This window comes from Ixodes scapularis, unplaced genomic scaffold (assembly GCF_016920785.2).
Source record: "Ixodes scapularis isolate PalLabHiFi unplaced genomic scaffold, ASM1692078v2 PGA_scaffold4__175_contigs__length_147842914, whole genome shotgun sequence".
Lineage (NCBI taxonomy): Eukaryota > Metazoa > Arthropoda > Arachnida > Ixodida > Ixodidae > Ixodes > Ixodes scapularis.
This window is the reverse complement of record NW_024609879.1, coordinates 116,063,248-116,135,336: the sequence shown is the minus strand read 5'-3', so window position 1 is coordinate 116,135,336 and position 72,089 is coordinate 116,063,248. Positions and strand designations below refer to the sequence as shown.

Here is a 72,089-nt window from a genome sequence, read left to right as displayed (position 1 = left end):
TTTCACTGTTACAAAAACATAACTTCTCCTTTCTTCAAATCACAAATCGGATGGCTCCAACTGGAAACCAAAAGAGTGGCTTTTGACGTGACCCGATTGTACAATGAATGACCTGTTGCCCTGAATCAACCTCGACGAGACAAGCGGCAAGACCCCTTTTGACAACGGTCTGAGATTTGGAAGATAATTATGGTGCCATTTTCACAGGACCATTGACTCCGTGCTAAACAAATTGTTAAAAAAAGAAAAAAAGAAGTGTTTTTTTTCGTTTGGGGGGGGGGGGGGGGGTGGCATTGGCACAAAAACATTCGGAGTTTATCGGATAAATCCGAATTGACGAATTATTTACTGGCGGGAGTTTTTCGGATTTATCCGAAAACACGGAGCCCTAGTTGTAAGTCGTTGGCCAATGGCACATCAACATTGTCACGCTGCCCTCTGCGACCCGAAGGCGATTCACGTCTTCCGACTCAACTGAACTAGGTATGCTCGGTAGGACTGTGAAAATCTGCTATTTACGTGACTCTGTATTTTGACCTGGTCTTGTTTAAGCTGTTAATTTAATTTTGTGTTGCATAGAGACGATGAGTCTTTCACAAGAGGGGAGTAATGCCACGTGCAAATAGCCGAGTCAGCAGCGTGATCGACTGTCATGCCGCTGACCCCACCAGCGCATGTCCTTCTTTCTTTTGTTTGCGTGACTGGAATGATGAGATGACTTTAAATTTTTTTTTGTTTGAGCTCAGAAACTTTTAGATACCCACGCACTTACAAAAGTACCTTCGCATGGCTGCTTGAGGCAGTTGTCCTTCCGACACCATCAAAGGTCTTTGTTAATTTATGTTTCTCAGCACAAGTTTGGCGCATTACACACTGATTTTAAGTTTAATAAATACCGTAATATCCCGAGTCATCGCCCATCCCCGAGCAGTCGCCCACCCCATTTTTTGGGCCAATATCGATTTCCGAAAAAACACCGAGTCATCGCCCACCCCTTCAAATACCCCAGCGCGGACTCTGTGATCCGCGAACACTCATCCTACCCGAATGACGCGGCCGCGGACCTTACAGTTGGAGGACGTCCGTGACAAAGTAAAACGAAGGAGGGAAAGACACTTCTTTTTGTTTACGCATTTCCTCCGTGAGCGACCCCAAAGTGGTCGTGTATCCGTGCGAAAAGAAAACGATGGAGATAACAAAATAAGTTTGTTAATGTAACCGCGGAGTGTTAGGTCAAAGTCTGTCTCCGCCGAAGTAAGGTCACCGCGAACCCGCTCCTTCTTCTCGCCCGTCGCGACCGCGGTTGTGCAATATTTTAGGCAAAGCCAACGCGTAAATAAAGCTTTGCTGGAACGCCCTACACAGACGTTTGCAGAGCGTCCCAACCGTGCATTGATAGCCTGCCGTGCACGGACGCACGTATGTACGCACCAAACAAGAAAGTTGCGCAAGAGCTTGCAATTGACAAGGCGCCCGACTTGGCCCGACGCCAAAGTATTTGCCAACGCGACCGCCGGCTTTCCCGCTTTCCCAGCATTGCTCTTGGTCGCTTCTTTGGTCCGCTCGCTCGCTCGCTCGCTCGTTGCGCCTGGTCGGTTTTTCTATTTTCTTGTAGACTTTTTTTTTTTTTTTTCTCTAACTAGGAGAACATAGTGGTGACATTCTTTCACGGAACAAACGTTCGCGCTATATGCAGATCGGCGGTGTTTCTAGCGCGTATGCAAGCAACGGACTTCGCTATAGTAAAATATTCTTTCGTGAGCATTTTTTTCTATAAAACAATGAAACTAAATCGAGTTTTGAGTTTGATGTATCTCTTGTGCATCAGCGCTAGATACGCAGAGAAAAATGGGCGGTTTTTTCCGCTATTTTTTAAGTGTTTGTGCTCACCCACCGAGACATGGCCCACCCCACTTTTTTAATGAATTTCAGGCGGTAGGGGGGTGGGCGATGACTCGGGATATTACGGTAAGTATGTTTTTATTCGTGACAATATTTAGATGAATTTTGATAATTCAATCTTCTGATATTTCAAACTAAAGTGTGTGGCTTCCAGGGCCCGTTTGCTCAAGCGCTAACCGCGGCTAAAGTTAGCCGCAGTACCTAGGAGAGGGATTTTGAAATCACGTGACTGGCTCGGCAGGGATGCAGGGAAACATGGCGGTGCCCCAGTGAGTGAGCGCCGCTCGCTTTGAAACTAATATGTCGTTGTAGCTGCACTATTGGGCGCGTTAGTCAGCAATGAATGGTGCCAGAGGCTTTCGCTTTGCCTTACCTCATTTAAATCGCAAAGCATGAGCATATGACCTCGCCGCATTTTTTAGATAGTCTTTCGATTCTGGCCATTCCTAAGTCTAAATGAACGCGATAAATGTTAGCATGGCAACGTCTTTGGAAAGTGGATTGCCTTGACTCAATCGGCCGGGTATTAATAGCACACAAAAGCAGACAGCGTCCCAATAGACCATAATAGACCTTTCTCTAAATTTCCCAAGCACCGAGGTGCATGCTACAAGTTTAGTTACACGCGTTGCACGTGCTGGCGTCTGAAGTAGTAACTGTTTTAAAGCAAAAAGTCTAAAACAAATTTTGTCTTGCACGTACGTTGGTCAAATTTTTATTATGATTATTTACTTCGAATCTTTTATAAGAGGAAGGTCAGTGCGCGCGGACCGCAGAATTATACTTCCAGCGTTCTTCTCGATGCTTGGGTAATTTAGAAAAAGGTCTATAGGGATGCTGTCTGCTTTTGTGTGCAATCAATACCCGACCGATTGAGTCAAGACAATCCGCTTTCCAAAGATGTTGCCAAGCCGACAATTACCGCATTAATTTAGGCTTAGGAATGGCCAGAGTCGAAAGACTCTAAAAAATGCGGCGAGAGCCTTGCTCATGTTTTGTGATGAAGTGAGGTAAGGCAAAGCGAAAGCCTCCTGCATTATTCGTTGCTGACTAACGCGCCCGATATTGCAGCTAAAACGACATATTAGTTTCAAAGCGCGCGGCGCTCACTCACCGGGGCACCGCCACGCTTCCCCGCATCCCTACCGAGCCAGTCACGTGATTTGAAAATCCCTCTCTTAGCTACTGCGGCTAACTTCAGCCGCGGTTAGCACTTCGAGCAAACGGGCCCTGGAGTTTGAAATAATGAGAGTCGACTGTAAAACACCATTTTTGCTACCCCAAGTAGCAATTTATTTTAGAGTAATTTCTGGAATCTTTTATTCAGACCGAACACTTCTTTTTCAATAAGCTTGTCGGATTTAAATTGAACTGGTTTTGAATGCTCATAACATTTAGACTATTTTTTATAGCCTAAACGTAGCAAGCGTTCAAAACAAATACAACCTAGTGCATCAGATACACAGAAAACACAATATTAGCAAATGCTACTTTTATTGAACACATTTGGAGTTTCTGTTGCATGCATACAGCACTGTGAAGAAGTACACCATTCTTATATGAAAATAGGCTTCCCACCAGTGAAATTTCTCAAGTTGGACAGCCTTGTTGTAAGTCAGGCACGTTAAAGAGAACCCTGCCAAAGTTTTCATAGACACTTTTACAAAGTTGTTTCATCTGTACAATAGCGACTTCAAGGTATATGTGTAGAAACTTCCCAAAATGCAAACATTATGTGAAGAAACTGCATTTCAAAGTTGACGTCCTCGCAACCCCCCCTATCGGTAGCTGCTCTACCGGCAACAATGAAAAGAACTATACAAAGACCGCTGAGGCCACATAACGTAAGACATGGTGTCCAAGATTCGCCATGGACGGCATTGTTGGTAGTTGGACTTGTCTGTGCTCACTCTTTTACCCAGTCTGTCAATTGACAGCTATTTACAGTGCATGATAGGAACTATTTGTGCTGTAGACATAAAAACATGTACATGTTGCCCCCCCCCCCCCCCTTTGAATCTGGCAGGCGAGACCACTCGAAAATGTTTGAGAGTAGCTGTGTAGAACTGACATGTTCTAACATTCTGATGACACAATTATACATATTAAAAGGTATGCTTAACCGAAATTCGAAGCTTGCAAAACAACACTGGGGCGGTAGGCGGGACGCTGCAAAATTCCCAAAACATTACACATAGAGCATTATTTCTAACGGATGGCCGTATTTTTGGAAACATGTGGGATTCAACAAGGCCGACGAGACATGTGATGTCGCGATTCTCATTCCGTCTCCTCTAGGCTTTATCCCCTTAAGCAGGTGAATTGAAGCGGGAATGAGAAAAGCGAGGCCGCTTCCCCTCATGCTAAAGTGTACCAGGAGAAGTATGACGTCACATTTCTTGTTTGATTGTGCCCTTTCCTTTCCAAGAATACGGCCATCCGTTTGAGATATTAATGTATGAGTGATGTTTCGGAGTTTGTAGAGCTCCCATTGAAAGCTTCCGCGGCCTTATTTTATGAAATCCAAATTTTGGTCCAGCATCCTTTTAAACAAAATTTTTCAAATATTAGCATAATGAACATACAATTGGACAACTTGCTAACTTACAACAGTGTCCTCCCGATGATGCCATACAAAGGTTCTGTCACACGCACCAACCGAGGGGATTGCTGCAAGTCCATCCACCCTCAACTTTTAGTCACCTTTGAGCCTGAAGAACTGCTGTATGAGGCCCGTCCAGCCACTGAGCACACAAAGAGAAACACGGGAAATAACACTCTGTGACGAGCAAAGTCTCTGGGCGGAAAGCCCTCCATGACAAATGAGCACTGTTGGGTTACGGCAACGGCGTAATACACAGGTTCTGCTTCTTCGATGCCTTCACCGCGGCGGTGGGTGGTCGTAGCTAGTCGTAGCAGACAGTGTCACGTTTGTTGCTCAAACCAAAACACCAAAGCCGCATAGTATTCTTGTTGCCGAAGTTCATAAGCCTTCGTTCCCGGTCTACACACACTACACCAAGCCAGCCACGAGCAAAGCTAGCTAACCTAGTTTCTGCTTCGGCGACAAGCCGCCAGGGCGGTGACACCGCCGCTGAAACTTCTGCCTCGGCTCTTCAAACCGGGGCCCCTCAGTGCACAAGCATGACACTTGCTAGGCTGCTCTGCCTGTACCAAGTGACACGTGCCCGCATGTTCCCTCTCATAATTCTTCTGACTATACGTGCCCCGTATTGTACACGGTCATACTGTGCACACGGCGAAAGTTCCCTTTTGAAAGTGCTCCACGGTCGGCCTACAATGCTGCAAACACATAGCACATGACCACTATAGGTGACGACACTTGGGATACTTGCCATCCCTCGTTGTGGCGCAAAATCGCTTTCTCAGTCGTCCTCACAAGGGGCAAGGAAAGGCAGGCACTGCATAAAAAATCAATACATATTATAACACTGGCTGTGGCAAACTAGTTTCAAAGATGATACAGTCACGTCTTCTTAATATGGACACCTCCATACTATAAAATTTTTTTTTTTCTATAATGTAAGGTGTTTATATGAGAAAATTAAATTTAAAACAAAGATTGGATAACAAGCATAACCAAACAAACAGTTTATTCAGCTAAAAGATAATGAGATGTGAGTTTACTCTATCGCTTTAGAGCCGTTTAACATGTAGCACTACTGTCGTTTACAAGAACAGATACCTAGGCTGTAAAGTGATGATCGGTTGAATAGCAAAAGATGTTGCACTGTATGCACAAGCCGGATGTAATTGACACTTAGCTGCCGGCAGTTAGGACCCTATAATCTTATGATCACAGACGGGAATTACATCTGGTGCCTACGGCTGGAATAATGTCTTGCTTCGTAATAGAAAAAGCACAAAAAAAACACAGGATGGAGAAACCGGGTGTCACAAATTAAGGCTTCTCTTTATTTTTTTTTAAATACTTTTATGATCTTTTTTTTTGGACCACTCTAAGTGTCGGTACGGTCAGCTGCCACTTTTAATCTCAGTTCGTCACGTCGTAGTTCCTTTCTAAGTCCCTAACAGGTTTGCTCGTTTGCGGGATGGGTTTTTGTTGACGGGCAATGCGGATCATCCCGGCGCATAGTTTGTGGCTTTGACATCACGGACGGAGGGGTGCGTATGCTGGCTCGCATATGGTGCCGACTTGACATGCGGGGGTGCCGCTGGGATACAAAGATGTTTATGCTGGCTGGCTAGCGTGCTTTTTGAAGGCAGCGGCTTTGCCCAGTCTGTCACCTGTCGTGGTTATCGTGTACTACGTATCGGCGATAATTGATGTTTTTGGACTCATACGGGGGAATGGATGGGCACGTATGTTTGGTTGTTGGAAAAATGTAATAGGTTTTTCCATTTGGGTCGATGCCGGGCAGCTTTGTTTTTCTGGGAAGTTGACTGACCCGAAAGGCGGGGAAACGGGAGGTTGGTCGGTAGACGAGCCTATAAAAGGGGGTTCGGGAACAAAGGAGGTAGTTGAACCCCGGAGCTGGCCGGGTCGCTGCTCGACGCGGTTACTCCCTGCAGATGAGTCTTGGAATGTGTAATTTTTGGCTTTTGCCCTGTCTGTCGGGCAAGTGTTCGAATTTGTTGTGCTGAAGCTCGCGTGGCTGTGTGGTGCGCGGTGTCGACCTCATCAAGCTTCTAACCGGACCGCCGGACTCCGAGACGTCGTTCTTCGGCCGACAACTCCAGACTACGGACTACTCTGGACTCAGCACCTACCGGAAAGCTAAGCCTGGTTTTCTACGACTTGTCTACTTCCTCCTCTGGCTCTGAAGTATGAACTGTTCAACATAGGGAAGATTTTTACGCAGTGCTACTTTCTGTCCCGACTGTTTTGGGGGATTATCCCATGTGTGTAACGGCAACGTTCGAGTTCCATCTCGGTTTGCTCTCGTTGTTAGTGTCGGGTTTTCGTCACTGTTTTGTTGGCTTATTCCGGTTTTATGAGCGTCGAGTCTTTTTAGTATTAGTTTCTGGCTCGCGGGGCTCCATAGCTTTGAGCTGGAGCATGGTTTGTGTTGAGTGCTCTACTGCCGTGTACAGCTTAGTTGTTCTCTTTATTAAATCTAATCTTTTGTTCGCTTATCATCCCTGTGTCATCGTCTTTCTCTACTGATTATACACCAGGCGCCAGTCACTGGTCGAACTTAGCTCTTTTGTTCTTTTCCCGTAATTTCTCGTTTATCCTCAGAGTGGATCATTGAATTATTTTTACTAATTTGAACCCCACTCCTTACACCGAAACAGATGGGGAAGCACCACAAAGTATTAAACTCGTCGAACATTAAATGTTCTTGAATTACACCTCACCCATGCTTGCTACGTGATGAAGCCCAAAGCTTAGTTCAATGCCAATCAATATTAAATATCTTTAGATGGGCACCTGCTGCCCGATCATGGCCTTTATTGCAAAGCACTGTTCACACATTTGCGAGTCCTGCAGTGCCTTGTGGAATGGTGGGCGATACTTGCCGTTCCGCAAGGCACTGCAAGACAGATCAGGCTCAACTTTTGAATGTCGACGTGCTTACGGAATGCTGCAGCAAACCAATCATTCGCCGAGGGAAAAAGAAAGGAAGCTGCATGCCTCCGTGTGCTCATTGCCAGTGTTTTCTGCTCTGCTATGTACCCTGCTTGTGTGCTGTGATTTGCAAGCCAGCGCGGGATATATTTCCTTGATTTGTTTGTGTGTTCAGCTGTGCGAGGTTGTGATTGAAACCACCAAGAAGTATAGACCGCCATTCTTTTCATCAAGCTAAGGCTTCGCTCATCCGAACTGGGGACGATGACTGCTGTTGTTTACACGATTTTCGACATCTATGTGGAGTGGCTTTGTGTTCAAAATTGCAATCCCAAGTGAAAGAAGTTACCGCAGACTATACTGTTAAAGGTTGCTGTTTATAAATTTCAACTGGCAGGCTCTGGCTACAACCACCTTAATATTCATTCAACATTGTTTGCATTTCTACTTACCCGTGATCGCTTCATTTGCCAAACACGTTAATGGCCGGTCACCTTACCAATGAAACTAATGTGCTAGTGTCTTTGGCGAAGAATTCCCTCAGGGCTACATGCTATGCACAACACAGTTTGTAGCCCGTTGTGTCTGAAAGCTTTCACACTGGGGAAATGTTGTTGCTGTCACGAACGCAGTCAAAGAATGCGATAGGATTGAGGGACAACAGGGGGATTGTCCAAGTTGACTGACTGACTGCATGAGCATATGTTTCTATCGCCACCGTGTTTCCTCCACGCAGGCGACGGAGAAAACGATATAGAGACTCCTCGCGCTTGCCAATTTTCTTTACAACGTCGAAATACGAGACACCCAGCAGCGAAGTGTCGATATTGCCGGAGAGAGCGGCGGGACAACGATCAGCGCAAGATCGCGGCTTCGCCACTCTTATGCGACGGTGTCTTCGGTTTCCGCTCTCTGCAGCTTCCACCGGGACGCTAGCCGTGCCTAATTGAGCTAGCTTTGAGCACCACAGTTCATAGGGTTCACAGCGCCCGAGCGAAAGCTCGCGCAAAAGAACCGGCGAGCAGTCGAGTTGTTTCCAATCGACGGGGTGGCTAAACGCCGGTTGTGTGAATCGGGCTTAACGCCTGACCCGGCTTGCTCAAAGCAAATCTAACGTTCTTGAACGGCACGTAATAAAAATCTGAGACGTGCTGCATTCTATACAAACTTGATAAAAAAAATCAAACACTCACCTTCGACTGCTACGTCCGCCGTACCGCTTCGAGGCAGAAGCAACATGGCGCTCGACGTTTTGGGGTGTTGGGCTGGGGTGTTTTCAGTGTTGCTTACACGCCTAGTCGTGTAAACCGAAATCGAAACACCAATTTTTACTACCCCAAGTAATTTTTTGACGATTTATCACTAGCAGAGCGTGTAAAAATATGCTAGCGAGTGAAAATGGGGTGTAAACGGGCGTAATATTACATTTTCGCTAACAGTGTAGTTTACTTTAATTACTTTTTCCGAGCAACGTCTACTCAAGTTACAAATTACTTTCGAATTTTTTGTTGTAGATTTGCTTATCAACAAAAATTCCTGCAGAAAAAGAGTTAAGATGTTGGAAGATCAGCTTATATCTGCAAAGAGGGGGAAGCGTGTGGCGTAGGAAAGAGGGGGGGGGGGTAATTTGGAAGGTTCGAAACTCCGAAAACATTTTATCCCCCACTGCAACAACTCAGCTACGAGGAGCGGTGAGCTGACAGACACGTCGCAATTGAGGCAGAGTAACTATAGGATTAGCGCCAAAGACTGGCATTTCTTTGTGTTCCGAAGCTCAAGGAGACTTGACTCATTCAAAGAAAGGGTTTATCCCTGCTTCTCCCCAATGTAGGCACTCTCGCCCACTGCAAGCAGTGTACACACTGCATGCATCCTCACTCAAAGGAGGCAACAAAATGCGGCACCCGCTCTGAAGCTCATCTAATGCTTCCGTAGTTTGTTCCGTACTTGAAGAATCACCTGCTAAAGGGCAACTAAAAGGTAAACGTTTGGCATTTCCTCGGTGTCCCGAAACTCAGAATTTGCAGGTCTTCAAGATTCAAAGATAGCTCAAGAAACCTTAATAATTTACCCAATGTTTTCCATAAAACAAACAAGCGGTGTTTGGAAATGCTTCAAGCACATGATACTTAAAGTACTACGAGTATTTCAAGTAGGCCGGTTTAGAAAACTTGTACTTTACTTGAGTACATTTTTTAAGCATGTACTTCCACTGTACTGAAGTACTTTTGCTAGTACTTTCCGATGAAAGTACAACTCCCGAATTCAAAGCACATATTCCCATAATTGAAAAACAAAAAGCCGTATCGTCATGTGAAAACGCGCTATCGTCTTTCGAGACGTCTTCTCGTCATTTCCCTGAGTGAGGTAGTGACGGCTATAAGACCGATACAAATAAGTACCATATAAGTTGATTGCGTTAAATAGTTCGTCAGCGAAATTAAAACAACTAAGCTGAGACAACTTGAGATTATCTCATATTTGCCGTCATTAGCGAAAATAAGTGATGCACCCCCAATTACCGCTGGAGCTATGCATACCAGTTAATAACAAACACTGTATATAGGATGAACGGGCATCATGAAACATTGTGTTAAAAAGTACGTGCACTTTACTTTAAAAGTGCATTTTATTTATAGAACTTTACTTCAAGTACATAGCACCTGGTGTACTTGCTATTTTACTTGAAATACATAAGCTCTCATTCAGTTTGTACTAAGTACTTTTGAGGTCTACTGTATGCAACACAATAAACAAGCAAAAGTTGTCTGCAAGTTTAGAAAGAGTTATATACGTAAAAACAGAGTTATATACGTAAAAACGCATATAACTCTTTCTAAACCTACATCATTACCAACGCGCTCACAAAGAAGTTTAAGGTTGTCTGCAAATTCAAGCTCAGGCGGTGCTAAACCTCAAAATAGGAAGGATACTTCAGCAGGATAACATTGGTCAAAAAATTACAAAACAGTTAGGCACGCAGAAGCAGTACCAATTATTAAAGCATTTCTGTGAAAACACAGCCCGCTTTATATTTGGCTAGCAGAATTTCGCTAACGGATCAATACCTGTGTAATTCTTGGCTACCACAAAAAAATATAAAAGTAGCTTAAAAAGTAAATCGCGACTTTTTTACGGTAGCAAGCAATTCACTCAATTACTTTTCATTTGAGTGACTTCTACTCTGATAAAATGTTTTGAGGCCAATACTCAGTAACTTCACTTAATTACATTTCTGGAGTAACTTGTGCATGTTTGCTGAAAAACCGAGCTCGCTGGGTTGCATTCGAGGGCCGGGTGAGGGGAAAGGCCCGGTCATCGTCTTACCTTCTTTCATGAGACTCCCGTATACTCCTTCGGTCTTCTTTTCTTCCGGAAGCTTTCCGTTGCCTCTATGTTCTACCTATCTTCCCTCCCCCCCCCCCCCCCAACACACACAGACACGCTCTTCCCCCTACCCTATACCACACTCCTATTTTCCTCCTTTCCCTACGGGCGCGGGGTACCCGCGAGCAGACGACGCTCAAATAAACTGTAATTGTGAGTTAAAACATAGCCTCCTCTATAGACCTTTTTCGCAAAGGCACCGCCATCTTGAATTGTCGTCACTTCCAGTATGGGCGAAAACATTGCTTTGCCGTCACCACGCTGATAGAAGGTATTTAGGACGTAAACGTAACCGTCACACATTCTCGTTTTGCCTCCCCTCCATTTTTTTACTATTTGCAGGTTGAAACGTTTTGATATTTTTTCGTCGCCCATACAACCCTTAGCGAAAACTAATACGTTTGAAATATACCACATTCTAATTTGAGTGTATTTGAAATACAGTTCATAATTGTAAGTACACGAAAAATAGACCGAAAATATAAACTTCTTTTTTTTTACCTAGTACTAAAATATACTTCTAAAAATCATTTTGAAATACCTCTACTTCAACTACATTTGAAGTTCCCTTCATCCGTTTTGAAATATGTAAATACTAAATTAATAGGCACAAAATACCTTTCACATATATTTCTTGAAATATTTATTTAATTCATGCAAAATATACTCCAACCCTAAAAAAATGGAGCAATCAAAAATACGTGCAGAATACACTTAAAATACCCGAAAATCGTAAATACTGTTGTGTTATACTCTAAGTACCTTTTGACTGTAATACTTTGGTAGTTTGACTTAAACTACCAAAATATTGAAAAGCTCCCCTTTTAGAAGTTCACTTCAAGCAGATATGGAGTTCACTGAAGCGCCTAAATACAACATTTGAATAGTTTGTCAACTGAATTGCGCAGCATACCAATGCCTTTTACTAAGAGATATCGTCCACGAACTTCAAAACACTGTTTCCCCTTTGACAGACTCCCGAGGAGAAGATCGAATACCTGGAACCTTAATACGCGCAGAGGTGGTCACCGAAAAAATGATTACCTTCAATATGTAGGCTATATAAGGCTCTAGAGCAGTCAACGGGACTGTGAATGAGCTGTTCAGTGCGTCATGGTGTTTGTGTTTGTGTTCGTTTCTAATGTAGCTTTGTGAGATGTATTTAGTAGTGCCTTCAAATGCCACAGGGACACCATTTGCTGACAAAATCGAAAATAAAAAAAAATTGTGTAACCGGTTTTCAATGCACAAATGGCACCTTGAGTGTGAAGGGATAATATTTTTGGTATATTTAAAATATTTTTTAATTCATATTTTTAATGTATTTTGAATCACTTACGCGCGTATTTCGAATGCGGCCAAAATAATACAGAATAAATACAAAATGAATATTCGTACTAAATATATTTCAAATTCGTTTGAAGTACGGCCTCTTTTTGCTAAGGGAAGTGCTACTTGGCGGTCGGGGGCGAGAGTAAACGGAAAAGGTCCATACTCACAAAGTCCCTCAGTTCGAAGGCGGAGCCATAGAGTGTCCGGCCGCAGATTTGGAGAGTGACAATTTGGTAGCAGAGAGCATTTATTGGGGAACCTGGCATTCAGCGCACAACTTTTGCAGTGGCGAGAACCCGAAACGTGGTTTTCAAACCAGACGAGAAAAGAAGCGGTAGCTCGAGGAAAGCGAGGAGCACGAGTGGACATTCCATCGCTCGGGAGAAGTGTGCTTCGGCGTCTCGCCGCAGCGGGGCGCCCGTTACCTGACTTTCCTCTCACCCGTTGTGTTTTCCGCTGTACTTTTTCACTTTTGGCGGCCGCATCTCGTGGTAATCTGCCAGGCTTTGTCAGTATACAGCAGGCTGTGGTTAAAAGAATGTGCTGGTTTGTGTTTCTCGTCCGTTATCTGTTTCTACTTTCCTGTTGTTGCTGCGGTTACCAACGCGCTCGTTATGGATTAGGTCAGGTATACACATTTCTATTTTCACTCGAAATATGCCAAAAGTGTGTTGTGGCTCATCGTTGTCCTAATTGACAACAAATATGAAAGATATGTGACAGTCAAGGAAAGGCAGTGTTTAATAACTTTACATAAATACTTTTTTTTCCAGAAACCACGAGTGTGCGCTGCACAGATGTAGCTCCAGGCACGCCAAACTGAAATAAAAATAATGAACACAATCAAAACATTTTATCAATCAGTAAATTTATTGTAGGGCTTAATAAAATGCTATAGGTATATATATTATTAATATGCCCGTCCTGTCAAAAATGGTCCCGTTGTGCACCTTTACGGACCGTTAAAAATATTTATAACATAAAGTATAAAGTACGTGGGTTATGAAAGATGCTTCTTTTTATTATTTCCTATGCCGGGCAGCTTTTATCGGCACTTCTTTTCTGACGTGTCTATCTATTTCCAAAGACTTCGAGAGTGCGGCTGATGTTTTGAACGCAGAACAAGCATCTTAGCGCATTGTCATGGGCAGAAAGAATAAATCAGCGCTTATTTATTTCAAATTCGACTGTATTACGTGGCTTTCAATTCATTTTATTCTTCTACATGCAATGAGGGTAACTGATTAATTGTTACTGCATTGTTCTTGTCGTCACTCTTAGTTTCTAAGATGTCCTTCGTTCATTTGGAACGTATATCCTCCATGCTGAAAAGCACCGACGCCGTATTCGCGCTTACAGTGAACGACAATTCACGTGAATGCGTGTATGAAGTTGTTTTAGCACTGTGTTTAATGCAGCGAATTTGATATAAAACGCCACAACTGACTAATTATTTCGTTTGCATAACTTGGAATTGTTGCAAGTTACCAATTACGTACAAATTTTTCGTGATATTTGCTCCTTTAATTGAGCACATGAAGAAAACGCACTCACTTTTTCCCACAGAAATGCCTTACCGGAAGCCAATTTTCGACTGGTTGCTGTCTGCTTCAATTTACAACAGCACACTAGCGCCTGTTGAACCTCCAGCGTACATTTAATAATTCTATAGAGCATATTTGCCTTCTGTCATGATACTCGTTTTCTTTTTTTTTTTTTTGTATAAGAAATAAACAAACAAGGGACATTAAGATTTCAAATGGCCGAAATTTACTTATCGTGCCATCAAAGACCTGTACTTTGTGTGGAGCGGCAGGGTATGGCTTCCACAAAGCTACGTCGCCGAATGGCGAACTCCACAGTCGCCGACTACAAAGGGGGGGGGAGGGGAGAAACTGCCAAGACTCCGCAAACATTAGTATACGAAAGATATCGGGAATTCCAGACGAAAAAATAGCAATAAAAGAACAAGCTTCCAGACGGCGGAAGATACCTAGGAATTGACTCCCGTTGCGTCGGCAATCGTCGCAGCGCTCTTGCCCAACAAAATGGAAAGAGAAAGGCAAAGAAAGCGCTCAGGCACCTAAGACCCTTTTCAAAATGTTAATCGAGCAACGTTGATGATCGCCATTCCTTGGGCACAAAGCACGTGATTGGGTTTGAGCCCTCTCCGCACGCTTACGCAGCACTCGTTTTCAATACGACCTGATCCGAGGTCATTCTGAGCGCTGACACAGTCTTCGTGTTCAATACTTGCTCAGTGTAGGTGAGCGAGCAATGGCGTACACGCGATGGCTCGGGCTTTTAAAAACTGTCTATTGTGGTTCCGGAAGCAAAGGGACCGCACAAACAAGACGAAGAGACTGATGAAAACAGAGAAGGTGATTCGCTCACTCGCTCAAGCGACAGCAGCCAAATGGCTTTTTTGACGGAAATGAGGGCAAAGGCACTTTGAAGCATACCCTAAAGGCTCGTAAGAAAAAGAAAGAAAAGAACATTGAAGTCAAAAGAACATCTATGTGTTGTCGGCGATGTGTTTTTGATCTATGGCAACATGTGGCAAAATTCGAAGGTGCCACCGGACGCGACCGAGAAGGCGAAGTAACTTCAGCGACTGACTACCTTCGACTCGGAGGCGCTTGGCTGCCGGGTTGCCGAGCACCAGCCTAGCTTTACGGTATATCTCTCCTTAAGTGTTGTCTTAACTTTACGGGTGGGGGCGATGAGGAGGTCAAGAAGATAAGTCTTTTCTTTTCGTTTTTTTCTTTGTTAGGGGATAGCCAGGCCAGCATTAAGCAAGCCTCGTGTTCTTTTTGTTCTTGTTTTGTTGAAACAATCCTTTTGTTATGTCTTTTTATGTCTTCCTGTCTTCAATACTCTCATTGTCTTCGTCCCCTTTAACTTCGACTTTTCATACACGAAGGAGTAGGGTGGGACCTCGCATGGTAATACTGTTCCAGCAATATCGCAAGAGAAAAACGTTAGTAATTGCTACTTTAGTACTAGGACAGAGTAATACGCATAAAGTAGCGTTTCCGATCAAAACCGACAAGATGGCAAAACTAAATTAAGCATACTCGCATATTTATTCGGCAGCTCCTGTATCTAGAGCTCGCCTTCTCATTACCATGTTGCACTACAAACTGATTTATTTCGAATAATTATATACAAGACGAAATAGGATTTGTAACCGGGTAATACGTCTTTCCCGAAGAAGGGGGAGGGGGAGAGAGAGGGGAGAGGGGGAGAGGGGGAGAGGGGGAGAGGAATCTTGGACATCGCCCCCCCCCCCCCACTTCCGGGAAATTGAAAACTTTCCAATAATCAATCAATCAATCAATCAATCAATGTTTATTTTTCTCTTGTGCTAACCAACAGCTCGAAAGCCTACTGGGTTATGCACACACAATTGAAATACACCCAAAATACAGAGTAGACAAAATAAAGAGTTGTGAAAAAAAAAATGGCAAACTCCATTGGGCGTCGTGCAGCCAAAATACGTTGCGGACGGCGCGAGTGCAGTTTTCAATTTGGAAAGAAAACCTTCCACAGGTCAGCTGCTACTATCGCGCCATCTATATAGGTTCGGTGTTGGCCGGGAAACGACGGGCTCTGAGTTTTCATGCCTTATATATTGCTCAGGCCCATGAATCATAAAAGTATTTAGGGCGTCTTACGGGAATATTTTGCCATTTTCTTTAGAGGACTTACAAAACCCACGATGATTGCGAGGACTTGCGGAGCTACGGTAAAGTTTTGTTGAAAACATACTTTACCGGGTCGTATTGACATTTTAGCTATACCCTCAATTGGCCATCTGTCACGACATCTTCTAGTAATGCATATTGTAGAACAAATCCAAGATACGTCTTTCGAACCCATGACAGAGATCCAAACCCAGTTGTTCGCGTTCGGAAGCTAATCGAACGCTGCTATACCGCTGTCACGCAATTTCTAGCTGTCGATTCGTAGCCAGTCATTTCGCTCTTTAGCAAGAATTGTCACTTCCAAGCAAGCTAATTTTGGACAACGAGAAAAGCATATTTTTGCGATGACCACACGCGAAATGACTTCCATTTGTCGCATTTTTATAAGGGTAAAAGCTCTTCGCTCAAAACTTTCTCGCTTAATCGCCGTTCATCAAGCTGAAGGGGGCGCCGAATCGAAATGGGGAACGCACCCCTCCTAGCTCATGGCATTATGTCCGCGGCGATGGACGAACAACCCACACCTCAAGGTTTCTCTATCGTGAAGACGGCCTGACAGCGATATCAGAACCGTAACCTCTTTTTCCGAATGGACGCGCCGCCATATTGAACTTTAAGCAGACGTGTCGATTTTTTACCACCCCTGCCAACGCGTGCCGTGCGCGCCGCCAATGAAAGTCACTCGGTGCGCCTGCCCTGGTGGAGTGCGGTTCAACGGAGGATGCGATAGCGATTCGGCGCGCACCGAGTGCGCACCCGTGGACCCATTGGAAGACACTATACTCTTTTTTTTAACTTATTAGACTGCTTTTGTGGGCCTTTTTTTTTTTTCAGTGCAGATATAGAAGTTTCCAACCTCTGTAACCGCGCTACAAAAACAGGTCCGGCCACCCTGAGCGGTGAAAAAACTCCGCGTACATCAGTCTGGCTACCGCGGATGCGACTTAGCCAGGCCCAACGTCGCTAACCCAAGCATGCAAACCACAAACGAATTGCGGGCCCCAGGGTAATTTCTTTCAGATGTGTACAAATAGATACTACATTTCACGTAAACACTCTACGGAACGTTAGAGCTCACAGAAAAAAAAATCGCTTCAACAGTCGTTAAAGGTATACAAAACGAGTCTGGGCTAGAACCAGGGCAGTAATACAATTATTTATAAATTCCTCGTTTATAAACAACTCGCATGTTTTTCATCCCAAATTAGGTTTTAGATCTCCATTCCTATTAAAAAAAATACTACCTTGGCGACGAAGCAGATAATCAATCACCATTTTTGGGAAACTCAAATCTTAAGAGTGACATAACTTACAGTTTATGAAACGCAGGGTGCTGCTTGTTGCCTTTATTCTTTTTTAATGGTGATTTGTACTTCGGCGTTCTTATCGAGTAATACCACAATGTCATGGACTAGGGAGCGATATAAAGATGATTGGAACTCGCCGCAACCTGCGCTAATAAAGTTGTTCGCGACTACAGTATAAAAATGGCTCCTGAAATAAATACAAGGCTACGCAAATTGCGAAAACCGTGAGACCAAATTAGAATATCAATATTATAGTGAATTTTAGAAAATTTCGAAACGAGACCTCAAAAGCCGCGTGACAGATCCGTCGCGTCGCTAAACCAACACAGGAAACAGCGCTGATGCAACCCTGGTTTGAACGTAACTTTGCACCGAAGCAGTGCGGAATCACTAATGTATGACGAGATCAGCGCTGCACCAGAGAGGTCAGCACCATCTCCAGCGTCGACCAAAAGCGCCCAGAAGGCTCTGTGGTGTATACATGTGCACTGGCCTAAAACGCGCAAAAGTGTGTTAAGTCTGCCTTAGCAATGTTTAAACGCTGCGATATAAAAATGATTTTTGACTTTTTATTGGCAACGTGTTCACTTCTTGTTGACTCTGATTACTTCCTTCTGACTTTGACTTCCAGCTGACATGATCAACAATAAAGTTTGTTGATTTTGTGTTTAAATTTTTCTGGTGATTTTCTTCAGCCTGAGTTGAAAGAAAATCTGTTGACTTTCTATTAAGTTTCTGTTGATTTTTTTTTGCTGACTTCCTACGGACAGTGGCATCAGAATAACTGCAGACGTTTTGTTTACATTGTTAACCATGTTGAATTAACCTGAGACTGGGGTAGAGAAGAAATATAAAAACGTAGCAGAGACAGAAAATAGACAGGACGACGTCTGAGATGTCGTCCTGTCTAGGCGTCGTCCTGTCTATTTTCTGTCTCTTCTACGTTTTGATGTTTCTTTTCTACCCCAGTCTCAGGTTAATTCAACATGGTTAATATTCACCAGCTCACCTGCACCCTTACGATTTTTTCTGTTTACATCGTGTTGAAAATGTTTAGTTGATTCTCTGTAGCCAGTGTCAATAGAAAAGCTACAAACTTTCTGCAGATTTTTTTTTTTTTTGAGCATAGTACGCCTCAACTAGATGTCAAAACTCACTAAGTTTCTGAATAGTCTCTGACAAGGTGAGAACTGTAGGAAGAAGCTTCAGCTGTCTTGCCTCCAGCGCGAGCCTGCTACCCTTGGCAACGCTTCGGCGTTCGTGCGCCTCGAGCTAGCACGTGCAGTCAAAGCACGACGGAAGGATGGGACGCGTGCTAGATGGAGGCCAGGGGTTCGAAAGACACGCCGTGCCGTTCTCAGTTTTAAAGTGCCTATAGTGACTTTATTGACAATTTTAAACTAGTCTACTAGAAAAGAAAAGCAAAATAACTATTTTAAAGTGGAGAAACACCCTTGACTCGCTTCGTCCTGAGTGGTGCTATACAGAGAAGCGTTAACATTTTTTCTAGGAGCCGTTTTTGTGGACGTTGTTTTAGCGACTGCGACAAATTATTATTAGTTGCACCAACGCTTTTAGTAAGAGATATCGTCCACAAACTTTGAAACACGGTTTTCACTTCAACAGACTCCCGAGAAAGAGATCGGGTACTTGGAGTCTTAATACGTGCTGAGGTGGTCACCGGCCAAATGATTACCTTCAACATGTAGGCTATATAAAGCTCTGATGCGGTCAATGGGACGGTGATTCAGGTGTTCAGTGCCTCATGTCGTTTGTGTTTCTGTTCGTTTCTCATGTGTAGTTGTGGGATGTACACACAGGGACACCATATCCTAATAAAATCCAAAATCCAAAGAAAAAAATATTCGCGTTCTTTTTACGCTATTATGCTGCAGCCAGTTTGGAGCTGAGTGGAAAGCCGTAGCAAGCTTTGTTGAATGACTACTTTTCTGTAGCTTTTCAATTGAAAAGCCACAGAAAAAGCATCTTAGAGGCGACAGAAAGTTTTTTTTTATTAATAGTGGGTCAATATTTAAAAGAAAGTCAACAGAAGAGCTAGCGAAAGTCAGATGGAAAGCTATTGACATTCATATCCTCTGATGACTTTTTTCAAAAGCCTTTCAACAAAAAAGCACCACAGATTTTTGTAAGAGCTATCCGGTTTAAAGTTCTCAAGCGCCTCATAATGCATCTGTTTAAGGCCAACAAAACGAACTCTCTTAAAGGGTCGGCGAACTAGCGGTCGCCGACAAGCGCCAGATCGCGAGATGAATCGCCGATTCTTTAAAAGAACACTGACTACCCCAATTTTCTTTTTCATTTGATCCATACTGGTGTCAGAAGACTACCCAATCAATATTTTGCTACAGCATCACGTATATTTGTAATAAAGTAAAAAAACGCAACTGCTCGAAACCGAAATGAACTGGGGAAGAAGAAGAAATATAGAGGAGGAGAATGTTACCGGAAGTCACGTGGCTGCGCAGCTTTTTTTTTTTTTCTTTTAATCAACGTATTTGCAACGTTTTAGAAGCCACGAAAAATGGGTATCATACTTTTTGCCAATTTATAGTATTGAGTGTGTGCCTTCGTTGACCCTCGACTTCAATTTTCTTTCGTGGTTGCGTCTAAACCATAGAAAACGGCTCGTGACCACGGAAAAGAGAGTGAGCTTGACTAAATTTTAGCCTGTTCTCAATCGATGGTTTTTGTGTGGAAAGAAAACAAATTTTGAGGCGTAAATTGTGTTCTGGGTAGTTGGGTTCTCATATATCATTTACAAATGAAAACTTTAATGAGCAAAAATACTCTGTCAGTGTCCCTTTAAAGGCATTCGTTCTGAAAGCCTTCAAAGTGCCCGTCTGACCGGGATATTATACTAAAAACCACTGTTAGATCACTTACCTATACGACTCCTCTTTTAGCCGTGATAACCATGTACGAGGCCGTAGCCACCGATCCCGTGACCTCCAAAGCCGCCTCCGTAGCCGCCGTAGCCACCGCCGTAGCCACCGCCGTAGCCACCGCCGTAGCCGCCACCGTAGCCGCCCCCATGACCTCCTCCGTATCCAAGGCCACCGCCATATCCACCATGTCCCCCGTATCCACCAATAAAGTAATGCGGCGCAGCCTTTTGATTGTCGTAGTGGTAGCTGATGGCAGAACTGAAGCCGCCATGGCCTCCACCATAGCCACCACCATAGCCACCACCGTAGCCACCACCGTAGCCCCCGCCGTGGCCTCCACCGTAGCCTCCACCGTAGCCTCCTCCGTATCCTCCAAGGAAGCCAGCTGACGCCAGTGCCGCGAGGGCTGTAAGAACTGTTGTGCAAAGCTGCAGGAAGAAAGTAGAGGTTAGCAGTGGTTGCATCGTTGGATGTTTAAATAAGAATGAGCTTAATTGATATTTTGCGCCCTTTTCTAGACCGCTCTGAAGAGGTTTTGCTTGCGAAAAACGTAACCGGGCCGCACATACCGAAACTTTTTATGCATGTTTTTCGATATTTTTGGTTTATTATTAAATATAATTTGTTATTAATTGTTAAGCACTGCTTACCATTTAAATGTCTAAATTGTGGTACAATCAAACTCTGGTGAGGAGCTTAAATGTGCAGTGAGAAGTGATAGGTCATCAAATATATTTAGTTCTTTTTTTCTATCTTTTTTAAAACCCTATTGCGTTACCCAGATAGAAAAATGTTAATTCAGAGGATCGTACAACCCTTATTCCGTGTAAACCTTTCGTGGCTGTGTGTATCTTCTTTTTCTTAATTAAAACTTTACACATTCACGGGTTATATTGTCCGTTCTGGCAAACTATTTACCCTATCACAGAGTTCGGGCTAGACACAAAGGTTACCCATTAACGCCTGTAATTATCTACTTTTTTCATACTTTAAATTATCATTTTGACATAGATGTTACACCTACAACATTGAAAACTTAAAAGACATATATGATCCAGATAAGGGTTAGTCTTGAACCATTGATCGCCCGACATGTTCTTAATTCCAAGCAATATTGTGTTCGAAATTTCACAATTCGCGATAATGCTTCGTGTACTCACAAGAGTCCTCATGGTAACGTCGTTGAATCCGAAGCACGGAACTCCAAAAGCAACCGAATCCAAAGTTGCTTGTCTCGCTCTGACCCAGTTGCTATCGGAAACGGCGCCTTTTTATACCAGAACCGCCATCCAGGCAAATTCTCTTCCATCCCCTAGCGCCCGGCCGCTCCCCCAACGCGAGATCAGAGGACCAGCGGAAGAACAATAGCAAAAGGTAAAAAAGAACACCTTACTTCCCCCCTAAAGCTTCGCGATCTCAAAAAAAAGAAATCGTCCAGGCCAACTCTCACGATTTTAATCTGACCATCGCCCTCCCCTTCCCCAGCTTTATTCTTTACTTCCGTGTAGCGCAGCCTCAACTCTGCGTCAAGATTGAAGTTGCCGCGTACCCGCTAGTTCGCCATACTCTCCCTCTACTCCTCTCGAACTCTCTCGGTTTCCCTGTCTCTCTTGCTTTCATTTCCTAGTGACTAGTCGCCATCTTTGTTCCTTCGGAAACAATTACCTACCGTGGCCTGCTTCGAGGTTTACGCCGGGCCACCGCCTACGCTCGTTCGTGAGCACGCGAATAACTTTCCATTCTGTTCTATTGCGTGTGTTGCCTGCCACCATTTTTGTAATGCGCTGTTTTTTTGGAGTATGGGTTTCCTTCGGGGGCACCTCTATGGCCGGTTCATGGTTCGTGACGCGTTGACGTGCGAGCTTTACAGTGTCGCTTTCAAGGTGAACCTCGTTTGCCGTATGAATTCAAAGCAAACAAAGGGTGCGCCATATATTTTCCCCGTTCGCGCGTTGTTCTTTTGGCGTTTGTGTACTTACAACGAGTTCGGACAGTTTTGCTTTTTGATGAAGAGATAATAGAATCGTGTATTGAAAAAAGTTAACCATTGTGGTGTGCATAATAAACGGGGTGCCGTAACCACGAAAGTGTGAGTACCCGATTGTATGTGGTGCAAAGGTTTACGTGTAATTGTTTGCTCGTGTTTACGTGCAGTTTACCAGGAACGTATTTTGGTCTTATACAAAAAATTATTTACAAAATTTGGACATAACGCTGGCAACGTGTAAACGTTTTGCATTTAGCTTGTTGCAAAGCACACAAAACATTATCACTAAATACTTTTAGGAAACCATGGCGGTTTCTTGCACCTTTTTGAATATGTCTTGGCCTAGATGTGGAGTTCATTGCTCTGTTAATAGTATCCTATAGAAGAAGTTTTCAGCTATACCATTGGGCACGTCATCTTCAAAGTGGCGTGGAATGCTTTTCAGTCTTCTACTCGAGATAGTGTGCTCCCAACTAGGTCAGTCATCTTTGACTTTAAAAAATTCGAGTGTGGCACAACCAGACATGGACAAGTGTGTTACTTCATATGCTATTAAACCTAAAAAAAAAGAAAAACTTTTCAGTCACAAAATATGTGCATCTGTCTATTCTTATTCACTTTGTCTTGTCTGTATAATTAGAGTATAACCAACTGCATGTTTTTGCATAGTTTCATATGACATCAGTCAGTACCTTTCTCAAAGGAACACTAGGCTCTTAAAAAACTTTATTATGGGCCTGGACTCGACAGGTCCGCAACAAAACAAACTCTCAAAAAACAAATTTGCTCTATATTTACATTTCAAGACACCAGTTAAGTTAAGAACGATTCTAATATTTCGGCACTTTGACCCGAAACTGAAGCGCTTTTCGAAATCGCTCCTAAGAACACTGATCTGCAAAAACAAAAACTTAAGCACCTGGATTGTAGATTTATGTCACAAAAAAAGAAAGTGTTTTCTAGCAAAATTGCTTAAAGTTTACGTGTTAACATCAGTCCCGCCAGAATAAAACACACTTACTCTCTCCCATAAGATCAACAAGAATTCCAGTAAGTTCAGACATGTTATCAGTTCATTAGAGCTATATGCAGAATTATCGAAAAAAAAAACTCCGTGTCTGCCGTCCTTTTTTTTCTCTTTTGTTTTGGGTTTGCGAGATGCTAAAAATATCGTAATTTTATTCGTACATATATTGTCGTTGATCCGGTTAGCAGCAATGGATATGCTCTAAGACATGACCCTGCTGCTACACCTCGGTAGAGCACGCCGAAGTCTGATAAGAAAATGTGCAGCATGTGACAGCCGATTTATAAGATCAAGATGAAGGTGCGACCGTCAAGAAAAAAAATTATTTTCGTCACGAGGATAATGCAATCGATGCAAAGGTGCAAGCGAGCTGGGCAAAAATAACGATAATAATCCCCGGAGAAGGGAACAAGGGTTGAAAAATGAGATTGAAGAGATCTCTTGTTCGATACCAGGACCAGGCGAATTTTTTCAGTCGCGCAACAGTCACCTCACTGCGATTAGCAATGTGTGTGTGTCCTTTGTTCCCCCATGTTCCCCTTCTCCAGGGATACTTATCGTTATTTGCGTTGTTTGACTGAATGTGCAATTCTATTTGATCAGCGTCCCAACTCTGTTTAACCTACTGGGGCAGATCGTTTTCTCAGCCACGTGCGCCACTCAGCAGTTGTATATATTTCTTTAATATTCTTTTTTGGCCCTTTAATAACTCGAAACGTAGACGCTCTGCCATTCAAAGTATCTCTACTCACTGAGAAATTAAAATGACACTGCAATAAAAAAAATATGTCAAAAGACACGTATATCAAAAACAAATATCGCATATGTATTTTTTTAAATATTTACGCCGCTACACGAAATGTAGGTGCTTAATGTGGAGGTTGCAACCCGCTAAGCACCGCCCCGTGCTTACAATTTCCTTACATCCCTCATCGGCTGGGGAGATGATTGACGTGTGAAAGGTTGGTTGTAAATTTGTATCTCCGCGCCATCGATGGTATTTTAATCTATTTTTTTATGTTTGAGAAACAAATAATCTAGATAGAGTCATTATTATTGCCAAAGCATTAACTATCCCATGGGGCGAAGCCGGCGTCGTCTGTAACCGCCTGTAGAAAAAAAAAGGCACCTAAATTTACATTGGCTGAGCGAAACGGCACCTGAATTCCCATTGGCCAAAAGCACAGCAACGCAGATGCTTCGTCACGGAAGCCGGCGGGAGGCTCAAGGTCAAAGCGGACGCGCCTCAGAAACAAAACACAAATAAAAGCACAGCAACGCAGATGCATCGTCACGGGAGCCGTTGAGTCGGCGGAGTTCGCCAGCGCCTGCGCAGTTGGGGAGTTTAATGTCACCGCCGGAGCGCCGTGTGCGGTAGAAAGACGGGGCGCGCTGCTTGTAGGGTAGGAATCCTTGTGCATTCCTACACGCAAGCAGTCTTAAGTGTTGTTTTCGGAGATATCTCGAGATTCGCTTTTCGTTTCATACTGAAACGATAACAAACATGACTGTCGGCGTTCGCTGTGAGCTCAGCGAGCACAGCCCGTTGACCTCGTTTATTTTTATGGACCCGAGTAGTTCAGCGTTCACCAAGGTGTTTAGAAGATCTCAACCGACCTAGTTTGCAGTTAACCACTGTCTCGTGTAGGTGAGTTTGGAAGCGCTGTGTGGGTGCTTGCTTTCGTAGCGGGCCTAGCGTACCACGTCGAGTATGTTGCTCGATCTCGCTTGATTTGTTCGGTCGCGCGTGTTAATTTCGTATAAAAGGGTTGATTCCCGTAAATGTGGCCCCGTTCCTCTATAAATTGTGCAATCATCATGATGGGGATCACGGTTTCGTTGCAATACCGAGAAGATACCTACACATGTGGTAAGAATTTGGGAGCCATTTTGGCTGGAGGCAATCGCGCGTTCGGCTCGCATCAAGTAAGTCTAGGATTGTTCCCATCATTTCGCTCTCCAGTTTTCGAGTGCACCTGGCCTAACAAGGCGATTATTTTTACGTCGCTTTTGAATTCTGCGTCACGACGCTCATTCACCTTGCTAGCAGATGCCATGTGAAAATATCAAGAACAATAAAGCTAGAAGGGCTGCATAATTATTTCGTTTGTTTATTTTTAGTTCTCTCGGTCGCTTATTACCACACATCGATACACGCTGGCCGACGCTTGTATCTGACCGCAGCTCGTGCATAATAGAACTTTGGAAAGCCACTTTCGTGGTGAGCGCTGCAGAATCGTTTTTTTAGACGAGGGCGGAATAGCAGACGGACAGAGGCGAAAGCGGACGCCGACGCGCGCGTCTTTCGCGTCGTAGTCCCACAGGCATTACAGACGACGATAGACGGCGGTAAAATAGCAGACGATGCCGGAGGCTGCTGCGCGTCTGCTCGCACGACCACCAGGCTGTGTCAGACCGCAGACTGGAGGCACCGGATGTCACGAAAGGGAGACCCTGGGCTTGTTATAGCGTGTTCGGCCGAGCAGACAAGCCAATCCAGTAGTTATGGGCGGGGCCACTGATTAGTGGGAGGGGCTTAGAGCGGGCCGTGACCTTTGCCTAGATTGCGTCTAATAACGTAAATATACAGCAAATCTTTTTTTTTTTTTTTTTTTTTTTTGCGCGGCAAATTATTTTGAATTTGACCGTGTCCCGAATAAGCATTAAAAAAAATGTTGTGGTTTTTGTTTTTATTGCCAAAAAGTGGTTTATTGTGTTCACGCTTCTTGCTTCGTTATTCGGTCTTCGGCGTTCTGAACCGCTCACGCCGCAATTTCATTGGCTGCGGAGGTCTAATTCTATTCACGGGACTCGCTGCAGGTACCTGCGTTTCATAAGCATCGCAGTGACTATAGAGGCGTGAGACAATTCGTATAAATAAATATGTAAACGAAGTGCAATGGACGTTTCCACAACGGTCTTTATAGGTGGTGCATGAATCATACTCAAAACTTATGAGTCTAGGTTTAAATTTTAAATCTAAAAAGAAACGTTTTTTTTTATTCTTAATTTATACAAAGAGAAAAATGAAAAAGAAAAAAATCTGCAGAACAGATTTAGACTTGCATATGGATACCATACACGCTCGAATTGGCTGGATCTGCTTCGGGTAATCATCTCAAAGAAGCTTTCGTGTTTTTGCTTTATGTTATGCCATTTGTGAATGATGACACGTCGACCAGACTTTTTTTGTTGTTTTCCTTTTTTTATAGGGAAGCAAAAAAACTGATTTTGTTCATGCTTCAGTTTTTTGTTGTTTTTTTAGAAATCTACATTTATAAATGAAAAACGCATCACCTAAAGACACCTTTGTGAAGAGTTTCATACAATTCGGTTTAGTGGTTTATTGATGCGAATCTTGTTACGACGGGATATCGCCCAGAGACGCCATGTAGAACATATCCGCGAATGAATCAGAACAGGACGCAGGTGATACGAATAATGCGATGAACATAAAACGCAAAGACGAGCGAGGCGATCGTCTAGTCCATCCATGTGTTTCATGTTCTTCCTATTATTTATATTATCCCCTTACCGCCACGCTCTCCATTCCAAATATAACGCAGGTGTAACAGAGAAAGAGGGCTGCTGAGGAGAGTTTATTGCAGGAAGTTACACCGAAGCCATCCGACGGTCCATCGAAGTTTCCACGGGTCTATCTAGAAAAGAAACGACGCAAATAAACGACAACACACAAACAAGTGGGTAAATAGAACGTGCGATTGCGTCGAAAAACATCCACGATTTTCCCTACATTTAGGCAGCCTAGTAAAGCCCAAAGTCTGCATTCCGGAAAGAAACGTTTTCGTCCCGGTAAAGGCGAGCTAGCCCCACATGTTTGAGCGGTCACGCCCGGGTGGTTCCGGTAAATGCGCGAATGCAACGAGGGTGGAAACGAACAAAAGAAAAAAAAATAAGGTCAGGGGATTGGATAACTACGAGCGACCGCACTTTCCGTGCTCGGAACTCAAGGACGAGTGTACAGGCATTGACGCCTGCATGCGCGGACTTGGGAACCAATTGTGCGTCAATTTCAACACGAAACGGACAGCGAGGTCGCGATAATTTGACACCTTCTCACGTTTGCCTTACGTAATCGCAAGAAAGAGAGAGAGAAAAGCTTTACTGTGTAGTGAAAATATTCAAGTCCTGACGAATATTGTTCCTATGCACCCTTATGTACAAACTGTACGGCGAGCAAGTGTTCTAAAGTGCGTCTTTGATGCGTCGGAACGCAGGAAGGGAACCCGCCAATCAAAGGGCAACATAGATGAAGCGTAGAGAACGCGCGATTGCGAAGCAGCCGAGCTCACGCCATCATTGATTGGGGTCGGGGTAGGAAACAAGCGCACGGGGGCGCATTTGGGGCATAAACAAACATACAAAAGGTTCGCAAGAAGCGGACGAACTTGCGTTCCGTACGGTCACTAATATAACTTAAGAATCGCTGGGCGTAGCGAGCGCCGGGCGTGAATATAATAAGTCATGTGGCCTTAAGTTTCTTAAGGTTGTCAGTGAGTTTAGCGTGTTTGTCTTTACACAGATGAATCGAAATGAATTGGTGGGCTAGTTGGTTTCACTAACTGAAAAAAGCGGAGCACACATAAAGAAAGCAAAGACGAAGAGAAGTAAGTCGTCTGTTGCTAGTAAGCATTCGTCGTGTTCCTCTACTTCTGTTTGCCTTTTTTTTTTTTTTGCGCTCTTTTTCCTTTTTTTATACGTAAAATTCTCGTTGGCTTGCGGCCGATCATCTTGTCAACGTTGTGAACTCTCTCAGATATGTTTTAGAGAGATGACGCCTTGTTGCTATGCAAACGCAAGCGAGACAATAAGTGTTGTTACATACTTATCAAATTACTTTCGATGTTATTTGTGGGCATTATTATTAGGCCGGGAGAAGACAAGAAAATAACTTGACAAATGAATATTACATAGACTTGCAAAAAACACTTCTACCAGTGATTTGCCAGGTATATAATAATAATAATAATAATAATAATAATAAATATTTTCCGTGCCCACAAACAACTTTACAGTCTATGATGTGGTGCACACAAAAAAAATTAAAACACAGCACTATATCAAACATTAAAATACTTGTCACAATGAAAATATAAACAGATAACAGAAACTGAAAGACTACACAGAACCCGCCTAACAATAGGTAATTCAAGGACATCCACTTTCGCACATAAAACATAAACTGGTTTGAACAAAGAAAAATGTCAAGATGGGTCTTATTAAATGCTAATTGGATTCTCGATAAAGGAGACACAGATGACATACAAGATGGGTAAAAGGTTAGCACATTCCTACTGACCCTTGACGAAACATGAACGTATATGAAACGCAACAGATCAATTGAATTCACTTCTCCGTGTACAACTTTGTGAAGAAATATAAAATCTATGTATTGCCTCCGCACAGCAAGCTTGTGCAACGCAAATTGAACAAGTAACGTTTCATAATTGTAAAAATATTTCCTTCCAATATAACGGTCATACACAATTCTAATCATTCGTTTTTGTATATTTTATATTGAAAGAGCCTGAGATAACGTTAATGATTTCCAAATGATTGAGCCAAATTCTAATCTTGACCTCACTAATATCTTAAACAAGTGCAGTAAACAACGGGGAGTAGAAAACTGGCGACACAACCGTGAAATCATTCCCAACACTCTCAGTGCTGCATTAACGGTTATAGACACGTGATTATTAAAGGACAGTGAACTATCGATGAATAAACCAAGATCCTTGATAAAAGGAACCCGAGGAATCGGGGCCCCTCCCAAATTATATAAAAAATAAAGTATGTCACGCTTTCTGAATAACACAATTCATTTAGTTTTCTTGGGGTTACGTGACAAGCGGTTTTCGGCACACCATTCAGAAACACGTTCTATGTCAGCCTGAAGACGGGAGCAATCAGATAGTGACCTCACATTTATAAGAAGCTTAACATCATCGGCAAACAAAAGAATTTTTGCATCTGTAATACGGGAGGCAAGATCATTTATGAACAAAAGAAATAAAAGTGGTCCCAGGATGGATCCCTGGGGTACACCACAACTTGAAATAAACTCGTCAGAGTAGCTATCAGAAATGCGAACAGAGTTTCGACGACCAATGAGATACGTGGAAAACCACGCGCAAAGATGCGGGCTGAAACCATGCAAGGCAAGCTTCTGTAGCAGTAAATTATGACATACACAATCGAACGCTTTCGACATGTCAAAATAAATTGCATCTACTTGTCCCCTACTTGACACCACTGGTGCAGAGTAACTTAAAGACGAGCATAAATTTGACTCAACTGACCTACCCTTCAAAAAACCGTGTTGAGATGCAGATATCATTGGGCTAAGGTAGAAGTAAACACGTTTATATATTACTTTTTCAAAAACTTTTGCAAAACTACAATGACACAGGACGGTAATTATTAACCAATGTCGAATCACCGTTTTTAAAAATAGGAACAACTACAGACACTTTCCAAAGCTCGGGAAAGTGTCCTTGTGCAAGAGACAAATTAAAAATGTGCATCAAAACAGGGGCAAGTAAAGAGCAGCAGCGTGCGTGTTGTGACGTCACTCTGAGACAACCGATGTGGGGTTCCTCTCATTTATAAGAAGCACGAAATACTCGACATACCCTTTTGGTCAATACGAGTTTAGCCGTAGAATCCTTTCCCGAAGCCGAAGCCACCGTACCCGCCGTATCCACCGTATCCGCCGTAACCAAAGTACGGTGCCGCCCTCTGGTTGTCGAAGTGGTAGGAGAGACCGACACCGTAGCCTCCGTAGCCTCCGTAGCCTTTGTAGCCGAGACCTCCGTAGCCGAGGCCACCGTAGCCGAAGCCACCGTATCCAGCGGAAGCCAGGGTGATGCAGACCAGAACAACCAATGTGCACAGCTGCAGAATTGTACACCGTTAATGTTCATTCAAACTCTTGTTACTGCTTACGACCATGTGCTTTGAAACCTCCTGGAATTTCTAAAAAATGGATGCATGGATAGAAGGATGGATGAGTACATGGATATGGCTGAACGGCTTCAATCGGGCGGCAACTTGCGCCACCAAGACAATGCGACGAGAGAATTTTGTTTCCTTTTTTTTTTTTTTTTAACCTATCTGGTATGTAAACAGTATCGCGAAGAAGTAGAAGCAGAAGATTAATAAAAAAATCATCGCTTGTGTTTGCGTCTTTGTGTGTCTCTTGTTTTTTTTCCCTCGTCTAGTGCTCTGTAATCTTAAGATGAATCATCAACTCGCACAAGCTTCCGTCATAAACGACCATTTCTTATAGAGAGTACATTTAATTCAGCAAAATGCTGCGAAACCTTCGCACTAATAAAAGACAGTTCTACCTTATATATATATATATATATATAGGTGGGGCCAGCGTGCCAGTGTGTGTGTCTTTTCGTCGTAAGAGATCGCAAGACCTCGGTCCTACGGAATCTGCACGACGCTCCTTGCCTTTGTGGATTTATCACTTGTTTGGCCAATCACGCATAAAGAATAAACACAAAAAAATATAAGATCGCGGAACATTTATTGTGCGCAAGATTGATTTAGTTGGTGGTAGCAAACGCATGAAAGCGACGAGCGCCGTGACGAGGCACATTTTGGCGCTGCGTTAATACGGCTCTATCGGATCGTATACTGTCGGCTGCGGTCGGAAGTAGGGTGACACGGACCGTAGCGTATAGTTACCTATACAAATACGGACGGCACGTTCACTTCCTGGCGTAGCGCTGATATATGTATCCAATCCCTGCGGTATGCTACGCAGTGAACGACAACGTAGAGAAAGCGTTACCGCGCGTAGATTATTTATATCTGGTGACTCCGAGCAGAGCGTCTATAGAATGCATGCGGAGCGCATGTTGGTCTGCTTCTTTTGTAGGGATAGTAGTGACGTCAGAACGACGCCAAGCTCTGATTGGCTCCGATTAAAGAAGAATAGTGGGTGTGGACCTCAAATCAAGCTGCCTTGAGGCCCATACCCACTCTCCTTCAATCAGAATTATTAAGAACTCGACGTCTCTTTGACGTCACTCCAACCCCCTGCGAGAAAAAACAGACAAACTTGCCCTCCACATAATCACTGACTGCGTCCGAACCGCAAGGCGTACCGAGCCCCGCTCATCGTATCATTTCTCGCACACAATTCACATTGCAGTATCAACTGATAAGAACGCTGAAGATCTAGTCACAGAGGAACAAACTTGGACATAATAAATAATCCGCACCCTGCCTTTCTGAGACTGTCACAAACTATATAGTTATTGCTATAATCAGACTAGTTAAGATAATCCGGGCGTGGACTAATATGATCACGCTTCTCACGTTGTGACTGGTTCTTTGTCGTTCTTATCTGCTGGGGCCGCAATCTTATTGGTTCCAAAGAGATAAGATCTTCGGGACGGGCCACGCCCTCCAATTCTTAGGCTGTCAGTTGCAATGGCATGGCAATTGACAGGGCAAAATAAATAGAAGAGAAACTAAGAGCTTACGTCCCTCCGCAATCTTGCATAATGTTTTCCGATTAATAAACGCGCACGCTTTAGCCCGAATCATTGTTATCCCCTATAAACAAATATCCAACCATGTGCGAACACATCACGTAGAAGCACTCAGAAAACTCACAGTAGTCTTCATTTTTTGCGTTGACGATGGTGGGGTGACCGAAGTACTTCCAAGAGTCTTTACGGTGGAAACAAGTGACGGTGATATTCGCGGTGTTGAAGCCAGCTTTATATATACCCCGGCGTCGAACTTGCGAACCACACCCTCCCCCTAGAATTAACTTTCACCCCCAAAATGGTTGTCGACTATAATGCTTGACCCGTTTTTTGTTCTCCCAACGTTAGCCCGGCATTCCAAGAGCGAGGACAGTAAAACAAATCGACGGCGAAAAATGTGTCCAGAGGGAAAGCGTAAAGCACGCCGCCTAGAGTATGCAAGAGCAATTTTCCCGCAGGTGTACTTCGAAACATTTGTTTTCGGAAGCGGCTTGGATTTTTTTCAACGGCTCTATTTATTTTCTCTGCGCGTATTTTGTACGTCTGTTGGCCCTTGTGAGCTGGAACACCTAGAATGTTCTTCGTGAGAGCATAGCAGCGTGACCACTCCAGCATTTCAGCAAGGATGCAATTAAAAAAGAAACGGGCATTAACCTTCAAGGTGAAGTCTGTCCAGGGCTTCCGCGTAAACGAAACATTCACGCATGGCAAATTTGTTAATTTTTTAATCTACTTAACATCTAACGTGATGATAACTTCTCTCTCCTTTGAAGAACCTGAAGAAACCATGTGCAAGACCTGCATCGTGAACAACGTAACAACTCTGCTACCCATAATCTGGAATTTCCATGAACTAGACTATAGAAGACAGAAAAGCAAAGAGCTGAAAGCTCTCCAAGAAAAAGGCAGACTGACGACTCTATACAAGTAGATACGACCCAAGTGCTCCCCACAGCACAGGAGGGCCATCCTCAATTAACTGGTGGGTTACTTGAAAAGGTCAGTGACAGGTCACCTCATCTAGTATTGACGAAATCGCCCACTCCAAACCCAACGACCACTTAACTTTACTTCTCCCGCCTATGAACAACTCAGCCAGGGCAGTCGATGCTCTAATAAAATTAATTCTTGTTTTCATTCACTCGGTCTTCTTTGTAGATATTCCGATATATCACAAGACACAGAAACCAGGTGCTCCACTTTAATATAGAACCGTAAGTATAAACGACGAATTATCCCGGTTTGCATGCCCTGTCAAACTGATCTCAGCTAGGCGTCACTTGGGCTATTATTCTTTCATTTTTGAAGCACTGCGTAGAGTTCAAACGTTATTATGTCAGACCCCACATCTCGCTTGTTACGGCAACCAGCACAGTTGCCGCTGGAGCAACGAAGAGAGTGACGTTTAAAGTTCACTATAAGAAATTCATCCCCAAACTTTCCCTTCCCATTTTTCGTTTTGAATTTCACTAATTGCCGGAAACTTGTCACTATCAAGATCACAACTATACTAGTAAATCACAATAACCAATGGCCAGGACTTACGTGAATATATCGGAACATGTAAAGAGCCATCATCTAGAGAAGTTTCGCAAGCTGGAGACCAAACGTTGCAATATTATTCTTTATTTTAAACGTTTCGGAGATCCCTTTATAAATTACATTGCAGCCGCAGGCACAGCCCACCGTCAAACCGCTCATCCGAAGAAGCCGCCGTGGCCGCCATGGCCGCCGCGGCCACCGTAGCCGCCGTAGCCGCCGTAGCCGCCATAGCCGCCGTAGCCGCCGTATCCTCCATGCCCACCATAACCACCGTAACCACCACCGTAGCCACCACCGTAACCACCGTAGCCGCCATATCCTCCGTATCCACCGTGTCCACCGTAACCGCCGTATCCTCCATGACCATAATGCGCCCTCTGGTTGTCGTAGTGGTGGGTCACGGCATGACTGTAGCCTCCGTGACCACCGTAACCACCATGTCCGTAACCAGCGTGGGCCACGGCAAGGACAACCGTCAAGAGCATGCAGCAGAGCTTAAAAATAAAAACAAACCAGCATATAGTGTCACATAAAATTGGTTATTAACTGAACACGTCCTGGATTACTCGCTTACATCACAGTGTGACTAAGTTTGTCGGTGTGGTAACTTCTTCATTGGTTCCTGGTCGTTAGTATGGGGCGATTCTGGAACTTGTCTTCCCTGTGGCAATAAGACGTTCGAAGGTGACCACGCTCATTTTATTCTGAGCAGTCAGTGTCAATAATTTTTTATGTATACTCACAGTCTATGAACCCTGACAACTTAATAAACGTAATAACTGCGTAGACGGGATACATTATAGGCAGTTATTGCAGGTTATGTCGTGGCACGTTTGGACAGATATGTATTCGTATCTGTCGCGCGACCAAGCAATATATATATATATATATATATATATATATATATATATCCGCGTGAGCGCGCATTTGATCTCTTGCACCCACTGTAAATTTCTTAAAGGAAAAAAATCTAGCTTGTGTGGCATGTGTTCCCCAAGTGAGGGACCTTCTTGAAGCTTCCTCGAACACGGCTGTTAATATATATCAAAGATTGTAGCCACTTCCAGGACATTTTATTTTCTGTTGGAAAGAAAGAACTATATAGTACTCGAAGTCCTTGAACAATGAGTAATTACGGTAACCAAAATTACTCCTTTCTTATTTTATATTAAATTTTAACACCAATCATACCATTATCAATATAAGATTGTGAAAGCTATAAAACTGTAACAGCTCTTGATGCGGTAACAAGTACCTCCGTGTTACCTTCCCTGGAGTCCGGAGAGATCTGTTCTTTCTATACACCTATGCAATTAACCTTTGTTCAAAAACCATTCTTGTCACGCCGGGTAGGAATACACTCTACACAGACACACACACACACACACATAAAAAAGCTGCTGTCTGGTAAATGGGGACCCATCTTAGTATCACTTTTACACTGAAATTGTCCTATACAAAAGTTTCCATAATTCAATTCAATCCAATTCACATTTGTAAAGTTCACCCATCAACCGCTAAACGAAGGCACCCAGAGGCCGTACTTGTAAAACGCACAGCGTATGCAGACGCGGATCATCAAAGGATATGGCTGATATTGAATCAAGTGGTAATAGATGCACAGAGACAACGAGGATGCCAAGCATACGTTAAACTCCGCATACCAGATAAAATATTACATTTGGTTATGGTTCTCGCTAGGCATCATCATCATTGCAGAATGAGAAAGGCTGAAGGCCTTTTCATTTTCCCGCTTCTGGTACGAGCTTCTTACCCCCGCTAATGCTTCGACATCTCATAAGCTTCGAGCGTGCAAGTACACTAAATAAACTACGGGGGGCGAAGAGTGCATGATACAGACCGGACATCCGAAAGAGACGAGCCCCTCTCATCCTGTCAGTGTGTATAGTCTCTTAGTTAATGCGAAGGATAAGGTTTACATGTTATCTGCAGGTAGGTTGACATGACGATATATCATCTTCGTATCTTGCGTAAGAGGACAAGACTCACGTTGGCGGTAAGAATTCAAACATTGGCGTAGAAGCTCAGAGTATTGAACTTACAAGAGACTTCATGGTGGTAAGGTTTTCCTTTGGAGCTTGCTGCAAGTGTGACTGACTTCTTGCAGAGGGTTTCAAAGTTTATATACTGCGAGCTGTTGAAAAGAATCGATCATGTTGCTCAGCACCGTTTCGAGGTGCATTGTTAAACGTAAAGTTGCCATTACTTTTACTCTCTTTGCAAGAGCCAAACGTTTAGATACGGTTGACTGGAGAAGTCGTTTCAAGGCGATTCCCTTTCGCCGAAAGCGGTCTTGTGGAATTTCGGGTTGCGCGAAGGCAGAGGAAACAAGAACGTCGAGTCCTGCCAGTTTTGGAGTGGTGTAAAGCTTCGATCAACGTAACGTTTTGTGTCTATCATGCATTTGCGTCCACCGGATGCCAATGTGCTCTTTTTCCTTTTTAAGTCGACCACAAATTAGTACTCGGAGGAAATTTTACCGTCAAGTCTTTGGTAGTGGGGTCAGTCCACAATATAAAGAAAACTGACAGGCTGCGCATCGATGTCTGCATAGATCGATGGTTGTTGCGTACGCCCTTTTAGAAGCATATGACGTTTGGGAGCTGTGACACGATGGACTGACTTGACCCACGTACACTCTCAAGAAAAAAGGGTGTCGAAAGGTGTATTCTTACACCCTTTGTCCCATATAATACACCCCAGAATTTCAATTCGACGTTCAGTGCCCTACAGTCGAACAGAGGGCTCGAAATTTGACGAGGGGCTTGATAGCCGTGTGGTACAACATTTTAAATAGCTAAAGCACGTATCAAAGACCACATAAAGAAAGCACAGAGTTTTTACAGTAGGGCCAAGAAAACCCGGATTATTTTTTTCGTGTTCAGTAAAACGTACATTACCTATTTTAATAAGTTGAACCACACGGCTATCAAGCCCCTCGTAAAATTTTGGGCCGTCTGTTCGACTGTAGGGCGCTGTATGTCGAATTGAAGTTTGGGGGTTTATTATATGGGACAAAGGGTGTAAGGATACACCTTTTGACACCCTTTTTTCTTGAGAGTGTACAAGGCTTAATGGCGTCCTGTTCCGGCTCTTCAATGCAATGCAGTTATGTATTTTTTTAATGTTTTGTGAATGTTTGATGTTCACTTCAATCCTCGTTCCTCACCGTCATCCTCGCCGTCACGTTATAGTGCTGGCTAATCATGAAGTGTTCCTTTTAACCTTTCCTCAACCCCATGATACAACACTCCATGATAACTTCTCTATTTATATTCTATCACAAAAATTGCTTTTTTTCTACTCTGAATTCAGAATAAGTAAAGATGTGCATGTGCAAGGAATAGTCAATCATAGAGAGAGAGAGAGAGTAAATAAATAAAGGTAACTGAAAATAAACAGCCGTTCAATCCTATTTGTCGTCCTTCTATACGTTATTAAAAATTAAATGATCATACTTCATGAGTTCAAATAAACATAAAAATTATCTCCGTTATATATGGCTTTTGTGAGTTCTTGCATAGTCTTATGTGTTTATGTGTTTATTGAATATATTTATGTCATTGATATCACTAGGGTACCTATAATATATTTGGAGGTTTTATGCTACCGTAGGTAAAATGCACTACTTGCAAAATTGGTCTAAAGACCTCGTTCTAAGCTGTTGAGGTACACCTCGTCGTATTCAAAAGTGGGATTTTTTTTTTTAAGATGGCCATGGCAGCTTTCTTCTAGTGTCGATAGATGGATCTACCACACTTCCCACCAGGTCACTTCATCCACAAATTGTACAACCCGGACATTTCATACCAATATCATTTCAAGATTATCGCAAAAAGAGTTATCCTAGGGTCTTTTTATATCACGACTTCTAATACTAAAAAAGCTTTTGGAATATCGTGAGCCGTTTCAGGGCTTACTCACTTCATCCCATGTGGTTTTTCCCTGAACAGTCCATCCCGGAAACTTCATACCAAAGTCATTTCATCCCAGAGATTATAATGAAGTAATAATCTCTCGCCATGCTTCGTTGATTCTGTTTTGCGTCATTCTGCATCCTTGACAGCCGTTATTACAAGTTACGTCTCGTTTGTACATTGTTTGGCACTTCTGCGTGCTCGTCGCTTCGTTTGTGGATGTGTTCTTGCAAAGTACTGTACCCGTTAAGGCATTCATGCGTGACGCTGTCGATATCGAGATTCCAGATTGATTCACTTACCTCTTGGAATTGGGCTTTGGTACAAGAGCATGGTTACATTTGTGAGCTTGTTGCTGGTAAGGCCTCAATTGTTTTGACATGTAAATTGTCTGCGTGCTAGATGTTCCCAAATCAGACTTGTACGTAATCCGTTACAAGTAACGAAATTACTTGTAATCCCTTACATTTATTAGTAATTTAGTAACGGAAAAATTACATATTTTCTAGGGTGATTTTAAAGTAATTCCCTTACATTTTTGACGTAACGGATTCCTTGTAATCCGTTACATATTTTTCCAGACGAGCCCCCCCCCCCCCCCCCCCCCCCCCCCGCTTTCCTTCTAAAAAGGTCGTTATCATTTTGGTAAAGTTGAGCGCAGTGACATGGGAGGGAGGCTAGGCACTCTTCAATTCAAAAAAGTCTTTTTTTTTTTTTTTTTTTCACCACCAAGCCCCTGAATCTTTCTTAAGACCCTAACAACAATGTCAAAAGATCCAAATAAACATCTCTACAAAAATAAAAAGGCAAGTTATATCCGCTTTTTTTTTTTTGTCTTTGTTTGGCATTCGAAGGCGGGAGAGGAAGTGACCAAGTGATTGTATGCCTCTTCGAGAAGCTCAAGGCAGTAAGTGCGCAGACATGAATTAACAATGTCCTTCTCGGTTATAGTGACTACAACCATTTTTGTAATGTCACAACACGAGACAACGCTCCGTTTACGCTAAAATCCATTAAAAGAGATGTGATGATATGTGAAGGTTTTATTGCCCCAAGCATCCTCGTTCGTCGATGCACACTCATCATGTTCTCTTAGAATACAGGATTTTTTTTCTGCTTCTTTCACCTTATTTGACCCGGTTAAAAAGCTATTAAATTTTTTTTGTGGTTCAACCTCTAGGGTTGGCCCACCTTATTTGTGAATTCCAGCCAGGTTATCGCATCTCAGTTACCCTTTTTGTGAGTCAGCTTTTTGCGAGCACTTCGAAAATGGTAATAGTCTTACTTTTTCTTCTTCCTGTGTTTACCCCAACAGGGCGCATCTTATCTCAAGCAGATATTTTTACAAATAGAACATAATGGTGGCTGACGTAGACTTGATATTCTGGTCTCGAGGAGAGAGTGAAACTCGTGAGTGGGGCCATAGCGCGGCTTACTTAGTACTCTACCCTTCGCTGCCCGTGGCATCAGCGGACGTCTATCTGGAGAACACCGGAGTAAACTGCAGTCGGTCCGTGCTTCGTGCGTTTTTGAACGGCACCAAGAAAGGTACACATGGCAAACGTACGTTTACATTTCATTTTTTTAACCAACGTTCTAATTAATTCTTGTTATGAGTGTCCTGTTGTATTTTTCTCGATTACTTGTATTTAAATATTGGAAACTTTTTCTTATTCACCAACATCTCGACCGAGGCTCGACCTGTTCAGAACCAAAGGAAGAAAATATCGAGCCAAACCTTATTTATTATTTAATTATCACCTTACTGTTACTAACTCTACTAAAACTTTCAAATATTAGGCAACGGCTGCAACGACGAAGCTTTGCTCTATCTTCGAGGTAAAAAGTACCTCCATTGCTTTGCTGAAAAAGCTCAATGCAGAGCATAAAACATTCGTGAGGAACAACATGGCACTCCCATCCAGTGCCTCAGTCCAAATGGTGTTCAGCGTAGCAGTCGACATATTGAGTAAGAAATAACGCAAAATGTCTGACGAGGCTTTCGTGAGTCAGCTGTTGTTCAAAATTCTCAAGGTCAATAAATGGAACAGCTGGCAACAATAAAAACTCGAATAACTTTCTCCCCTTTGTTTCTTAATTGAGGAAAATATTGTTGAAAGTAACGCCACGAAAGTAACGGATTACTTTTGGGGGTAACGGTCAATTACTTTTATGGGAGGGTAATTGTAATTGTAATAAATTACAATTTAGCCTTGAGTAATTGTAACTGTAATTCCTTACTATTTTTCAGTAACGTGTACAAGTCTGTTCCCAATAACATGGGTCGTCCTGGAGACAAAGGTCTTGGCACAAAAAATGACTTTGCTATGAGGAGCTTGAGATTAACTGCGTTGGAATTAAAGGAACCATGAACTGATTTTTCAACTTGTTCCTCCTTAGCTTTAATCCTCAACTCAAAACCGGAATGAGAAATCACGTGGTCATGATGTGCATTGAAAGCGATTAAACCAAGCTTTCACTGTTTTTTTAAGCACACCATACAACTTGTCATTCTCAGGTGATGATAAGTGCCGTCACGGCACTCATTGACCACGAACGCAAATTCAAATAATCATAGGCAGATTAATTGTTGACGAGTGCATGCATCCGTTCTACGCAGTGCTCATGTTCAATCCGTGAGCTGGGCTCAGCTGACGTGCTTGGGAACCGCCGGTGCATCAGATTGAAAAGGCGGGGAGCTTTCGAAGGAAATGAGGTACGAAATAGGGCCGCTCTTGCTTCACATTTCTGTACCGAAAAGCAGGCTTTAGGCTTTCTACGCTCGTGCACTAGTTTTATTTTGCCGCACTAAGCAATATGCAATTAGTTATGTCCCAATTCAACCTAGCCGAATATTAATTTGATGGCCCTTTTAAGTATTAAATATCACGATATGGAATGTGCCTGACTAAACTGTTTTGGGATAATATACCCTTAGTATACATTTTCTGGGATGGACGGTTCTGGGAGGTGTCTTATCATAAAGTAAATGGCCCTTTCAGAATATTAAACCCTTACTCTATACCAGTTAGTATATTATGTCAATTGGTTATTTGCTCCCCCCTAGAATTGTACAAAAATGATAAAACACAAAGTTGCGCACGAATCGCCCGGTAACACTTTGGATACTGTCTGTCTGTTCAAAGGATTGCTTTGTCTGTTTAAAACATGAGGCAATTTACTAAATCATTATGTAGCCATATAAAACAATTCAGAACGAACTTTGCTTGATATTTACTGAGCAGACATGAATATCATAAATATAAATTGAAATGGGAAAATATATCCTGCAGCGGGTTTTACTAACTCCTCTGAATGAAGTACAAAAAATATTAAAAGTGAGCACATCAGCTGGTGATTCCAGGTGATACTATCGTGGTCAGCTGTTTACCCCACAATCCAACAAAGCGAGACATGAAAAGTTGGACGCACACACAAACGGCGTGTGTAAGAGTCCCATTTTTATGTCTTGTTTCTGCTGTGTTTGTCTCAGATTTTCGTCACCACTTTACTTTGGATCCCTGTGTGCCCTTATAGGACCCCAATTGGCCCACAGATGGGTTGTACACCGCTCCAAGTTTTTAATAACACAACGGGAGCGTCGATCGAAGGGCGGGCCATCGCCGTATCATTAAGCTGTGCGGCGATATGAGCGAGGCTACGTGAGTGCGCACAAAGCATGTTCATGTAAGAGCATATTCTGCTACCCCTTCCGCTGAGTGCACACCACCCCTACGGTGGATATTTCTATCAGCAGCTAAGATGCACGTCCATAATATTTTCATCCTTATTGCAATCAGGCCTTCGTCTTCATTCGCAGTTTGTTGCTATTTCTGGAATATCAATTTCACTAAAAGTAAGGATGCCCGATGTTTTACTGTCGCTGTATGAAGTCGAATTTGTCTATATATGTAATGTGATAATTTTCTTTTACATGAGAGTTTCAGAAATGAATAGAATTCTGAAAAATATTCACCGCCAAAAAAATCTGAAAATATTTCGAAATGTTAAGTGCCAGGAAAGTGTAGAAAGGGTAAAAGAAATTCCTCCAGGAATTAACTAACGCCAGCAATGTTGGGTGTCGACACTATAATTGTTCATAAGGTGTTTAAAAAAAGAGCAATATGCGAATAGAACTGAGTCATAGAACTTTTGAATTTACTCAGTCATAGAATTTATGAGCTAGGTCCTTCTCGACTGTCTGCAGCCCCCAACGCGCAGCCAACCGCCCCTCAATCACCGTCATCATTTGCTCGGAGTTCTAATCAGGCGCCCTCGCCGATATAGGATCTGTCGAGGGGTAGGGCATGCGTGTCACGGTCTTCGGATATTTCTGTTGTTTTCACCAACATAAGAAGTGTCCTGAAAAAACGCGACGAATTGTGTTCCATTGTAGATACCACCGATGCCGATGTCATTGTACTAACCGAAACGTGGCTTTCCGGGAAAATACAAAACTGTGAACTGTTCGATGGAAACAAAACGTTCAATGTTTACAGACATGATAGACAGGAAAGATGTGGCGGTGGAGTGTTAATTGCAATCGCTGATCATATCAAATCCTTTTCTGTGGACGTTATATGCGAGTTGGAAATAACGTGGGTTGGCCTGCTTGTTAACCATAAGAAGTGGATTATGGGAGTTTGTTATCGGCCACCCTCGTATTCGTTGCCATTTGTCGAAGCGTTACATAATACACTTAACACCATTATGGTGCGTTTTCCGGGTGCTCCAATTTTTCTTCTCGGCGACTTCAATTTCCCATCTATATCATGGTCAAACGACGTTCCTTGTGTAAATGTACATTCTGAGGAATGTATTTCGTTTATTAACCTATGTCTAGATTTTAGCCTTTCACAACTTGTTCTCCATCCCACCAGAGTTACCCAGTCGACAGCCAATGTATTAGACCTCATTTTGACCAATCATCCTGAGTATGCAACTCCCATAACATATCTGCCCGAGATTAGTGATCACAAAGTGCTGCATTTTTCTCTAAAAGCGTCGGCAACGAGACCCACTTTTCAGCCAAAACAAATTCGTGATTACGGAAAGGCCAACTTTGAGCAAATTAATAATGACCTTGCCATTTTCTTGAACCAGTATCTAACAACTTCTTCGGGGCGTTCTGTCGAAGATAACTGGAATATCATAAAGTTGAAATTTATCTCTCTTATCAACAAGCATGTCCCACTAAGAAATATATTCGAAAATACCCAGTCACCATGGTTTACGAAAGCCCTAAAACGGTTATCAAATAAAAAAAAACGCTTATATCGTGCTGCGAAGTTTTCAACGTGTGGGCATCGCTGGGCTGCGTATCAGTTGTCTGCAGAAGTATATAAAAAGGCGATTGCAGATGCGAAATCAATTTTTTTTTCAAATACTCTCCCAAATATGTTAATAAATGACCCCAAAAGGTTTTGGAACACTGTCAGCAAGAAAGACACTTTTTCAATTTTACTCAAAACGTCAAGTAGTGATAGTGCCTCTAGTGATGACTGCGCTAATATACTAAATAATGTGTTTATTGAATCATTTTCCAATATTAGTAACATAAGCTACCCTTCAATTGTGTGTGCCGGTTATTTACCAATGGATGCTATTCTTGTTGACCCTATTGGTATAGTTAAGATTATAGATGGGCTGAAATTGTCTTCTTCTTCAGGAGTGGACGGCATTAATTCAAAATTTCTTAAAAGCACCAAGTTATATTCTTCAATTATTCTTGCTAAATTATTCGAACAGTCACTCCAAGAGGGTGACCTACCCTCGGACTGGAAGGTGGGGAAGGTGGTCCCTATTCCAAAAGCTGGTGACAAACATTCTCCTCATAACTATCGTCCCATTTCGTTAACCAGCATCCCATGTAAACTTCTCGAGCACATCATATTTTCCCATCTTGTAAACTTCCTAGAAATGAATAATTTTTTCACCACAGCTCAGCACGGATTTCGTAAATCATTGTCATGTGAAACTCAGCTTCTATCTTTCACTCACGACATTCATTCTCTCATTGACCAAGGCTCCCAGGTGGACTGCATCTTCTTGGATTTTGCAAAAGCTTTTGATAAAGTGTGTCATAAACTATTACTATTGAAACTTGCTAAACTTAACATTGACCCTAACGTTCTTGCATGGATTCATTCTTTTCTTACTAATCGTTCGCAATTTGTAACAGTCAATAATGAAAACTCTCCACTTGCGTCAGTAAACTCTGGTGTTCCCCAGGGGTCTGTTCTAGGCCCCTTACTATTCTTAATTTATATTAACGACCTACCAGTTAATATGTCATCATCCGTCTGTCTCTATGCCGATGATTGCGTAATATACCGTGAAATCCGAAGTAACCAAGACACGCTCACACTTCAGTCTGATATTAACTCTGTGTCTCGTTGGTGTGAGTTGTGGCTAATGAAACTAAACACTAGTAAATGTAAACACATGAGAGTAACCCGTCAGTTTAGTGAGAGTCCTTCTTACTACCTTGATGGCAACTCCTTGGAACAAGTGTCGTCATACAAGTATCTTGGTGTTAACTTAACTTCTAACCTTTCATGGAAACCCCATATAGAATATGTCACTAATCGTACTAACTGCATGCTGGGTTATTTAAAACGGAATTTTTCTTTAGCACCTGTTTCACTTAAATTGGTCCTCTATAAAACATTAATAAGACCTAAGCTTGAGTATGCAGCATCCATCTGGGATCCCGATCATATTACCCTCATCACTGCTTTAGAATCCATTCAAAATAGATCAGCTCGTTTCATTCTATCGAACTATCACCGCACCGCCAGTGTCTCGTCAATGAAGAATAATTTATCTTTACCATCTCTTTCACTTCGCCGTAAAATTTCACGCTTATGCCTTTTTCATAAAATTTATTTTCATAATCCCCTATTACGCGACCATTTCATAACTCCCCCCTATTACATCTCGCCTCGTGTAGATCACCAGCACAAAGTTGGAGTCCCAAGCTCATTAACCAACACATTTCATTCATCTTTTCTACCACGCACAGCTCAAGAATGGAACCACCTTCCCGGTTTAATTGCTGCCATAACAGACTCTAATCTTTTTCGAAGTGCCATAAATAACCATTTTTGCGCTGATTTCTGACCTGTTTGTTCACTTTTTATTTGTTTTAGTATTGCTGAATTGTTATATTTTCCCTGCCTACGCTCTCCCCCTCTGTAATGCCTTCGGGCCCTGAGGGTACAATCAATAAATAAATAAATCCTTCGCGTATGTTTTTAATCGACTTCAAGAAATAATAGAGGATATCAAACAAAAATATTCGAATACATATTCGTTTATTTCGAAACCTTACGACAATACTAGGAGATAAAACAAATTTCTCACAGTGACATCTGTAGAGCAATCTTATAAAAAGAAGCCCCCGTAGCCAGCGAAGCCACCGTAGCCACCGTGTCCTTTGTGACCACCGTAACCACCGTGGCCGCCGTTTCCTCCTTGGACGCCATGCCCGCCGTATCCCCCCCCCCCCCCCCCGTAACCTCCGTAGTTTCATCCGTAGCCACCGTATCCTCCGTATCCGCCGTGTCGTCCGTAGCCACCGTATCCTCCATGGCCGTAGTGCGCCCCCTGGTTATCGTAGTGGTGGGTCACGGCGTGGCCGTAGCCTTCGTGGCAGCTGTAGTGCTTACGTGCGTATCCGCCGTGACCAACCGCAAGGACAACTATCAGGAGGAGACAGCTATAAATAAAACAAGCATAACGTCGACTCGAACTGGCCAACAGCTAACGCGTCTTGTTTTGTTGTTTTTTTCCTTTTACAAAGTGGACAAGAATGTAGTTTCCATTGTGTTCTCGGAAATTTTTTGAGAAACATTCAGGTCAAATACCCTGCCGCAATCGTTTACGAGGCCGTACACTGTGTTACTTCCGAAAGTAACACAGTGTTCCGAAAGTAACACAGTGTACAGTGTACACAGTGTAACAGTGCGTTATGTGAATGGTTATCGCCCAGTTACATTGTGTAATGTGGACTATATAATATTTGCCAAGATACTAGCAAGCAGACGGCAAACGGGTATTTGCGAACGTGTCGGGGAACATGAAACCTGGGGAATAAGGGGCATGGCAACCCAGAACAATGTTCGTGTGGCCAGAAGTGTGTTGGAGTGTGTATCCGGTGCAAATATTCAAGTCGCAATGCTTCCAATCGATTTAGTAAAATTGTTCAGTCGGGATCACCAGAATGTTCTATTCAAAATTTTGTCACAAGTTGGCGTTAAAAAAAATACCACAGGGCGTTAAAATGACGCATACAGAATGTTACACGATCGTGGCAGACAATAATGGCTTGATTTAAAGCATCCCTGTCAAGTCCTCGCTGCGGCAGGGATGTCCGCTGTCCCCATTGCTTTTTTTATTTATACCTGGAACCGGTTTTTCAAAGTATAATCAAGAGCTCATTTGTCCTTGGTTACACTTTTCAGAGCACAGAAATCGAAGTCCTGGCTTATGCAGAGGATGTTGCATTTTTCGAGCAGATAAAAAAAAAAAGTTTGAGTCACGCCTTGGCACTGAATTGCAACTTTTGTCGAGCCACCGGGGCTTCAATGAACCTGCAGAAGCGCAAGGGTTTCTAGCATGGAGCGTGGGCAACCACTACCGAGGAAATAAAAGACTTCGATGGAGATGCACACCATGCAACTACCTCGGCGTGCCCTTCGAAAGCTTGAAAAACAGCATGGCCTATTGGTCGGAAGTGGTGGCGGACATCGACATGCGTGCTAAACGATGGGCGCACCAATACCTGCCCATTTTCCCCAGAGCATCTGTGTATAAAGTATTTTTGACAGTCAACCTTTGGTGTGGCTTAAAATCTTTGCATTGTAAAAGGCGTAATATTCAAAAGTTTCATAGTATATTGTGACCAATGATCAGGCGAGGAAACAAAAATAACTGGGGAAAGTGAAACCTTCAAAGGGGCGAACTTGTGCCCAAAAATAAAAAAAAAGAAACGAAGGATAACAACAGAGCGTCGCGGGCGTCGAATTCGGCGTAACCGCAGAGTCGAACGCTGAGGCGAGACTGACTCGAGAAGGTCGCGGGGGGCCTCTTATCTAGAGTGCGTCACTATCTGGAAGATTCGGCAAAGAAGGCTCGAGCGTCGCGCGCTCGGGGCGAGAATGAACACGCACTTTCTAAAACAAGAATTGAGAGATAACTGATAGAAGTTACGTCCGGAGCAAGAATAAACAAGAACCTTCTAGAATTTTCTGACCGAGCGTTACTTTCTTGGCCCTGCGCGCGGCGTTACCCCCCCCCCCCCCCCCCCCCCCCCTTTAATATCCCGATGCAGCACAAACGGAAGACACAAATCCACCGCGAAAGGAGAGCAAAATTGCGAGCCACAGTTCACAGTTCGACGAGAATCTAAAATTCTATCGTTCGGCATAGTGCTTGAGTTGCACGACGTGGACTACTTCGGGTCGCGGTTGGCGTCATCCTGATGGTCGAGTTCCGTCGGGAAACACTTCGTAGTTTGTCCCTGAGACGGCGATGAACCTTGTAGGGTCCAAAGTAGCGCTTCAGAAGCTTGTTGCTGAGCCCACGTCGCCGAATTGGTGTCCAGACCCATACTCTGTCCCCGAGATGAAAGTGGACGTCACGCCGGCGAAGATTGTCCCGACCGGCGTCAACATTTTGCTGATCTTGAATCCGTAATCTGGCTAGCTGGCGGACCTCTTCTGCCCGTTGAGCAACCACCTGAGCGTCATCGCTTTCGTCGTCGACTGGCTCGTGCGGCAACATGTAGTCTAGCATAGTCGTCAACTTTCGGCCATACACCAGCGGGAATGGCGTCACTCCTGTGGTCTCTTGCACTGCCGTGTTGTAGGCAAACCTGGCGTAGGGCAGCACTTCGTCCCAAGTCTTGTGCTCCACGTCGATGTACATCAAGAGCATGTCGGCGATTGTTTTGTTGAGCCGCTCTGTCAACCCGTGGTCTGCGGATTGTATGCAGTTGTTCGACGGTGGTCCGTGTGGCTTAGACGAAGGATCTCTTGGGTCAACTATGCCATAAACGATGACCCTCGGTCTGTTATCAGAACTTCGTGAGCGCCATGCCGGAGGACAGGGGACTCAATGAATAAATTGGCGATTTTGACAGCAGTTCCTGACGGAGGGGCATTTGTCTCGGCGTAACGTGTAAGATAATCCGTAGCGACGATTATCCAGTGCTTTCCCATCGACGATGGTGGAAAAGGACCCAGCAAATCCATTCCATTTTGCTGGAACGGCTTGGTTGGAGGGGTAATCGGCTGAAAAAAAACCTGCTGGCTTTCACGGCGGTTTCTTGTGTCGCTGGCACTCATGGCACAATCGTGTGTAGAGATGAGCGGTCTTCGGAAGCTTGGGCCACTAGTATTTTTCACGTATTCGGGCCAGTTTCCGGCTGTAACTGATGTGTCCTGAAGACGGGTCGTTGTGGCAGGCTTGAAAAATCTCTTCTCTAAGGCTTGTAGGGACTACCAGAAGCCACGGTGAATTACTGGTTCCGAAATCCTTCTTATAAAATACACCTCGTCGAATAGCGAAGGTCGGCAGGGCTCGTGAAAAGACACGAGGAAGGGTACTTCCTCGTCCTTCTAGATGTTCAATCAGGGCGCGGAGCTCCGGATCGTCTCGTTGAACTCCTGCCATGTCGTCGGTGTCCACATGCACCTAGGAAACACTCGTCTTCACCGTCGTCGGTATAGCATGACGTTTCGACGGGGGCTCTGGACAGGCAATCGACCTCACTATGTTTCCGTCTTGACTTGTAGACCACGGTCGACATGTCTAATTCTTGCGGTCGAAGACTTCATCGAGCAAGGCGTCCTGAAGAGGCTCTGAGATTTGCAAGCCAACAGAGCGAGTGGTGGTCTGTGACCACGCGGAACGGATTCCCTGATATATACGGACGAAACTTTGTGAACACCCATACGACCGCGAGACATTCCTTTTCCGCCGTGGAGTAATTTCTCTCCGCCTTCTACAGTGTCCGACTTGCGTAAGCAATGACCCGCTACATGCCTTTCTGTAGCTGTACCAATACCCCGCCTAGTCCGGAGTTACTTGCATCCGTGTGAATTTCGGTTTCGGCGTACTGTTCGAAATGTCCGAGGATCGGAGGGGTCTGAAGTCTTCGCTTCCGTTCGTCGAGCGCCCGCTCTTGTTCTTCTGCCCATTGAAACTTCACGGCGTATTTTGTAAGATGGTGTGAGGGTTGCCAAAACTTTTGCGAAATCTTGAACGAAGCGCCTGTAGTACGCGGACAACCCCAGAAATATGCGGTTGGCCTTCTTGTCCGATTGTTGAGAGAATTCGGCCACGGCGGATGTCTTCGCGGGGTAATGGCGTACTCGATCCTTCGCCACTCACGACATGGCCAAGGAACTTAAGTTCTCCGTAGGCCAGGTGGCTCTTCGTCGGCTTGAGTGTGAGCCCTGCTGTCTTTATGGCTTGGAGCACGGCCCTAAGCCGTTTCAGGTGCTCGTCGAAGTCGTGCGAAAATACGAGGACGTCTCCAGGTAAACCAGGCAGCCCTGCCACTTCAGTCCCGTTAGCACGGTATCCATAACCCGCTGGAAAGTCGCCGGCGCCGTACAGAATCCGAAGGGCATCACCTTGAACTCGTAAGGTCCATCCAGCGTGACGAATCCAGTCTTCCCGCGGTCGCGTTCATCGACCTCTATCTGCCAGTAGCCATTCTTGAAGTATATCGACGAAAAGTAGCAGGCGTGGCGTAAACGGTCGAGGCTGTCATCTACGCGGGGAAGCGGAGAGACATCTTTGTAACAGCGTTCAACCACCTGTAGCCTACGTAGAACATAAGAGTTCCATCCTTCTTCTTCACCAGCACGAATGGAGAGGCCCACAGACTGCTTGAAGGCTGGATAATATCGTCGTCAAGCATGTCTTGGACTTGTTTCTGGATGTTTTCCCTCTCCTCCACCGAGACTCGGTATAGTCACTGACGAATATTGGGCACGTCATCTTCAGTAACAATTCGATGCTTCGCAGCAGCTATTTTGCGTAGTCTTGACGATATGGCGAAGCACTCCCTAACTTCAGCGAGAACGTCAGTCAGCTGTCGCCGCTCAAGGGGGTGAGAGGGGCGGGTCAATGTCGAGCTCTGATAACGTGGTTGTCTTGTGCTGCGTCGGAAAGGCGTCTTCTGAGATCACGGCGATCGCGGCTGAGTACTGAATTTCCTCGACGTAGCCCACAGCTGTACCCTTTGTTAGGTACTGCGACTCTTGCCGGAAGTTGGTGACAAGGGCTACGGTACTCCCGTCCTGCAGCTCGGTTACGCCTCTTGCAATGCCAATCCCTCGTCCAAGGAGAAGTTGGACGCTTACTTCCAACAGCACTACACCGCAGGTGGCTTCATCGGTCCCGACGGGCACAAAGACACTCGACATCGGCGGCAGTTGACGTGGCTGGTAAGGACACGCACTGCATCTAACGTCGCTTTGGGATCTTTCGTTGATGGAACAGGTTCCCGAAGCGTTAGCTTGTTTTCTGCAAGGTCGATGACGGCGCCATATTCACACAAGAAGTCCATTCCGAGAATGACGTTCCTATAACAGTCTTGCAGAACGGCGAACTTCACAGGGTAGATTTCACCGTGGATCTCAACGCGAGCAGTGCACCTGCCGACAGGTAGGAAGAGATGTCCGCCGGCGGTTCATATCTGCGGTCCGTCCAATGACGTCGTAACTTTATGAAGGTGACGAGAAAGTCTCCCCTACAAAACGGAGTAATCTGCTCCGTTGTCGACGAGTGCCGTCACGTCGTGGACGTCGAGATGAGGTTTAGGTTATTCGGCACTCTTACAAAAACGTCGTTTGTGGCGTTAGTGTGGTTAGTTTATACTGTTCTGTTCTTTCCACCAAAAGTTATTATGTAAACGGCCTGAAACTGTTGACCATGATTTAATTCAATGCTGGGACGCTATTTTTAGGATGTTTTACAGCGCACTCTAGATAAAGAACTAAAACTTACTGCACATTCTATGCGTTTCTTACCAATAGAATCGGGAGACGCTGTACCATACGACTATATCATGCTCATTGTTTTATATACTTTGTGAAAATTTAGAATGGATGTACGGAACGCCGTGTTGCCACCGAAGCTTGTCCGTTTTTATTTCATTCAACTTGTGGCACAAATCAGCAGCGCAACCGAAGGGCAGGACAGAGTGACCGAATGGGAGCCGGCATTAAAAACACAGCTGGGCATGAAATAATCTTAGAATGATAGCGTGGGACATCCTTTAATAGCCTATACTTTGTTGGGCTGTGCGTCCCGTTTTTGGTTTTCATGCAAAAAAAAAAAAGTGTCAGCGTAACCAAATCAGTAGCGTTTCTGGCTCGCAACCAAAGGACCGTGGGTTCGAATCCCGCCTCCACCTAAAATTCCTCAACTGTTTTCTTTAAGGTAAATTAATCACTTGGGAAAGTTAAATTATTTACAAGCTGCGACACAAAATTCGCATTACATGTCATGTTTTAATCACGTTCATTCCACGTGTAACAAGTGGGTTGTTTAAAATTCCCGCGCGAGGTCATGTAGCTGTGACGTCATGGTCCTCTCAACCAATCAGGATTTTCCGTCCCACCAGCGCTGGCGTTTGTGCCACATGACGTTCTAAACGCTATCGCATTAATACATCTAGCCCCATATTAAGCCATCCAACGTCAGAGACGAGCAGTTAGGAAAGAGTAATATATCCGAGCTTACGTGCCCTTTCCTCGAGGCTGGAGTACGTGGGCGTGTTTTGCAGCAACCCGCAGGTGGTTAAAAATAGACCAGCAAACTTCAGAAGATTCAACATGTAGGACAGAAGGACATATCGGCTCACCAAATCTCCGCTGGAGGGAGTGGTATTCTCGAACACCTACGTGTAAGTGCAAGCAATGGCTCATAGGGCGAAGAGGAGGTTACACTGGATGATATTGATCGTTAGAAACTGCTGACTTTAGGTGCGAGACTTCAAGCACGAGAGCCTCGCCACTGGTTATGTCTTAGCTAGATACATAAGATAGAGTGGCCAACCTGTCGTTAGACTTCGATGATGAAGAGACTTGACAACGGCAGTATTCCCAAGATGGTGTTTATTTGCTTGAATAGTTTATAACAAATTCCTTAATTAAAAAAAATTAAAAAAGAAACCGCGAGTTTCACGTAATCCTAGGCGTTTTTGCGTTGAGCTGCAAAAGGCATTCATTGATTTGTTTAACGGCAGAGAATAAAGCCATGAAAAGATCAATGCGGTGTACGAAACATCTCGGGGACTAAAATATTCAAGCAACTAACGTTTTAATGCAACATCATTATTTGATCCCGTAGACTTTGAACATGGGACTCATATCAATATTCTTTGAGTTTTTATGAATGAAAATTTGGAGTAAGAAATAAATTTTCTCCACATTTCAGTTTTAGTTAATTGCACCGAACTCAGCGTCGAAACAAATTTTGTTTACAGTCGATCTTTTTAAAAGATTTGATCTCATGACAGCCGCCCAATGACACAGAAAGAGACACATGCGCCTTTCAACCTTAGGTTTGACACCCCTGGAGCACATAATAACTGGTTTTGCCCGGCACTAGAATACAACGATACTGCAAAATACTTTTGAATGTAAATTTATTGTTATCTGAAATGCAAAATTCATGTAGAGCAGGTATGCAAGAAATAGAGAATACTGACGACAGGTATGTTTTATATTCAAGATAAAGCTCCCCGTTTTGTACATCGATTGATATATAATTCCTTAGAAAATCGGTTTTGCAGTGTGGAATAACTTTTTAAGGGCACTGTGCCCGTAAACAGCTAAAAATCAGCTTAAAATGAAGGCCATCTTAATTTTGCTTCTACTTTTCACAGATCACAGCTCATAATCTGTCCTATCAGGCTCTTCAAAAATGCTTGGCAATATATTTTCTTATTTTTCTTATTTTACAGAGCGCTAAATATACACAATTTCCCCAACGGGAATATAGAAAGATAGGACGTTGCCGATTTCAAACAAGGGCAAGAAAGGGTTCGAAAAAGAAATTAGTACAGGAGGGTGCTCAAAGTATATAAAATGGACTGCAGGAAGTAATTTGACTTTTTTAAATAAAAGAATGAACAAACAAATTAAAATATTCAGAAACATTATTTTGTTATCTTTGCATGATCTTGATTGGATGTTGCTCTGAATTTCTTAGAACAATGCTTCATATAATCGTAATCATAATCGTTATCTTTGTTGGATGAAGAGAGCCGTGGCACCGCGGGCCTCCATGGTATACCATGGAGTCCCGCGGTGCCACGTTTAGTGATGATGATTATGAGATGATATACGCAAGGGGAGGACCACGCGGTCTTGTCAACATCGCAAGCACCGTTGCTCGAAGGTTACGGGTTTGCTACAACTCTTCTACCAGCTGTGAGAAGTGTCTTGGCAAAGGTTAATGTCCGGGGACTTCACCGTGCGTTGGGGTTGCGAAAGCTCTGGCGGTTTGATGGTGCTGAGGACAACGTGCGCTTCTGACCCGCCGCACGAGTCGTGGAGGTTTGGTACCGGTTCAAGCCAATAGGCCAGGGAGCCAAGCTGACCTTCGGTAGGTTGTTCAATGCACCTCGTCTTATGTAAATATATATATAAATACATCTATATAAACGCTACTTGTTTTGCAAACGCTAGTTCAACAGCTAATAGTAAAGTAACGTTAGAATCTGCACCAAGAATTGTTAATAATCAATCCAGGCATGAACAAAAGTATTATACAATTGGAGACCCGGCCGTTCATACGTATGTTCACATTAGACGAGCGAATCTTCTACGTGCCCCTCTTTCATTGTCTGTAAAGCAGAAATCAACAATCCAAAAAAAAAAAAACAGCGGTGGTACGCGGTGCAGCTCAGCTTTTACACATCTACGGGACCACCTGCGCATTAAACGGGATGCACGGGCGCTTTATGCATATGCTCCAGATGTTTGCAAGCGACCGATAAACAGCGGTGGGTCTACATGAGGTATGAAGTGTACTTTTTTCGTCATACTGAAAAATATTAAACAACGACTGAATTCAGAAAAAAATGTCTGGGACAACACCTGCGATTGCGGCAGATGTCAGGGCAGAATTGCAATGAGCCAACACGCTTCTCTAAACAGTATTCACCCCAGACGACTAAGCACCTCCAACCTAACCTTAATGTACTTGTGTCCTTTTGTAAATTATAATAACCGACAAGTTAAAAAACACTGAAGTTTGAAAAAAGTTTTCTTTAATTGGTTTAGTTTGTTTCATTAAAATAGAAACATTTTCGGGCAGTATTAACGTTGTTAGGCGCAATTTAGAGAGGAAGAAGGGGGGGTTAGGCTCTGCCCCAGGCCCCTCCCGGTGTTTACAAACCTAAGCACCTTTTCTCGGCTCTCATTGGTTGAAGAAATGATAGACGTGTGAAATGCTGGTTGTGAAATGGTCTCTACGTGCCGTAATAGTTATTTAATCGATAATAATTTTATGTTTATGAAACAAATAATCTAGATAGAAGCATTATTGTTTGAGGAAAGATCCCGAGATTGCCTTTCCGCTTCGGTTTCAAACGATAAAAAAGATGGCTGCCGTTGTGTGCGGAGTGATCAACGAGAGCAGCTCGTCGAGATCATGTATTGTAATCCGTGCGAGTCGTTCTGCTTTCACCGAGGTGTAAGATCAATATCTCCTCAACCGATGTAGTTTGCAGCAAACAAATGTATTAAGTACACGTTTTCAAAAGCGCTATTGGCGCTGTGCGAGTGCTTAAGTTCGTATATAGCGGCCGGTAGCGGTGTTACTTTGTGAATCGCGCACCGTTGTAATTGCAACGATGGTTTCAATACCGAGAGGATACCTGCACAGGTAAGATTTTGCGAGCGATTTGGCTAAATTAGAATGGCAATCTGGGCTAGTTGGTTCATGATAACTTTCAGGGCGCCGAAAATACACAAGGACAAGATACAAGAAAGGAGACGTGAACAAGGCGCACTCGCAACTAGCGTTTATGAAAAAACCACTCTCTTATATACTCATGTAAAACAACACAGTCATACTACACAGTCATACTACACAGTCATACTACACAGTCATACTACACAGTCATACTACACAGTCATACTACACAGTCATACTACGTCCGGTGTAGCCCCCTTCGTAGAAAAGTGTGCTCCTTTGCCGATAGTGACACAGACGTGTCACTAATGCAGTCCTTGCCCTTTTCTTTTATTTCGAAGGCCTCGTGCAGCTCCCTCGATATCCGATCGGTGTATCTGGCCAAAAACCTCGTGTCACTAAATGACGGTGTGCAGGAGCAACGGCTGCAGTGCGTGGCGAGGTGTCCCGACGGGGTAGCCCGTGTAGCCGCAGCATGTTCGCGGGCGCGATCATTAAAGCATCTGCCCGTTTGGCCAATGTACGATGCTCCGCATGACATGGGGATTTCGTATATGACGCCCGTAGCACATTCCGTGTACCTGTTGCGGTGCTTCGTATTGCAAGGATCTGCTGACTCACGGGGATTGTTGATTCTGCGACACAGTCTCGATAGTTTGTTTGGTGCGGAGAACACAATAGGCACGTCGTACCTATCAGCAACCTTTTTAAGATTGTGGGTTAGTGAGTGTACATAGGGGATTACCACCGGCCTCACTGCTGCTCTTTCACGGGGCTGCCTCCGTGTGCCTTTGAACTTTTTTATTAGGGTGTCCGCTACATCCACCAGAACTCTCTGCGGGTAGCCCGCTTTTTGCAACCTCGCTGCCTGTCTCGTGAAGCTCGCTTGAGCGGTGTGTGCACATGATCTTCTTAGTGACGCCTCGAGACAACTAGATGCAATTCCTCTTTTTACAACTTTCGAATGGGCCGAGCTGAACGGAAGGATACCCTTCTTAGAGCGTGGCTCATATGTCCAGCATATGTGATTTTCTTCAAGACTTAGCCTAAGGTCCAAGAACTGTATATGCCCGTTCACTGGCTCTTCATGTGTGAACGACAACCCATCCCCGCATGACCTAAAAATGTCAAGCACTTCTTCAACCCCGCAGCTCGGTGCGTCAGCGGGTCTGCCGAGGACAAGAAAGTCGTCCACATATCTGAAGATGCGACACCGGTTCGCGTCGCCCAACCTCTCGGCGATCTTTCTTCCGCACACACTTAAAAAAATATTGGACAGTATCGGCGCAACACAAGACCCGATGCATATTCCCCTCTTCTGCACAAACATCTCTCCCTCAAAAGGGACAAACATGCTCTCTAGGTCAAATGCCAAAAGTTCCAAAAAATGATCAACGGAAATGCCACAAGAGGCTTGGAACGGTAGAACGCCGTTTCGTTCAATGCACTCTCTGACAGACTCAAACAGGGGCTTGTGCTCAATCGAATAAAACAGATCTACAACGTCGATCGAAAAAGCGCTGCGCATGCCGTGTTCTTCATCACTCAGGTATTCGATAATGCAGTCTGAATTTCGCGCAAAAAACGGATCATGCAATTCCAGCAAGGTCAGATACTTGCTAAGGTAGCTGGCAACATGAGCCTGCCATGACCCCCTCTCCGTGACAATAGCCCTGAAGGGGATATCCGTCTTGTGTGTTTTCGCGGTGAAGAAAATGTCAAGTTGAAGGTTCTTACTGGACTTGGCACTCTTTAGCAGTCCCGTTAGTTCCAATGCACCACACATTTCAATGGCGCGGGATTTCACCTTGGCTAGCGGGCCTGGTCTCACTCGTTTGAAGTTCTTCTGGATGACTTCCCTTGCTTTGGTTTTGTAGAGGGCTTCAGGCAGGACCACGAAGCCTCCTTCTTTGTCCGAAGTGAGGAGCTTGAGGTTGTGCTCCAAAAAGTGGTCGACGATGGTGTTGGTCTTGAACTTCCTAGTCGTTTTGCCCTCAAGGCGTTGCAGGACATCCACGCCATCGGCTACACACCTTTCTCTGTCTTCGGGTTTGGCTTTGTCTCCCATCCATCTGATCAGCGACAGCTTTAAAACGGGATTCATGCACGGTTCCTGGCTGTACTTCGGCCCTTTATCCAAGCAGTCCTTGATTTGCTTAGGCAGTGTTACGTCTCCAAGCACAGTTACCTCCTGCTGCCCACCTTCGTTGCGTCTGGTATTCTTCGCCAGCCTCATTCTTGTTTGCTGCCAGAAGACCTCCGTGTACTGGGCTGCTGTCCGGAGGTGGAGTTTGTAGTTTCTTTCAGCGCTGCTCTCTTTCACACTGAGGGCGTGGCACTTGATCCTTAGGACGTCTCTGTACCTTCCCACCTGCTTCCAAGACTCCGATCTCGGAGTCTTGGAAGCAGGTGGGAAGGTACAGAGACGTCCTAAGGATCAAGTGCCACGCCCTCAGTGTGAAAGAGAGCAGCGCTGAAAGAAACTACAAACTCCACCTCCGGACAGCAGCCCAGTACACGGAGGTCTTCTGGCAGCAAACAAGAATGAGGCTGGCGAAGAATACCAGACGCAACGAAGGTGGGCAGCAGGAGGTAACTGTGCTTGGAGACGTAACACTGCCTAAGCAAATCAAGGACTGCTTGGATAAAGGGCCGAAGTACAGCCAGGAACCGTGCATGAATCCCGTTTTAAAGCTGTCGCTGATCAGATGGATGGGAGACAAAGCCAAACCCGAAGACAGAGAAAGGTGTGTAGCCGATGGCGTGGATGTCCTGCAACGCCTTGAGGGCAAAACGACTAGGAAGTTCAAGACCAACACCATCGTCGACCACTTTTTGGAGCACAACCTCAAGCTCCTCACTTCGGACAAAGAAGGAGGCTTCGTGGTCCTGCCTGAAGCCCTCTACAAAACCAAAGCAAGGGAAGTCATCCAGAAGAACTTCAAACGAGTGAGACCAGGCCCGCTAGCCAAGGTGAAATCCCGCGCCATTGAAATGTGTGGTGCATTGGAACTAACGGGACTGCTAAAGAGTGCCAAGTCCAGTAAGAACCTTCAACTTGACATTTTCTTCACCGCGAAAACACACAAGACGGATATCCCCTTCAGGGCTATTGTCACGGAGAGGGGGTCATGGCAGGCTCATGTTGCCAGCTACCTTAGCAAGTATCTGACCTTGCTGGAATTGCATGATCCGTTTTTTGCGCGAAATTCAGACTGCATTATCGAATACCTGAGTGATGAAGAACACGGCATGCGCAGCGCTTTTTCGATCGACGTTGTAGATCTGTTTTATTCGATTGAGCACAAGCCCCTGTTTGAGTCTGTCAGAGAGTGCATTGAACGAAACGGCGTTCTACCGTTCCAAGCCTCTTGTGGCATTTCCGTTGATCATTTTTTGGAACTTTTGGCATTTGACCTAGAGAGCATGTTTGTCCCTTTTGAGGGAGAGATGTTTGTGCAGAAGAGGGGAATATGCATCGGGTCTTGTGTTGCGCCGATACTGTCCAATATTTTTTTAAGTGTGTGCGGAAGAAAGATCGCCGAGAGGTTGGGCGACGCGAACCGGTGTCGCATCTTCAGATATGTGGACGACTTTCTTGTCCTCGGCAGACCCGCTGACGCACCGAGCTGCGGGGTTGAAGAAGTGCTTGACATTTTTAGGTCATGCGGGGATGGGTTGTCGTTCACACATGAAGAGCCAGTGAACGGGCATATACAGTTCTTGGACCTTAGGCTAAGTCTTGAAGAAAATCACATATGCTGGACATATGAGCCACGCTCTAAGAAGGGTATCCTTCCGTTCAGCTCGGCCCATTCGAAAGTTGTAAAAAGAGGAATTGCATCTAGTTGTCTCGAGGCGTCACTAAGAAGATCATGTGCACACACCGCTCAAGCGAGCTTCACGAGACAGGCAGCGAGGTTGCAAAAAGCGGGCTACCCGCAGAGAGTTCTGGTGGATGTAGCGGACACCCTAATAAAAAAGTTCAAAGGCACACGGAGGCAGCCCCGTGAAAGAGCAGCAGTGAGGCCGGTGGTAATCCCCTATGTACACTCACTAACCCACAATCTTAAAAAGGTTGCTGATAGGTACGACGTGCCTATTGTGTTCTCCGCACCAAACAAACTATCGAGACTGTGTCGCAGAATCAACAATCCCCGTGAGTCAGCAGATCCTTGCAATACGAAGCACCGCAACAGGTACACGGAATGTGCTACGGGCGTCATATACGAAATCCCCATGTCATGCGGAGCATCGTACATTGGCCAAACGGGCAGATGCTTTAATGATCGCGCCCGCGAACATGCTGCGGCTACACGGGCTACCCCGTCGGGACACCTCGCCACGCACTGCAGCCGTTGCTCCTGCACACCGTCATTTAGTGACACGAGGTTTTTGGCCAGATACACCGATCGGATATCGAGGGAGCTGCACGAGGCCTTCGAAATAAAAGAAAAGGGCAAGGACTGCATTAGTGACACGTCTGTGTCACTATCGGCAAAGGAGCACACTTTTCTACGAAGGGGGCTACACCGGACGTAGTATGACTGTGTAGTATGACTGTGTAGTATGACTGTGTAGTATGACTGTGTAGTATGACTGTGTAGTATGACTGTGTTGTTTTACATGAGTATATAAGAGAGTGGTTTTTTCATAAACGCTAGTTGCGAGTGCGCCTTGTTCACGTCTCCTTTCTTGTATCTTGTCCTTGTGTATTTTCGGCGCCCTGAAAGTGATTTGGCTAAAGTCAGTATGGCGTTCGGCTCGCATAAAGTTTGTCCAGGTTTTTTGCCGTCATTTTGCTTCGAAAGGAAAGTAGCTCTTTGTATTGCAGTGCGCCTGGCCTGCCAGTGCGAATATTTTTAGGTCGCGTTAAAGTTGTGCGTCATGACGCTCACCGACCTTGCTCGCAGATACCAGTCGAAAAAATTACGACAGGAAAGCTGGAAAAACACATAGTTATTTTGTTGATTCTTGTTTTCCTGCTCTCGGTCGCTTTTTACCGCAATTCGACAGACGCTGACAGACGCTATAGTATTGGACCGTGGCTCGTGCATGACGGAAAGCTAAGACGTCGCTTTCATGGTCGCGTCTTGCGAATGTTTCAGAGGTTTTTGGACGGAGGGGAAATAGCAGACGGACGAAGGCAAAAACGGTCGCCGACGCGCAGCATTCATGTACGCGTGATTGCAGACGACATTAGACGGTGGTGTGGAATGGCAGACGATGCCGGAGGCTGCCGCGCGTCTGCACGCACGACTAGCAGATGTTGTGTGACTTCCAGACTAAACGCACTGGATGTCGGGATTATGGAGACAATAGGCTTCCGAGTATGTTCGGTCGAGCAACCAAGACAGCCCCTTAATAATGGGCGGGGCCACTGATCCGTGGGCAGGGCGCCCACAGATGCAGTGGCCCCGCCCATTAGAACGGGTCATGGGCCGCTCATTAAAACGGGCCGTGAACACCACGTAACTTGCGTCTAAAGACGTAAATATTGCACATATTTATATTTTTTCGTGGAGAATTACGAAAATAATTACGTGCACCAGTCTACTTTCTCACGTAAGTGTTTTTTTGTTGTTTTTTTTAAAGAAATGCGCGGCGTGGTTTGTTTCGGCCATGTTATTATCGACCATCTCAAAGAAAATTATTGCGAAGAAAGACTCCAACGCATTCTTGTTGGACGACAGAAAAATATGAAATGCCAGCAAATTTTTTAAAAGGGCTGAAGACGCCATTCTTGCGGTTACGGGACCTGAATTGAATGCTCTAAAAATTAAATTAAAAACGTCACTCAAACAAGCCAAAGAAAGATTCTTTTCAGTGACTCTTCACAACTTTACGAAAACTGCGCCTCAAAAATTGTAGCGTCTTTAACAGGGAAGAGGGAAACGATCGATCAGATTGCTGAAAGCGATCTGCTTATTACTGACAGTGTAGAAATGGCAGATCGGTTTAGCTTGTTTTCCAATCAGTCTTGTCACCCCACCACGCCTTGCCAAATCTTGATGAAGTCTTTCATTCTGATGCCAAAAAAATGACATAAGCCAACCCGGAATAATAGACAAGCTATTTATTGTCCATAAATACAAAAAAAAAATCAACAGGCCAGGATAAAATACCAAATAAATTCTTAAAGCAATATGCAGAGTGGATATCTTTTTATTTGAAACTTACCTTCGACAGATCCTTACAAACAGAGTCACTACCGAAAGAATGGTTATCTGCACGTGCCGTTCCTGTGTTTAAAGGAGGACGCTACCGGCCTACTTCATTGAGCAGCGTTTGCTGTTAAGTGAAGGAGCACGTCCTTTCAAAATATATATTTACTTTTCTAAAGAAGCGGAAGACGTTATACTTTCATCAGCATGGCTTTAGAAGCGGCTTGTCAAACGTAACACAGCTTGTGGAAACGTTTTATGATTTTTCTTTATCTCTAAATAATAAATAACAGATCGATGCAATTTTTATAGAGTTTTAAAAGCATTCGACCGCATACCTCAGAAAAGAAACTTAATATTGAAATTAAAAAAGATAGGGTTGTGTGATGAAATCGTCAACTGGGTAAAAGCATACCTGTAAAATCGGAGTCAAAAAGTTGAGATAAATGGAAACATATCTGCACCTCTATTTGTAACCTCAGGAGTCCCCCTGGGCTCAGTCTTGGGACTATTATTGTTTTAGATATACGTAAATGATAAAGCAACGCACATTGAAGAATCAATAAAACTAAAACTATTGACAAATAACTGCCTTTTTTACACTTTAATAAAAATTGTAATGATCAATTAGCCCTCAATAGGAACCTGGAAAATTTATGGAAATGATGTAAGGACCGGCAAATGCCAATAATATTTTCGTAAGTCGACATATATCCAAACAACGAATTAAAAATGCGTTTTAAAATTTTGTTATAATATAGGCCATGTTAAATGGAGTATTGTAAATCGTTTTAAGTGCCTTGGTGCGGTGATCTCACTCGATTTCCCGTGGCGCACCCATATAGGTAATATCTGCTTTTCTGCCTTTCGAAGTTTGTGCGTCCTTAAATGAAAGTTTAAAAAATGCAACTAGTAAGGCCAAAATGGCAGCTTATAAGATAATCATCCGTTTAATCTTAGAGTGGGCCAGCGTTGTGTGAAGTGCAAACAAAAAAGTAGACATCAATAAACTAGAAAAAATTCAAAGGAAGGCTGCACGTTTTATTTTTAATGAATAGAAACGACTCTGTTACTGAATTGTTTAACAAGTGTGGACTTCAATCATTAGAAACTGAACGGAGAATTGCGCCGCCAAAAAAAACTATTATTTGCGGTCTATAACAAACACTTAAACCTTGAACCTGAACTGTATTTAAAGCAGACACATAAGCGATCGCGCTGATTAGATCACAATAAAAACAATCCGACCGCAAAATAGTAGGATAGACGTTATTAAATATTCATTTTTTGTGCGAACAATTGAAGAGTGGAACCGACTCCCAGATTATGTTATTAACTCTGCAGATATGTCCCAATTCGACACTTCTGTAAAAATGACATTCATCCAGCATTAAATAAAAATTGGCGTCTTTCTTTTTATTTTCATTTTTCCTTCTTTTTCTTTTTTTTTCCTTTTCTGAAAGTGTAGCGATATCTTCAACTGTCTTCAAATGAAAATTTATATCAGTCTTCTTCAATTATGTACATATCTATTGAGTTCGAATTTTCATATGACTATATATATTATTGTTACCTCTCCTGTAATAGCCTTCTAGTGAAGGCTCACAGTATTGCTAAATAAATAAATAAATGCTTTAAACTACTGCTCTAGTCAACGGTGCACCTAATGGGATACTTCAACGAAATTTGAAATATAACCATCGTGTTCATTAATAGGCTGACTATGATCAACAATATTCGTAAATAACAACCGCACGTTTGTATTTTGAGCCCGATGGCCGCATTTTTAGTTATATACAGCCCACTCTGGCAAGCGCTCGGAGAGTAGCCAGCAGAGAACACATCATATACGCCGCAATCGTGACGTAGTTTGTCGCGAGACAAGCAAAGCTGCCGCGAAGCTGACGTCGTCAGGATGCCCCAGCCGTTCCAGTCACCGAAGCGGTCGAAGCACGCCAGCGATCGGGCCACTGAAACTAACCGCAAATCTGCTTTTTTGTGAATTTTGAGTGACTAGCTAGAATTTTAAAATCCCGTATTGGGAGAATAGCGACGCCTGGTACATAGAAAGGAGGGTCCTTTTGAGTGGGGAGTTTCTCCTTCTCCTCTTTTCTTGTGCTGGACGTAGAGCTTTCGGGATCATGTCAGGTTCAAATTGTGTGTAGTTCGAGACGAGACAGTTATCGTAAACACCTGTCAAGGTTCCTAGACGGGTATTACAAACGAGGCATTAGCGGCATCCACCAGGTGCTCTTTGGTAATCGTTTAATTTGTTTTAAAATTTCTTTTCGTGTCTTTTTTTGAACAAGACATTGGTGTATCCGATGTGATATTGCTTAATTTAATAGGTATGGGCCAAACAATTAACAGCCGAAATTTTGTTGTAGTATATATCCCTTTAAAGGTATCAGTCAAGACAAAATCAATTGCAACTTGTATGCACGTTTCGGTGCTGCCATCCACAACTTTGATACATCATGTGATCATGTGATGTATTCTTTTCAAGAGCCTGTAGTTTCCGATTCTAGGTAGAATTCAGACCCATTCGCGGCGCCTTTGAAGGCACCTCCTCCTTAAGAAATGGAGGCTTTTGTGAGTGGCATGTACGACGGATCGACTCTGATGGGCTTATCAAGAACGTTGGACTTTTTTTTTTTTTGTATCCACAGCTTTGGAAACGCAGTCGAAGCAGATAATTTATACATGTTTATCGATACTTTTTGTGGCTAGACATTGGTGTGATAGAATCCTTTGTAACCAAATATAATTCCGAAAAAAAATTGTTAGAGTTTTTAATTGTTTTATTTTTATGAACAAAACAGCAACAAAATTACCCCCGCGGGCTCAAACTTTTTGTAGGGATCAGTTTTATTATTACTTAAGAAATAAAGCCATTGGAGAACACTTTCATTCTGCACCTGTATTCCTGTCGTGAATTTGCACTTTTTGCAAAATAATAATTACACCCGGCGCTGTAAAGTCTTCGCAAAATTTTGGCTCCGACAAAGTAGGTTTTACAGTAATATTGATCTTTGGAATTGATGTGAAACATCTTTGTTTAAATTGTAGCTGTGCAGCCTGCTCCTGATGGTTGTCATTGCCGTGGCTCAGGCCGGATACGAATATAGGAGCTACGGAGGTCACGGAGGCTACAGACACGCTGTGACCCACCACTACGACAACCAGAGGGCGTATTACGGCCGTGGAAGATACGATGGCTATGGAGGGCGCGGTGAATACGGAGGATATGCTGGATATAGCGGGCTATGTCGGCTGTGGACATGATGCATATGGCGGTTATGGCATGGTGGGTGCGGAGGATATGGTGAATGTGACGGCGAATATGGCGGATACGGCGGAGGTGACGGTGGTTACAGTGGTCACGGAGGATACGGCGGCTATTGTGGCGATGGTTTGATTTTTGTTTTGAGTATCTGCTTCACAATTCCGTATAAAAATACCCGAAATGTGGATTATAAAGTTGTTTACCGACGCTATAGTTCGAACATGGACCTTAAAAACCGTTTCAATGGATACATGCCCAAAATTATGGAATCTTTTTATTCAGGCACAAAATCGGCTTAAACAAGTTTCAAAAATGTAAATTCTGAAATGTATGTCATTCTTTTTTTTTTTAATTTTTAGTAAACGTATAATATAAGCATGCATTTTGTGCAGTAGGTCGGAAACACCGCACGATCGCTATCGCTCGGATCTCCAATATGCCCATCCAAAGACCTCAGAGCATTCATTGTGCTTATTAAACGTTTTCTTGCGGGGCCTGTCGCCAACTCCAGATATACCCGAAGAAATCACGGCAAGCAGCGAGTTAGTATTACACTATTATATATATATATATTTTTTTTTTACGTAATTGTAACATTTTATGCAATAAATTCAATAATTACCTTCTTCCTCTTCGCTCACAATATTACTACGGCTGCACTTATCAATCTTCACTCATTTCCCTTATATAAACTGTAAAGACTCTTTTTTTTTTTTTTTCGCAGGCTCAATACTTCGCGATTTAGGTCAAACCTGAAGTTCTGGAATTATTTGCGGGTTCTAATTTTTGCGACGCGGTGGTATCTCAATATAGATTCCAATGTGTTTAGATATTACCGGAATTGTTAGCGGAAATTATTTTTCGCGAAATGTAATTAAGCGTTTCGCGAAATTCGCGAAAATTAAGTCGTTTACAGTATATATATATATATATATATATATATATATATATATATATATATATATATCAGGGTGTCGAACCGGAACCGAACCGAACCGAAAACCGGAACCGAACCGGTATTTTTTCCGGAACTGAACCCGAACCCGAACCGTTATATTGTTATCGCGATGAACCCAAACCGGAACTGAACCGGAAAAAAAATAACGGTTACCGGCTCATGTGAAAACGGTTCGGCCACGCGCTGTTGACAATGAATGTGCTATCACTGCCATGTGTTTTTTAAGTGCCGTCAACTGACACACACCTCGCTTACATATTTTTCTTCTCCACTCAGTCTTAGGAATATAAACGCTGCATCCATGAATCTTGACAAACGCTGCATCCATGAATCATGACATAGGAACCAGTATTGCACTGGTCCCGGCTTGCACGGAAGAAAAATAATTAAAAGGCTGTGCAAAAAAAAAAAAAAATCGCGTCACGGGATTTTATTTTTGTGAGACAGCGAACTCTTCTATTTTAATATTTATCCTATTACGTCCTTCTGGCGTTGCGTTCGGAGAAGTGTTTTTCATAGTCCGTATCTTGTTTAATGAAAACTTCTTTAAGGGTCTAATTTGAGTTACCGAAGGCTAGTTCAAATAAAGAAAGCTGTATTTTCTCCCCACTGTTCCTTCAATTGCTTACACGCCGAGGTGGCGGGATAGTTAGCGAGTTCTACTTGTAAGTGGGTTTGTTAGGAGGTCGCGGATTTTACAGCTACTGCGTCGGGCCCAATTAGATGAAGTGCGAATGCGTAAACGTCTGTGAGGTAACCTTTGAGTGCATATAAAGAAACCATTCCTGGTAGAAATCCCTGAGCCTTACACTACGATGTATCCCGTTTCGTATGTGCTGATTTCAGATGTTTTATTTTTAATTTATTTTGATGTTGCAATTTGTCCTTTATAATTTCCGAACCGCTTCGCGAACCGGTTTAGCGCCCCGAACCGGTTCGCGAACCGGTTCGCGGATTGAATTAATCGAACCGGAACTGAACCGGAAGAAAATAAATTTACCTGAGCCTGAACCGTAACCGAACCCGTATTTTTTTCGGTTCGACACACTGATATATATATATATATATATATATATATATATATATATATGGCCATTGCTGGCCAACCAGAAAACGCTGTCTTAACGAGCAGCGACGGGTGTCGCTGCTGATTAGTAAGCTCGATTTTGCGTCATTGTTGATAAACTGTGTCCGCATTCAACGCCTACGAAGCAAACAGCGAAGAACATTTTACGTTGAACAGTTAAAGGGGTGGTGCAACGATATTCATTTGGAGTATTTTTGCACTTTACAGTCCTGTAAAGTCAGTAAACTCCTGAGTCTACTGGCACTAGTAGGACCCAAGTATATTCTCAAGCAACGCCCTTGACCGAGAAACCACTTTGTGGCGGTCTTCTTTCAATGATAAAAACGAGCGTTTTCTTTCAGTATCTTCCTCGTAAACATTCATAAAGTACCGTGGAGGTAGCAGTGTCGACATAGCCCCTCAGTGGCGGCATAGTCACTTAGTTGCTGAAATTGTCTGAAAACCCGCCTTCGGCAGTTGCGATTTTATAGTGTTCAGACGTTTGGAATTGCAAACTTGTTATAATACGCCTAACTAAATTATTGTCTTTTAAATGATTATGTATTCTACGTCCCTTAGATTATTATAATAAAGAATAAAATATAGAGCTATTACCCATAAACCCACCATCAGTATTTTTTAGCATATTTCGAGGCCTAAAACTCTGAACTAGTGCATATATCTCTAACAAAATGTACGCTGGCTAAAAGAAAAATGTAAAAAAAGCGCGACGCAAAAGAAAATATTAAAAAAAACGTGTTTTCTTTTTTTACACCGTGCTGAAATTAAACGAAAAGTTAAAACTTTTTCTGTTTCATAATTTATTTCTCGGTACTCGTACGTGATTAAGACACAAACTTTACATAATGTGGAAGGCAATGAAAGGTTATACACGTGGTATTATTTTGAAAGCGGTACTAAATATAGTGGACTCAAAAAAATCCGCAATTTAGGTCACAGTTGTTCGCGGAGGCATGTGTGGGGATTTTTAGAACATTGGAGCTACGAATAAAAATAGTAGTTATAATGTCAATTTACTTACTTGCATATATATTACACTAAAACATACTGACGCTCTCTTTTTAATACTTTGAGATTGAGAGTGATTCAAAAACGCCAGACGCAATCATCAAAACCTCGTCGTTGTTTCCCGCTTCTTTTAGATTTTTTTTTCTCAGAAACTAAACATGTCAGGACATTAAAATAAAAAGGATTGTTCTTCTTAAAAACATACGCCACAAGATACAAAAATTTGAAGCAAAATAAAAAAAATACGACTGCCCCTAGTTGCCTGAATCCCAATGAAACCACCCATATATAATATATACATATTTTTTGCTGGAATCACACTTTCACCTGCATTTACAAAGCGCTAAGCCTCGCATTTTTTAGATGCTAAAATTATTTCTTCACGTCACCTAAAACCTCGACTCAAATATATTTTTTTTTAATATTTGCTAATAGTAGCTCGTCAGCCTACTCGTCCGCAAGGATACAACGAACCGGGCTCTCCGTGGAAAAGATATTAGGCAAACTACCGGGTTCCAAATGCTTCCTTCAAAAAAAAAAAATGAAAAAAAGTCATAGTGCACGTGAGCTGGTGTAGCGGATCAGTGCGCGCCTTCTATTTTTTTGTTGTCCCTTTATTCTTTTGGCTTTGTATTAACTTTAGAGACCAAGATAATCTACACAATTTTGTAGCCAAATCTGTTTCTTTTTTTGCGTTTTTAAGTTTTGTGTTGTGCTAACCTGCCTAATCTCATAATACAGACCTCTTTCGTATACTCTAGTCCCCAACCACCTAATAGGCGTGTTCGGAATGGGCGATGAAAAAAAATAATAAAATTTTTCAGCCTGTGAATAGTAACAAAAAATATAGAGCGGAGGCGAAACGAGAATGTGTGATAGTTACGCTTATATACTGAATGTCTTCTGTTGCCGAGGCGACGGCAAAACATTGCTTTCGCGTTACAGGAAGTGACGACAATTCAAGATGGCGGCGCCAATTTGAAAAGAGTATACATGTGCTACTTTGGTCCACTCCTCTCTGTAATGTCTTTGGGACCTAAAGAACTTAATAAATAAATAAATACACTGGGGAGAAAAGCGATCTTTGGTGGAGCTCTAGATAGGACACAGCATCTTGAAGAGCCAACGCGATCTAGCTGTCGTTTTGGGTGTCGAGCAGGTTAATAGACCAATCCCACCAAGCGTTCCACGCATGCGTGACGCCGCCATAGCTGTAGTTCGTAGGAGGCAGACGCCAGTTCACGAGAGAGCACATGCCGCCTCGTGCTCTGCTCGCGCAGACCTCCAGCAGGGTTGTCGCGCGTGCAGAAAGACTACAGCTCCCACGATGCATGTCGGCAGCGGTGGCGTACTCAAACTAGCTGTGAGATCGGTCTATTGGTGAGGCCTTGCGAACGCGTTGTTTTCTAGCCACTCAGTCGCGCGTCCAAGTGGCAGCACTTGTTTGGAAAGAGGTGGATCGAAAAGGTGTTTAGTGAGGTGGACGACATCTCCACATAGAAAAGAGAGCAAGACGTCCGATATGAGACGTTTTGAGAGCCAGATGTTGCTCAAGGTCATAAATGTGTGAGTTGCGGCATCAGTAAACGCTTCCATAACATTTGTGTCTTGTTTTTTACCATAGAACAATAGGTTTGAAAGTCGAAAGTAGCGCCACGAAAGTAATTGATTAATTTTTGAGGTAACCGATCACTTACTTTTATTGAAGTGTAATTGTAACTGAGATTAGTTACATTTAGGTTATGGGTAATTGTAAATGTAATTCCTTACTTTTTGTAACGTGTACAAGTCTGGTTGTCGTAATACATTTTGTATACAGAAAGAAACATTCAGTTTCCTACCATTTGTGTTCTTTCGAACGCACCGCATTATGGGAACGTACCGTACACTCCTTCTTGTTTCTGCATCCCAACCTTAGCCAGGCGAGACCTTGCTACACAAAATTCTCCGTTTTCCTCTTTTTTTTTTTTTTTTTTTTTGTGAACTTGCGTTTGAGAAAGCTCGGAAACTCGAAGAGTGATTCGGTTCACTGAGGCAGTGACGACACTTTGAACGCTAGCTGGCCTTTGAGCCAAGCTTATGGGTATACACTGCCTGGAACGCCACCTTAACTAGTGCGTTTAGCGTCCTATATCCTAACAATGTACCAAATGGGGTCTCCAAGTAGCATTAAATTACTTCATGGAAGCAGAAACGTCAGGTTGTCCGAGGTCGCGATTTTGGCCGTTGGTGCTAGAAGTACAGTCTAAAACTACAAGAGGATGCGAGTGGTAAACATGAAACAAATCGCCGAAAAAAGGGTAGGAAACTGCATAACGATACAGAAGACAGGACAGACGCGACCACTGCGAGTGTCACAGCAGTCGCGAAGCCCCAGCTCCTTCCTGGTTGCCAAAATGTCCGTGGTCTGTAAAGCTTGAAAGCGATGTGGAGCAGAACTGGGTGTCTGCTGCATCCATCACCCCGCCTGTGACACCGCCAGGATCGCGGCCGTCGACAGAATGACAGATCTATGACGAAATTACCAAAATAAAATAATTGCTTAAAAAACTTTTTAAAAAAAAAGGCGCGGTAAACACATATCAGTTAGAGACGCTTGTCAGGCACCATACGGGTGACCAAAGAAGGATTTTGTTCGCGGCCTTGCTGTGCTCCCGCTAGATTTCTCTCCACCTATATACAATGGTAGTTTCAGGACGAACGAGGCCACCGGTACTCAAGCTACGTGCTACAGAGGGAGCTTCAAAGACAGCGTTAAAACTGCATGGTCATGGCGCCCGTCGTATTTGCGCGTTTCCTTTAGTCGTTTACAAGTATTGCTTCTGGGCGCCGCCATCTCGCTGCCCGCGTGGGTAGATCGTCTGATAGTCGAGCATTGCAGAGGCGTACCCACTGTTTCCAGACTGGCGTCCAAAGTGTTTTCCATCCACGTTGGTCAGACTTTTTCTCGAAGTGTGGGTACTTACAAACATCAGTTCCCAGCTAGAATAATGAAGCACAGTGATTGCCCCATCATTTTGAGCTTCGTTCTGTGAGGGATTGGTTTAACCACTGAAAGAAACGCACAAAGACGATCGAACGCCGTGACGATGTACTTTTGCCGCTGCTCGATTGGCATTGTCGAATCGCAGTGTCAGTTGAGGTCAGACTTCGTAAAAACGGATCATAAGAATATAAGAAAGTTGAAGCACAAACACACGTTTATTAAAGCGTGCTAAACGAAGATATCACGCGTATCACCTGTTAGGCCTTTTTTATTTTCTAACCTGTATAACATCTTTCTCCGTCAACACGGAGCAGTTGCTCTACATCAGTCAGTGCGGGATAGGCAAAACAACAATAAGTAAACTGTGAGCGACAGCACTAGAATTAAGGTGTTGAGCCAACAGCTTCTAGATAGCACGGATGTAAGCAGGTGTTAGCACGACACCGCTTAAGGTCCTGGTTTGTGGGCGCGCACCAGAAACATGCAACAGGGGAGGGGTGAGGAACCGGCCTCTTTGCCAGCCCACAACCTGGCTGTAAATTCGGTGACGTCTTCGAGGAGGAGGGGCTTCTCCTCTTCTGTCACGAGTGCCGAAAGGCAATTCACGGTCATCAAAAACCCTGAAAACAACAGCAACAAATAAAGTGAAAGACATTTACGAATCTCTGCAATGCGAAACTAGAGCGCAGCTTTTGAGGAGAAGGATTCAAGGGTACGGAGGGAAGCGTACGCCCCTCCTCCTCCTTCTCCTCCTTTTGCGTATATGCAAAGAAGTGAAACTACAGTCGTTGACAGTTTAAGAAACGCGGGAAGTGACGAGTTTGGAACCTCTCATTATCGCTCCTCAGTCAATTTGATTGCAGCATTTGCCGATAAGAAGCCGCCAACTACCGATCACGAAGAAGAGTGAACATTATAAGCCACGCCCCACGTTTCTTAAGCCGTCAGTGACTACAGTAATAGTTATTGTGGCGTTGTATTTGAGGCAGTCTCATTTAACTGTATCGTCGAAGCAAAGATATCAGGTATGAAAATAACAGCAGAACGCTTAAGCTTCGCCTTTAATACCCCATTCACACTGGAAGCGGATCCGCGTTCGCGAAGCGGTTGCGAAAGCGGTTGTATAAAGATCCAGTGCAATTGCACGCGCATTTGATGTCATCGTGTGCGCGTGCAATTGTACTGAATCCTTATACAACCGCGTTCGCAACCGCTTTGCGAACGCGGATCCGCTTCCAGTGTGAATGAGCCCTAAGAGTGGAACACGATAGCTAAACATATAAACCGCCACTCGTTCCCAAACCCTGCAAGCGCGTCGGCGTGGCCCGAGTTCTCTTATGACGAGAGCAGACGGAAGAATCATGAGCTCTGATAACGGCGCGTGACCGGCCCCGACAAGCCGAGGTAGCATCAATGCGGCGACCAGCGGCGCCGATGAGTACTGTATTTTGCTGCCCCGTTTTCCAAACAGAAAGATGTGTAGGAGTTCCGTTTTCTTGCACGCGGATTTAACGGGCCGACGGCACCGAGTCATTGGCTTGTCAGACGAACTCAAGGACATCGTCGACTTGGCCGAAGTAATCTTAGTCGGCCAATTTCAAATGAGCCACATCTGGAAGGCCACATTTGCAGGCGTGGCAGCCACGGAGAAGGTGGACCAAGCAGGACAGCTCAAGATGAAAGGAAAGAAGTGCCTGGTGCTGGAGCCCAACGACAAGGACATCGAGGCAAAGTTTTTTTGTTTTTTTTTTATTTCTATCCTACTTAGAAGACAGACTTGTCGCGGTGGAATTTGAGCCGTTCGGCAAAGTTCGAAGTATCGTCAGAAAAACTGGCGAATCCCCGGCATGGAAAATATGGAAACCATGAACCGAGAAGTAGTCCAACGCCACAGGACCCAGTCACCACCTCTCGGACCTGCCCCACATGATCAAGATCTATGGTGTGCAGTTTCTTTTAATCATGCCTGGTAGACCACCATTCTGCTTACGGTGTAAAAGGGTCGGTCATATTTGAAGACAGTGCCAAGCACCAAAATATCGGGGCTGCAATAAATTCGGACACGACAGTAGCGACCGCTATTCTATGTATGCGTTCGCACTGAGGAGAACTGCAGAGGAAGCACAATAAAACCTAGAACAGTTCATGCACGTAACCGAAATTGTGCAGCCCGAAAGTCAAGTAGGGTCAACCGGAAGTGCTACTGCCGTCAACTTGCTCTCCCTACCAGGAGGTTCCGGAACAGAAAGAGACACGCATCCGCAAAACCAGGAAGACACATCTGGGGCCACAAAAGAAAACGACAACTTAACTGCCAACGAGAACGCCGGCTGTGGCAACGAGGCAACAAAAGAACTGACTCCAACTACACCGGGTGACCAAGGGCCACACTTTTAGAAAAAATGGTATGGATAGTCCTCCTTTAGGGGAGGAACGGTCTTGTAACCTATGTTCCTTTCGAAAGGGAGAAACTTTCGTCCCTGAAGCAGGGGAGCAAAGTTCCTCCGTCGCTTGCATCTCAATATGGCGGCCCCGA

The 72,089-nt window shown here is 43.8% G+C and overlaps 4 protein-coding genes across 4 annotated transcripts in view; all 4 read right to left on the bottom strand.

The window, feature by feature from the left end:
- Positions 1 to 20,109: 20,109 nt before the first annotated feature.
- Positions 20,110 to 21,267, bottom strand: LOC121045660 (glycine-rich cell wall structural protein-like). The gene is made up of 2 exons (XM_040498706.1): positions 21,256 to 21,267; positions 20,110 to 20,523 (listed from the first exon to the last, which is right to left on the bottom strand). The coding sequence occupies exons 1-2, from the start codon at positions 21,265 to 21,267 to the stop codon at positions 20,110 to 20,112; spliced, it is 426 nt and encodes a 141-aa protein (XP_040354640.1).
- Positions 21,268 to 29,781: 8,514 nt separating this feature from the next.
- Positions 29,782 to 33,215, bottom strand: LOC115308348 (neuropeptide-like protein 30). Its single transcript, XM_040223116.1, has 2 exons — positions 33,186 to 33,215; positions 29,782 to 30,024 (listed from the first exon to the last, which is right to left on the bottom strand). Exons 1-2 carry the CDS (start codon positions 33,213 to 33,215, stop codon positions 29,782 to 29,784), a joined length of 273 nt encoding a protein of 90 aa, XP_040079050.1.
- Positions 33,216 to 33,337: 122 nt separating this feature from the next.
- Positions 33,338 to 35,257, bottom strand: LOC121045659 (neuropeptide-like protein 31). The gene is made up of 2 exons (XM_040498704.1): positions 35,246 to 35,257; positions 33,338 to 33,676 (listed from the first exon to the last, which is right to left on the bottom strand). Exons 1-2 carry the CDS (start codon positions 35,255 to 35,257, stop codon positions 33,338 to 33,340), a joined length of 351 nt encoding a protein of 116 aa, XP_040354638.1.
- A 34,743-nt stretch (positions 35,258 to 70,000) lies between these two features.
- LOC115309283 (juvenile hormone acid O-methyltransferase-like) overlaps positions 70,001 to 72,089 on the bottom strand; it is a 16,387-nt gene continuing 14,298 nt past the window's right edge. The window contains exon 3 of the mRNA XM_029967483.2: positions 70,001 to 70,173. Within this exon, the coding sequence (XP_029823343.2) occupies positions 70,001 to 70,173 (173 nt within the window). The remainder of the gene's footprint in view (positions 70,174 to 72,089) is intronic.

Excerpts from the sequence above, each read along its gene's own strand:
- LOC115308348 (XM_040223116.1), bottom strand. The coding sequence starts at position 33,215 with ATGGCTCTTTACATGTTCCGATATATTCAC. Across the intron at positions 30,025-33,185 it reads ACATGTTCCGATATATTCAC|CTGTGCACATTGGTTGTTCT; the intron begins GTAAGTCCTGGC and ends ACAATTCTGCAG.